Raw genomic sequence first — 72089 nt, forward strand, 5'->3', positions numbered from 1 at the left:
TTTGGGTATGTCATTGATAGTGATTATATGCGAGTTTGTATCGAAACAATATCTCCCACATATTTGTTTATGACTGCTTCCATGTTGTGATAGGTGACCGTCTTGTTACTGATCATTTTAGTTCCCATAAGCGAGATACTATATTTTAACAAACGTGAAAGCCAAAACCAAGAGGGAGAACAGCGGACGAGGAAAAGCAAGGAAACACCAAACAAAAAAAAGAACAACACAACTACAGATTAAAACTAGTATTATTGATATAGGAAAAGCACAAGAATTAAATTAATCACAGTTGCTGGAAAGTATATTAATAGTAAGTCAGATTTTGTATAGAACATAGAAAATTCTATATATAACTCGGCCACATCAAAGCTGTTTAATAAAAAGAAATAATTCAGTATACACAGTAATGTAACGTAATTGTATTAAACTACAAATATATATCCGATAAAGCCCTACGTTCTGCTTGCAATGTAGGAATTCACATGACGTATTATTGACCTTAAAGTAGCGTGTTATATTATACATGTACACGCCTACATATATACTGGTGCATTATGCGATGGGAGATGGGAGACTTCGCAGCTGATAGCTGAACCATTCAAACAATCCTCTCCGCGCGAAGTGTGTTTTAAATCCCTTATAAAATCAGCCAGTATCAGTACATATTTACAGTCTTATAAGCTGTACAGGCCAATGAATAAGATTATAACTGCCACTGTAGTACGCTCAACAAACGACAAGTTCTACTCATACTAACTGTCAAGCAGATGAAATGTAAATAGTCCCACGAGTATGTTTCAAATGCACGGATATTGACAGACCATTGTTTGAGAATAGCGCAATGCATGCAATGCACAATCGCCCAGAAAGTTTCTATTGAAGTCAACAAAAAACAAAAGAAAAAAAAGAAACAGAGTGTATGATGAGCAAGCAATGTTACCGTGACAGTAATTTTCAAATTGAGGTCAGAATGAACAGCAACCAGTACCAGTAATTTCCTATTGAAGCCAAAACAGACCAGAGTGAGCGAACATCAGCAATGTACACGTGACAGTATTTTTGCAATTGAGTTCAAAATAAACAGTAACCAGTAGCAGTAATTTTCCATTCAGCTTATAATGGTGTTAATGCGTACATTAATATTGATCAGTACATATCCTTTTGCCATTTGTTTAGGCTTGGATTACAAAATGACACCTTGATGGGTGGTCCTCTCAAGATCGACGCCACCTTTTTCGGGGTCGGTCGCTTCATTTCTGCTACTATTTACAATTCGCCAACTTCATAGAATATTCCTTGTTAATGTGACTACTACGAGTACTTAATAGAACTGTCTTTCGTACAATTTTTTGAATGTGACTACTATAAGAGTACTTCATAGAAAACTCTTTAATGGCAGTGTTTTATTAATTTGATTACTAGATGAGTATTTCAAAGAATAGTCGTTACTGGCAGTTCTTTTATAGTGACTAAAATATGTGTACTTCGTGTAATAGTCTTTGCTGGCAGTGTTTCTTTTTATTAATGTGATTGGAGTACATCATAGCATGAGCACGTTCGAATCTTCATTGAGTCAGTCTTTTTCAAAGGCAAATACAAAACAGAGACAAGACAAATAAATAAAACAGACAAACGGTTATGTTTGCAAAACAATACATGACTGTCCCAACAGGAATTAAACCTTTAAATTTGTTATGCTTCAACTAGTTTGTTTTTAGTGTTGCCTTGCAACCAATAAATAAATCACAGGAAAATATAAGCTGCGGCCAATCCATATTCATAATGAAAAGTAATTGGATCCCGCAAAAAAGTCCAATTGCAAATCTAGGAGCCTTTCTCAGCTCAGTGGTTATCTGCCATGTTAATGGCTTGTCATGTTGTAGCCGTCTCAAGACCCAAAACCTTCTCAACTTCAGAATGAGCAAACAACACTGAACATCTATTTGACGGACACGTGGTCTGCAAAACTCATTAAATGTTCTTTATGCTGTGCAAATAGGTCGCCATTTTCAAAGATAATATGGCACAATAATGGACGTACAAAGAAAACGAGGAAAGAATACAATTAATAACTCTATATATGGTGACAACGAGAGGTAGGAAATACAGACGCAGTTGTTTATACTGAACATATAAAACATAATGTTCGTGATCAAACGTTGTCATGTCTCCGAATAGCGCGGATGTAGAAAGGTTTAGGTCCATGAGTGCCACCGAAAGTCCCGTCCACATCTTTAATATCAAGTATCTGTCCTTCTGGTGGCATCAGCTCAAAACGCTGGACAACAGCGCTGATGAAAAGAAGTAGTTCCATTCTTGCCAAAGACTCCCCCAGACAGCTTCTTCTCCCTAGAAATTTAAAAGGCTTATTGGTAAAATGCATGCTGTTCAACGCAAAAACGTTAATGCAGACAGCGTAGAACCAGCAAAAACGACTAAAGCATTTTGCAGCGAAACTTTCAACACATGCAAATAAAGATACACAACAAAGTGAAGATTCCTGCAATATAAATATGCCCTTTAAAAACAGAGTTTTCTCAAACTAGATATCAAGTTCTTTATTTTACCTTGAGTATTATTTAAGAGATATAAAAGTTTATGCCCATGATTGGTAAAGGTCGTTATTTTGACCATTTGAAAAGATCGATTTGTTATCGTTCTGCAGATATGATTAGTTATGTTTGTAATAGTATTAGAATTAATTTTAATTGCAAAAAAAATAATATAGGCCTTTCGATATTTTATCAAACAGTTCAATGAAATGACTCAAAATAGGATGATTCAGACCTTTCATAATATCAATCATGCCTTACCAGTGAAGAACGGAATAAACTCATCTGGTTTTAACAGAGTTCCCTTGTCACGGACGAACCTCTCAGGTCTGAAGTTCTCGGGGTCACCCCAAACTTTAGGGTCCGACAAAACCGAGTGTATGTCTGGAAAAAGTTGCATTCCTTTGGGAATGTGGTAACCCCGAAAGGAAACATCCGTCACAGGAGCATGTGGAAAGCTTAAAAAAAACAACGCTGCTCATTTGCAACACTTCCATTATGAAAGCCTCGGTGTAAACCAGGTTCTGTTTATCCTGCATTGATGGGAGTCTTTCCGTTCCAATGCTTGTTTTGATTTCCTCAAAGATCCGACTTTGTATATCGGGTCTTGATGCAAGGTAGAATGAAGCCCATGTTAATGTGGTTGATGTAGTATCCGTTCCCGCAATAAATAGATCCATTACGATAGCCGCTAAATATTCCTCTGAAAGACAAAAAAAGAAAGAAATGATATAATAATAATAATAATAATAATAATAATAATAATAATAATAATGAGGACTTTGTGTAGTGCCTAATCTTTAGAAGCTCTAAGCGCTTTACAACTTTTGACAACACCTATAAGATAAGAAACATAATAATATTATTACAAAAACAAACAACATGAAATTAGAAAAACATTTAAAAAAAATAAAAATCATGCTGAGAATATTTCAGGTAGGAAACATTATTAGGTCTTTAAGTTTGCTCTTGCTGTCGAAATAAGTAAGTTTTGAGAGCCCTCTTGAATGTGATCACTGTGTCTTTGTGTCTAAGTTCAGTGGGCAATTCATTCCACGTTGCTGGGCCCTGGTATGCAAAAGAACGCTGTCCATATGACTTTGTGTTCATGCTTGGAATAATGAGTATACGATTGTCAGAAAAGGAGCGTAAGTATCTCGCTGGTGTGTACACATGAGTGAGGTCAGATAGGTATGTTGGGCTAGAGTCCGACAGTGAAATGTAGCACAGAGAACAAATTTTGTGTTTGATTCTGGATCGAATGGATAGCCAGTGTAGGGTACAGAGCAGCGGGGAGGTGTGCTCTGATCGTGGTACTCTAAGTATGATCCGAGCAGCTGTGTTTTGAACTTTTTGAAGTTTCTGGAGTAGATATTGAGATGAACCAGACAAAATTGAATTACAATAGTCCAGTCTTGAAAGTACTAATGAACACACAAGTGTTTTAGTGGCATCAACTGAAAGATATTTGCGAATTGAGCTGATGCGTCTCAGCTCAAGATATGCAGCCTTGCATATGTTCATGACATGTTGGTACAATGTGAGAGTACTGTCCAGAGTAACATATAGATTTCGTACTGATTGTGTGAATTTAATGTTGGCGTTGCTGATATTTATTGTTTGAAGTAAAGGATGTGAATGAGAAAGTCTTTGTGTTATGATCAGAATGGCCTCAGTTTTATCATCATTCATCTGCAGCTTGTTACAAGTCATCCATGATTTCACATCAGAAATGCACCTCTCTACACCTTGGATGGCAGCATCAACTTCAGTTGGGTGGCTAGTTTTGTATATTTGCGTGTCATCAGCGTACAATTCATGAGACACTGGATGATGATATATGACACTTCAGAGAGACTGAGTGTACAGAATGAAGAGAACAGATCAAAGAACAGACCCCTGTGGAACACCACAACATAGATCAACTGGGTTGGAGTGTATTCCATTTGCAGATACAATTTGTGTCCTGTTGACCAAGTAGGACTTGAACCACAGTAAGGCTGCATCATGATTGTCAAATACATGCTGGAGACGGTGAAGCAATATATCATGGTCTATTGTGTCAAATGCTGCAGACAAATCAAGGAGAGTGAGGACTGTAATCTTTCCACTATCCAATGCAGAGAGAATGTCATTAACTACTTTTAAAAGAGTAGTTTCAGTACTGTGGCAAGGACGATATGCAGATTGTACATTGCTAAAAAGACTGTTTGAATTTAGATGAGATACAAGCTGGGATAGAACAACCTTTTCTAAGATTTTTGAAATGAATGGGAGATTAGAAACTGGGCGGTAGTTCTTTAAATCGTTATGGTCTAGTGTTGGTTTCTTCAGCTGAGGCTTTACAATGGCAGTTGTGAAAAATGATGGGAATTCCCCAGATGAGACAGAGGTATTAATAACATCAGTTAGTGAAGGCAATACTGGATCTAAGCACTCAAGCAGCAATGATGCTGGAATTGGATCAAGTTCACATGACTTTGGTGCACACTTCAAGGCGATTGTACGTAAGAAATCCATAGAGACAGGTTCAAATGCTGCTAATGGTTGCCGCTCAAATTCTGTATCCCAACTGTATGGTGACGACGAGTCAATTGAAGTTGTGGTGTCAAGCTTATCTCTAATGGTTTGTATTTTGTCACGGAAAAAATTTGCAAACATGTCCGGAAGGTCGACTGGAGAGGAGGTAGTTGGAAGTGGTGTTGATTTGTTCCTTGACATTAGCTTGTTAGTAATCTCGAAGAGCTCTTTGCAGCTGGAACTTACCATGATCTTAGTAGTGTAGTGGGCTGATTTCGCTGCATGGACTATATTTGTGACGTTCTTCTTAGCGACTTTATATAGATTTGCTAATGACTAGTGAGTCTGGTGGAAAGCCAGAGCCTCTCAGCTTTACGGCGGTCTCTTTTAGCAGTGCGAAGCTGGTCCCTAACACTGCTATACCATGGAGAACACTTTTTAATTGATACTCTGCACTTGGTAGTTGGGGCATGTTTGTCAAGTAATGAACGCAGACAGTTATCGAGTTGTTCTGCGGTAGGAGGTAAGCAATTTGTTAGGTTGGCTTGGACGTCGTGCAATAATTTGGTTATATTTATCATACGGAGGTTTCTCTTAGTAGCAGATAAAAGTGGAGGGTTGGGGACTGATACGTTAAGATGGCATAAAATGCAGAGGTGATCTGATGCAAGGTCATCGGATACCAGGGAGGACCGTAGAATGTTATCATCAGATCTATGGAAAATCTAGTCTAAAATGTGACCATGTTTATAGGTGGGTTGGTTAACTGACTGTTTGAGGTTGAAAACATTAATGAAATCTAGGAGTTTTGATGTATTTGAGTTTCCGGGACAGTCAAAGTGAAAGTTGAAATCTCCAAGAACAATTAGGTTGCCACCTATCGAAGTTCCATAGTCCGGGAGAGTCGGAAACTGCTCCAAAAAGAGAGAGTCAGCTAGCTTGTTTTTATCTACTTGGAGGAGGGCGGTATAGGCAGAAAAAATGTACTGATCTTTGCTCCAGTGTGAGTGTGGTTTGGACTAGTTCAAACGATGAATGTTATGGTGTAATTCAGACGTTTTATCATGGAGTTCTTTGTGCTGACAGCAATTCCACCTCCGCGAGAATTACGTGGAAACGACTTGATGGAGTAACCAGTGGGTGTTAGATCCGCACACTTGGGCTCATAGCCTGATGTTTTTAGCCATGTTTCTGTCAAGAACAATATGTTAACATTTTCGTCGTTGATACAATTAACTATTTCTGTGCGTTTTTCCGGTGGTCCTACTGACTGGGCATTGAATAATGCAATGAGCAGAGGTATTTCTTCGATAGTTGACATAAAGGTTGACGAATTAATTGGGATTTAAATTAGGTTATCTAAATTAACGGTTGAATTTCTTTTAAATGGTTGTGTCGAAATAAGGGAGATAACTGGAATTCGTCTTCCTGTTCTACGCCGGCCAGCTTTGAAACAACGTTTCTTTTTTCGCTTCTGTTTACATTTAGTTAATGATGAATGTAGTCCCAGTTCGTTTAGTCTAGAGCACAATGTAGTGTGGAGAGCCAAAAAGTGAACATTTAAAGCAATTAATGAGGGTCCATCGTAGCATAGACGGGTTGAGAGTCGAGTATCACGTGATGGCGGTTTGTTCAAAAACAGTGGAGCAAGACAGCTGAGAAAAAGTCTATTCATTCTCGTTTCCAAAACAAGGAGATGAAGAAACACATACGAATTTAACAGCCAATACATAATGAACACAATAACATAGATTAAAACAGGCATAAGCACAAATATCGTGAAAATGGCACTAAAAAAAGGAACAGCTGTTCAAGCCGGTTAAGCGAAAGCGGCCATCTTGTTTATATCCCCTTTTACAAGTATTTTGTATTTGTCAGAAATTACTCATCTTTTGCCAAAGACGCGAGGTCCTGGAAGTATTGGAAAGGTCTTCTCTTTTGTTATATGTATCGAGTACAAGTTGTTCATTTTTTATTTTCGTCAATTTACAAATTATAAAAATCTGATAGTGTATATACGAATTTTCACACATAAATCCTTCTCTAAATCAATACGTTCAGAGGTCGGCTTATTTATAAAGGAATTATTTCGCTGTTTCAGACTTAAACTGCACTGACAGGTGAGACAGCCTGTCAGGTATGTTTATTGGCATGGACCCCTCTGCGCCCTCCACCTATGGTTAAGGTGGCAAGCATTGTTGGAAATTTTTAGTCCGAAAGATTTTAAGAATTTTATGTCTGCATATTGAACCAACAGAGTCTGTACTTGTGTGTTTTACCGAAAAATCAAAACTAATTTAAAAAATGTTAACATTATTTTTGTGATTAATGATCTAGCTGCTGTTCAGAACTATATGTTGATTCAGAAGGCTCGTACTTCCATAGGTGCTTTTCGATGCCTTGTTGCTTTACTTAGTGATCCTTACCAGGTTTTAATGTAATTACTCTGTATGCTATATGCATGTTGCTATCATGTATTGTAGTTATATCCCTTGTGAACATGTAAGGACTGACTTAAAAGAAAGGATCAAATTAATATAATAGTGGTCTTTATTTGTTTATTCAGAGACATATCTACAAAATGTAAAATTAATCTTGCGAGAGGAGCCCATGATCCAAATGTGTTAGTGACTGATAGTAAATCCGCAAGCTCCCTAATGGTTTCGGCCCTTTCTGTTTCCACTGAAGAGGTCGATCCCTTTATCCCTATGACTCTTATTCCTCTCTAAATATGATATGTTGCTATAATAGACACAAAAGAAAAGGAATAATACAAATGGAAGAAAAAATAACCCCCAAAAGGATGCTATGTTAGATTAAGAGTTTACCAGGGAAACATGGCATTAATTCAATACACTGGTTTATAATAGGCTTAGGTTCCATACTCTTCAACGACTGATCAGCGCCTGTTATAACAGGTGACTGGAGATCTCGACCCATAACGGCTCGTAACAAAATCGGCCCATTACAGAATCGGCTCTAACAAATTAAATAATGAAATCTGCACATAACATACTCGGCCCATTACCGAGTCAGCTCACAACAAACTCGGCCTTACCATTGATATTGTATGTCTTTGTAACACGTACTGTTACTGAAAAAAGAAGCAAACAATGTTCATTTCGTACCAAAGTTTCAAGTCGCCATCGTTGAATTTACTCCTTTATGCCTTCGAAACATGTGATTATGCAAACGTGACGGGTTTCATTTACCGTGAGATCAATCGTCTTCTTTTGAGTACAATCATAATAGAAACTGAAATGGAATTTCATCTTTGCAAAAATCGATATACACCCTGTCCTCATCCTACCCCTTCCCCTCAAATGAAATGACCAAAGATCAGTGTGGTAATAAATATTGTGGGTATTTTTGTTATAGGGTTTAATGCCATTTTTCAGCACAAGATAGGCTATTCATGGTGGCCAGTATTAATACTGGAGGAAGAACCCGGGAAAACCCCGTAAAGAACCACCGATCCACGAGAAGCTACCGGTAAACTTTCGAACATATCCAGATTGGCTGAGCCCGAGACTTGAACCCACACAGACAGTGGTGATCCGGCTTTAGACCACTCGGTCACTCGAGGATCCGGTAATAAATATAATTTGCATTTTAATGTTAAAACCAAAACGTTGCTAAACATTCTCACTGTTGTATCAGTGACTAATTCATTGCGACTGATCACTGAAAAGAACGTAAAATTATCGCATGTTTCGATTGTTTATTCAACTGTCTACTCTTGAAGTGAATTAATGTGTTAACTTTGTCACGTAAGTGCATGTACTTAGATTAAATTAAATATTAATTGTTGTTCTACAATGAAAAATATTTACATCTTTGCCAAATTAATTCCATCCAGATTGTGAAATGCTTGGCACCTTAAATATCGTCGAAAAAATGTCGAGACGAAAACTGTTCATCCTATGGACTTTTACTGCACCTTATTTCGGGTCAATGAAAAGAGTACGTCGACAACTTACGGCTGATATTTAATTTACAGAATACGGATGATAAGTGCGACAGAAATCAGATTCACGCATGTGAACACGTGTTTACAATCACAAGAAGTCGAGGAGACACGTGTTACATTCTACTCAGTTAACAACAAGCATAGCGACAGGGAAAATGCAGTTTCAAAATTTTCATTATACAGAATATAAATTAATTAAACTGGGTCGATTTGGGTAGGGCGAGTTCGTTATTGACCTAGAATGTGAATGGGCCGACTCTTCAATGCACCGAGCAGTTCCGAGTTGTTATTACAATTCCTCAGAATACGTATGACTATTCATTAAGCCAGAGCCAATCTCAAAATAACAATGACAAGTGATTGTAAGAGCTAAAATGTTGGTGAGCTAAAGCACATATATCTTATGCTGTGAGATCATAGTAAGAAGTGATCACAGTTCCATGCCACTGGTATTGACGACATATTAATTTACCGTATCACAGTTTGATGACTTTGTCGAATGTGACTTGCAATTAATGGAACTGAAGCTGTTTGAAACGGACCATAATGTTTCCTTTGAGAGAACAATATTAATATGGACAACAATGAATCCGATAACTTGTCTAACATTATGCACATCAGCAGGAAGGGCGGACAAGCCCTAATTGGTTCACTCTCTGTTTCGCAAAAAAGCTTTCTTGAAAAATCGCAAAAACATTCGCGATTGTCTCATATCGGGTATGAGACAACCCTGTCAACGGACTTACCCAGCCTATCGCAAAAAATCGCAGCGATCGCGTCGGGTATCAGTATTATCTCGTTTCCGCTATTAATTAAAATTGTTTATCAAGACCAATTCGATAACGTGGTCGAGGATCAATGAAGTTTATTGATGCAAGTCCATACGGAGTTGACTGAGCCTGGCTAAACTTAATTATGTGCATATCGCCGTTACACCAAGTTTAATGAATATTTCGTAACGTGTGTGTATCAACTCCATTAAATACACCAAGAATGTTACAATTATCTCTTATCACTTTTGTAATTTGAGTATATCGCTGGGTTACATAAATTAAATCTGTGTTTTTATGTCTCCCTCGAGAAAATATCCAAGCAGGATTTGCCTGTTTGTCCAACATCACATCGTGATACACAACTTTATTGTCAATGGATCCATCAATATCATCTACAGACGGCGCTTCACTAATATCAGTAATAGACTCGATAACACCATCGCTATTTAACGATTTTACACTTTCATTAAAGTCTTTCAGCACATCCTAACACCTCTGGTCATCTACCGACGGAACAATCAAATACAACGTATCCCATTTCAGCCACCTCTTTATCAAATTAAGTAGCAGTTTTGACTTACCAGATTCAGACGGGCTTATGATAATCATTGGGATATAATTTGATAACGCAGCATGATGTTTAACTGGTTCTCTTTTTCTTGTCGCTGAGAAATCAATTACATTCATGTTATAGAAATATATAAAATAATATGGATCTATATTGTGTGAAATGCAGGGCGCGTACCCCAACCAGTGATCTAACAACTATTACAACAAAAAGGAACAGATCAGCGGTTACTGGTAAATGTACGCGGTGTGGTACAAAGGAATTTAAATTTATTCCCCCGAGTCAGTTGACAAACCAAAGCCAAAGTCAAATAATATTTTTTTTAAAGGACGAGGAGGTGATATTGCAGCAAAATTAACAAAGTTATCGGGGACTCCATGGGCTAAATAACCAGGAGAAAAACATCTCCTTGGATATAATTACTTTGGCCCTGGAACACGACTTGATATTAAACTTGAAAACCAAGACCAACCAAATACAGGTGAATAACCGATAAACGCTATTGATAAAGCTTGTCTTGCTCATGATGTAACTGATAAAAGTAAAGATCTACAGCATAGGCATATCTCAGATGCAAAATTAATTCACGCGCTAAATTCCATTACAAATACATCTTTCAAGGAATCATTGGCTAATTGGTTAGTAAGATCCGCAATGAAAAGTAAATTAGCGCTAGGTGCTGATAATTAATTATAAATGGAATTGATTTATTCCCCAGTAGGATATTGGAAAGGTAGAGCAGGTATTAGTAAACTTGCAGAATCAGAAAAAGTTATATGTGTTACTGCTGAAAATGATTAGCACGACAAGTAATATGGCAAATTTACCTACCACCGCCTAAAGAGAATTCACTTTGCACATTTTGATTATGGCGTTCCAAATGAAGTTCATCAGGCTGATATTTTATTTTTACCATATGATACTATACGTCGTAGCACTTACCTATACGCGTTAACTGTCGCTGACATTGCAAGTAGATATAAAGAAGCAGAGCCGTTGTCAACAAAGACAGCAACTGAAGTAGCCTCTGCGTTTAAGCAAATTTATCAACGAGGTGGTCTACGATGGCCACAGCTGTTGGAAATTGATCCTGGCAAAGAATTTCAGGGTACAGTATCATCTTTAATGACGGAAACATAACATCACCATGAGACGAGGACATACTGCAATTCATCGTGATCAGGCAAATAATTAGCGGTTATTTGGATATCAGTACGCGACGGAATTCATTCATGACATGAGATCAATTGAATGGGTTGCAAGATTGCCAAGTGTGATACCTGCGCTAAATAATGAAATAACTCGAACATCTGCGTTGAAACCAATAATGCAATCAAAAGCGCGCGTATATCAATACAACTACGTGAATTTTCAAAACAACCGGTACTGGGCAATGTGATAGATTTAGCGTCAAGATAAAAATCGCGTTTATTATTTTTGGCATTTTGTTTATAACCGGCTAATTATTTTCTTATTATATAGTTGTCAATATCATCAGTAATGGTTTCTGATTCATCCAAGACAATTCTTCGTAGCTGAGATATTCTTCTGACTCTGGACACATTAAGATAAACTACGTTTGACCATTCGATACGATCATCAACGATCCTAACAACTGTATCAGTAATAGTTAAGCTTTGTGATGAGTGAATTGTCATCGCGGATCCTAGCGTCCACGGAGATGTATGTGCGTATAGCGCATCCTCAGCAATACTGACATGAACCAAACAACATCATTTAATATAAGATTATGTTTTTCGGTCTGTCCTGGTATATCAACGTCGATATTATGTCGTCGTGTATCATTTGGTCTATAACACCACGGTACACGTAACGCTGGGAATTTTTTTCTTTGAATTACATGTGCCACCGCTGGATCCAAAACCGCTGTGATAAGTACTAAATTAAACTCCTCGTTGTTTCATCTCCATGACGAGTCTGCGTGTTGGTGTTTGCACAATCATGTCATCACAATTCTGTACAAATAATCCGGTCACCCGAGTTGTCTGATCAGAACCTCCCGGTCCGTTTAGATAGACCGTCTTGTGTCTGGATACTGGATCATACACGGACGCGACAATTCTGATAGCTTATCACTGTGGCAACTATCGATAGTCGTAACATCAGCGGATTCTAAATAATCACGTGACGTTTCTTCTTTTATTCTCCACGAACCCCGTGATACATCATTGGTTGTTAAACGAGCCAGTAATTTTGAATATTTTGTATCGATATAAAATGAATCCGTGGCAACTCTGGCCGCGGTGTCATGAAATATATTTATCATCGATAATATATTTATACACACAAAAGCGAGCATAGAAGATCTTAGATGTGTGTAGTGCGCTGATAACCCATCAATGTAACTAACAATTGTGCCGAACTTTTTTTCCGTTGGACATGTAAGCGTCTTCCCGATTACAAAATATATTTCTCGCTGTTGCATCAGGGATTTTAAAATCATATTCGGTATCATCCATAATCAATCTTGCACATTGTCTTCGGTGATCATATGCTCCACCTTGGGTAAATTTACCGATTATTTCTGATTTTTAAACACTACAAGACCAACAGGAGGAAGGAGCATACACGCTACCATCTCGCTATAGACCTATAAAGAAGATTCAGACGGCGATGTGTCAATCACTAGCCACAGTATAAGAAAGAGTAAAGGAATTCATGAGTCTCTCTCGGGCCATTGAAAACATTAGATTATAATTATCTCGTGAATATGAAGCACAGAAGATAATTAATTCTCGTGTAAGGAAACTAAGAAAAATTATGTCTAATGAAAACGAAAGTTAGACTTAATCGTGGAAATGAAAATGAAAGTAGTATGTCAGGTTTTCAGTAAAACAATATAAATTTCTGACAGATTTCACTAAAATATTATTATTTTTGTTTTCCACTGAGAATTGTTGGATTTACATGATTTTTACTACCTAAATACCCTTCAGAATTAACAAATCAGTTGATTTACACGATTTTGACTACCTTAATACCCTTCATAATTAACAGCCTGATTTTCAGCAAAAAATAAATTTCTTATAATATTTTTGTAAACAGACAGATTCAGTACAATATTAAATTAATTGTTTTTGTTTATCATTGAGAATTGTTGGATTAACACGATTTTCACTACCTAAATACCCATCAGAATGAACAAATCGGTCGATTTACACGATTTGGACTACCTTATTATCCTTCAGAATTAACAAATCAGCCTGATTTTCATTAAGAATAATAAATTTCTTATAACATTTTTGTGAAATCTGAAGAATATTTGTCAGTCTATCTCGCTGACTTTATCAAGAACGGATAATTATTTTTTTGTACTGTTTCCTCGAGTCGAGTGGTCTAAAGCGCTCTCCGTTACGGACCACTGACATTTCACCTCTGTCCGAGTGGGTTCGAGTCTTGGATTCGGCCAATGTGGGTATGTGAGAAAGCTTGCCAGGAGCTTCTCGTGGGTCGGTGGTTCTTTCCGGGGTTTTTCCGGGTCTTTCTCAACCATTAATACTGGTCATCATGTATAGTCTATCGTGTGCTGAAAAATGGCGTTAAACTTAACAACAACAACAACATCCGTTTCCTTGAAATCATATATTATTCACGATTGGAAATCTTTGAAAATCGTAGGTTTTTACGATTTCACATACAAATTTATATTTACAGTGTTATTTCTTAAATCCAGCAAATGCCCGGATTGGTCAGTTAGTCTGAAATGTATTCTCGATAACAGTGGATTATGACATCGCAAATAGACCGGATTGATCGGTTATTGTACAATCATATATCCGGGTGGTTCTTTCGGTGTGAATGAATAAATAATAAATCCTTGCTGCGCTTGATTTGACATTTTTTAGTCTGTGCTGTAACTTCCGTCAACTACATCACACACAAAATTGACCGCGACCACCTGGGTTATATTTGCGATTTCCGGGGATACGTGTCGTCCTTCTGCTTGTGGATTATTGTTGTATCGGAGAATTGTTGGTAACGGTAGTGTTTCCTTATATCGCGTAAGTATTTCAGTGAAGAACTCATCAATGATATCGTTGACTGATTTTTTTATTTTGTCGATTACGTCATACCCCAGAAATTTAAATGTCGGTAGATCAGGTTTTGTTATCTTGTATTTGTTATGAAATATGCTGCTTTAGTTTATCTTCTGAGTTAATTACCGCTTGTAAGCAACTGTGATTAAAGTATTCGATATCGGCAATGATTTGATTAAACGTCTCAATCAGTTCAATATTATCCTTGTTATTTGATATTGTATCGGCGAGGTGTTCTGCAAAATACTGACGTAAATTCCTTAGTAAAGTTTTTGCAAACTTCAGTAGAATCTGAAATAACAAAGTTGATTTCTTCATCAGTTATTTTTACATTCGAGGTTGATAGATTCAAGTTAACTCAATGGTAGGAAGGACTAAAGGTAACATTGTGATTTTTACCCAATATGACAAGTGCTAGCCCATGAACAAATAATCGATATTGACTATAAACACGATCCATTATGTTTCGAGTATGATTGTTTGTCAGTTATATAATCAGACTTTTTGGTTCAGGTGGATGCGCTGGGACTTCAGATGGAATTTCAGGCCATCCTAACACTGTTCTGATCGATGGCTGATATATATCCACGACGTAGTCCGGGGAGTATATCTCGAATGCAGATGATAGCGTTGGTTCATCAGCTGTTACTGCTATCTTGGATTCCTTTACTGTGATATTTTTTATTCTCCGCGCTAATTCCTCATTGATTTCTTCGATTTGATATCATTCGGCTTGTATTCCAACAACATTCCAGGCGGGAGTACCATCTGGTGTATTTATATTTGCAAACACAAACGAATTATTTGCTGGTAATGTGCCAAACGACGTTGACCTGATATGTTTGCCAGCTATGGTATACTCGCAAATGTGCTAGCTCGATCTCGCTTACCGGAATCGCAGTTGGAAAATTAATACTGAATTCAGGCTTGGTTGAGCATACCGTTATCAGTGTTGCTTTTGCCGGAGTTGTATTTGTGGCTATCTGTTGAAGTATTTCTGTCATTTTTTATTTTTTCTTCTTTCAAATGGTGTTGCGTAAGTATTTTGTGAAAGAACTCATCATCGATATCGTTGACGGATTTTTTTAATTCGACTGTGTTATACCCGGGATGTTTAAACTTTGGTAGTTCAGCTTCTGTTATCAAATACGCGTTTAAAAATCGTTGTTTGTGATCTATATTTTCAGCATTAATTATTGCTTGAATTGCTCGCTGGTTAATATATTCCATATGAGATACGGGTTGATTTAATATTTCAATTTGCGTAATGATTTCGCTGAAATCAGAAATATATTCCTGAAAGCACTGCCGTAGTCGTTGTAGTTGTGTTTTATGTTCTTGATTAATTCCTGTAAAGAAACCAACAATTTCACTTGGAATAGTGATAACAAGATAAGGTTCATCGGATTGTTTATAAAAAGGCCAAAAAATACGGTCCATGCTGTAGAATTCAAAATCACTAACAGACGTTGCATTTCTTATATCAAGTAATCGTTGTTTGTAAAATGGGTTAACATCGTGGTATGATTTCTTGTCCGTGGTAAAATCAGACGTTTTAGGTTCCGACGGCATCGATAATGTCTGTGGAACTATTTCAGACCCCTCCAATACTGTTCTAATCGATGAATGATCGTGGTCGGCGGAGTTTATCCCGATGACCAAGTTTGGAAAGTATTCAGGTTTGGTGAAGCTTGTAGATATTGATGGTCCTGACAGAGATAGTTATGTCATTATTTGCATTTTCGTCTTTAAAATGGAGGTTTACTTCATCGTATATCTTAACCATTAACGCGAATTCGGAATCTGATATTTTTTCGTCATTGATGCTTGATGATATCAGCGACGACAATTTAGAATATGCTGTTGTTGCCGTGTTTAATTCTACAACCGCGTCGTTGAGTTTTGTGCTAGTTCACGTGGATATCTTTTTCGCGATAATATTAAAAACACCAGCGATGGCAGTCGATGATGAAACACACATTGTTACCGCGATTGCAGTTGTTACTGGCGTTAGTGCTGATAATACTACCCCAGTGGACTCAACTACCGCATATACTGAATAAACTATAACATCCAGCGCGATTACACGTCGCTTGTCTTTTTTTACTTTCAGCGTATACTGGTCGATGATGGTTTTTAACTCCGATTGCCATTCGCGTGCTTGATCGTATGTATAATGGTGTGCATCTAATGTTGTTGTTGACATTATTTTACTCAGTAACCAATTGAGTTGTTTCAGCAACAAATTATAGACACCACCAGTAGGATGCTCTGGTCAATTTCTTATCAGCTGCTTCCAGTATAATTGTTTCTTCGGTTCCGCTATTTAATATGATAATCACAACCCCGGAAAACATATCAGTTGAATGACGCAATGGATATGTCGTGAAAATCTCAAATTTTGCAGCAATGAACACTGACAGTCTATACACACAAGTAACTGTTGCGGTACGTTTGATATTATTATTTTGTTTTGACCATGTTGCGAATCCAGATGACACTGTGTATACTATGTTAGTAATATGCCCCGGAGTTACTCAGAGTGGGATTTTAATCAGACTAATTTTGTAAACGATATCATGAATTCCACTTACGATATCGTCTTGTGTTTTCTTAATCGTATACAATATTTGTTTTTTTATAACAGAGACCTTCATATCAGCGGTGAGCGGAGTACCAAAGAAATCCTCTGCAGTTTCATTAATTTTTCTAAAGTTTCTGCGGAGATTTGTAAACATATTGACGTGACCGTCATACTCGGCCCGCAACGTGGATAATTTACTACCAACGGTGCTGTAGTTAATGTCTACATATTTTTTCGTCGCGGCATCTTCTTTGGATGTTGGATCTGTTGCGGATTTTACTTTACTTCCGCTCATATTGAATTCATCTGTCATTGTGTCACCGGCATTGTTTAAGCGATTAGCAGCGCTTCGTGCAATTTCTTCTCTAATGGTTGTAAACGACATACTTGAATCTCTGATTCTACCGCCATCAGTAAACACAGGAATGTTATCCGTAACCTCACCGAGTACTCGTCGAACTATGTCATTCCACTTAACGTTACTCGTTTTCAAAACGCCATATTTATCCTGAAAAACAACAACCTCATCTAGGTCGACCCCGGACAAGTTCACGAGATCAGATATTTCATCTTTAGTCGCGCATTTTGATAAATCAATATCATCGCGTTTTTTTTTTTTACCTTTACTAGTGCTGAGAGATCTTCCGTAAATATCAACCATATTATCTTTAAGGGTTGTTTATAATGTTAAATCTTGCTGCGGTATACTCGTGCATATTTTTGTTGTTGTTGTTGTTGTGGGGTTTAACGCCATTTTTCAGCACGATAGGCTATACATGGCGGCCAGTATTAATGGTGGAGGAAGAACCCGGAAAACCCCGGAAAGAACCACCGACCCACGAGAAGCTACTGGCAAGCTTTCTCACATGCCCACATTGGCTGAATCTTAGACTCGAACCGCCGCAGACAGAGGTGAGATGGCAGTGATCCGTAACGAAGAGCGCTTTAGACCACTCGGCCACTCGGGGCCCCCCCATATTTTTGTGAGGTGGTTTGTTTGATTTTGATAACGCGTCAAGTACATTGATTACTTCACGGCCGCATATTGGTGGATCGGTTAATGTTTGTGTTGGTAGCGTTGAGTACCAAACTGGAATTTGAAACGGAGTATTTTGTACTCTACCGATATAGTTTAGACATTCAACTGGTGGTGCTAACCCATACGAATCGAAATAAACAATTCCACTTGGATCAATCGCGTAAGCAACCCAATGAGTTCCTGGACCATCGCTCTTATCAAGAATAATAATTCCTGCTTCTTTGGTATTCGGTTAGCTCGGTAACTGATTTCGTATAAAACACATCTGCATTTATTTATTTTAAGATGCTTAGCAGCATCGAGTAAATCAAAATTAGACATCGGTGAAAAACTTTGTGTTAAAAACGTTTTGGGTACCATGACGGCGGAGTTCCTGGAAGTCTTTTTATATCCCTTCTCGGTTGCTTTCTTTAATGCCATTCCAGCACCGGTTCCAATAGCACCTAACGCGGCTGCGTTTGCAACAGCTGGGGCCGCAGCAGCAAATAATGCTGGTATTACTTCGAGAAGTGGAAATATACCACGGGTTTTAATCATGTCTTTGATGGCACTTGGAGCGAAATCAAGTTGAACTCCGGTTTTTGCTTTTTGCGCTTTATTTAAATGGTTTAGTTGAGTTTTAGTCAACGATAGTTTATTTGGACCACCACTAGCAATTTGATCTCGCTTCAATGTTAGTTTTGTCCCGCATGCGCTCCCATTTTTTTATTGTAGTTTTTTCACCTGACCGGGAGTCAGAGTGACATTAACGTGATTATATGACAGTTTTTTAATTAATACGGTCGGTCTAATTGTCTACATATGTTCCACTGGGGAATCAATAACTTTAATTCGTCCACCAACACCTTCAAATAACATTGATTTATCGCTGAGGATAGCTGTGATTGCTCTGTAATCACCATATTCAACTGGTGGACCATCTGCAGTTTTAGGCAATGCATTTACACGAGCTCGAAAATGTATAGGAACGACATATTGCTTTGTTAAATCAAGATGTTCCAGCGAAAAGTAATAAATCGGGTACAGCGTTTTCAAATCTGTGATAGTTGCAAACGAGTATCAATATTTTGATCACGTCCAGTAAATTTCATCAAACGATGATATACACGTGCTACATTATTATCGAAATCCAATAATATATCTTCAGATGGTTCTTGATGGCCGTTTATTCTTAAAGATACTTCAGTGACATCAAGTTTCTCAAATACCATTATATATTTTTCTTGATTGTTTAATCGTGCAGCATCATGAAGAACAATGACGATATGCCTTGCTGCAGAACACCCAGCTGTGATGCTATATTCCATGTAATAAACCAAATATTTTACTTTGAGCACTATCTGTAGTTGTTGTTAACCATGATAATATCGATTTACCGCCTTGATTCATAAAAGAAAGTAATTTTTATTCTTCAGCAAGTGATGGAGTCAGAATCGGCATCCACATCGAAATTTTAAATAATGTTACTTTACCAGCAGTAGCGCCATCTTCTCGACAGATTCCAAAACCTAAATTGTAATTTGGATTAGCACCCTGAACTAACGACCCCACTTCGGCGTCATCGATGGGAGTATTATGCCTTTTTGATCTTTTTTTACTATACGGTTTCCCATCAGGATGGTCAGCATTATCCTTGGCGAACATCGTAGTCGGACCATCTGATCTAGTATAATCATCGAATATCTTGCTAGACCCATAATCGTTGTAGCAACGTCAAGATTATATTGGATTGTCTCAATTTCTTTTCCATCGATCATATATGTAGTACTTTTGAATAACGCCATGATGCCATTATTAACAAAGCAAACTCTCACATCAGCTCCGTATTCTTTATTATCGACAACGTCTGTTACAAGTTCACATGTGACTTCAATAAATGTTTCAGCGGGCAAGAAATATCTACTTGTATCCTGAATTCGTAATTCAATTCTTCCACGTTGATTTGGCGATACTGCTTCATAAGAATAATACTGATAATCACGCACAGACTCATTCTTGAATACTGGTGCATCAGTGTCAAACGCTGGGTCGGATATACGCTTAAACATTTTATTATAATTTGTTATTGTCTAACACGAATACCACTTCCTGATATCAGACTTGTATTTATTTGTCCACCCCTTGATTCTTAAAGGCCGCTCGTTTTTTATTTGCGGCTAGATTTATTTACAGACATGTGCAGGCATCACTCCAGTGCTTGGTAATTTCACTGGTTGTGGTTGGATCGCTTTCGGTCTGCGTATTAATCGTGCTAGTTTGTCCTTGATTGCCAGGAAGGCTTTACTGGCAACATTACCAATAGCACCAAGAGCGTTATCACGAACAACGTCAATAGCTTTCATTGATAATTGTTTTGCGATCGGTATTGCTTTGGGGACTATCCTTCTGAATACTCGCTGAAGAACATCACCGAGTCCATCTCCGTAAGTTGTTTTATAGGTTGGTAAGTGCGAATTTATCACCCTAACCGCTACAGGTCAACGATGAACATTATGTATAATCATCTTATTTGTTATTCATTTATATAATCGAGATAACAACTAGTCACTATGATAGTCATCAACGATTTCATCAATGAGTTCACGATAAACGTTAACGTCCATGATGCCGCCTTGAAATAATCGTCGACAAAAATCAGCTGCTTCATTGGTTATTTCCGGATAATTATTTCCAGCTCGTTTACCCGCAACCAGAATTTCTAACCGTTGCACAACCTCGAGAATATTATTAGGACAAGCAATGAGACGACTTCCCAAACCACTACCAGTAACACCAATGTCAGGCTCAGCGTAAAATTATTATTCTGTGTGTTCTCCATGTAATTCGCGAAATTCTTCCACCGGTTATTAATCTTGTTGCTGTAATTTATTTTCTGTTTCCTTCCTCGTTTTTTTTTCTGTTCGCGCTTTTGTTCCCTTTCTTTTCGTTTCTGTCCTCGCCCTTGTTCGTGTTTTCGTTTCTGTTCTTGCATCATTTTATCATATTTGTTTACTCCTGATAAATATGTGATATAAAATATTTCTCGTTTGTTTTTTTCACCAACATTTTGATTTGTTTTAAACACCTAATTAATCCATGTATCACGACTTACATATTTATCTTATTCGGGTCTTAAAAACTTGTTCTTGAATGATAACCTTTAGCAGCAAACGTGCAATGTTGCATTGGTCGAGTTCTTCTTATTATATGTATACCGTTTATAGTAAATTTTTCCATAAAACCAGTCCCCTTTTTTTCCCTTTCTTGGTTCTTCAACAGCAGCACCTTCAGGTGTTTTTTCTTCTTCTTTACGTTGTGGTTGTGCGGCAGCCGTCTCAGTTGGAAGTGCTCGTAAAATCTTCTTTGTTTGTTTAGTTCTTGCTGATATTTTTTTCAGTTTGCTCATCGGTTTGTTTGGAAAGTGGAAGAAACCTTCTGTAGCTTTTGCAACTCTTTCAATAACCGATGTAACAGGATTAAATAATTGTACTGCACCCGTTGCAAATTCAACTTGAAAATCTTGTCTTGCTTGTAATTTTTGTTTGACACTATCTCGTACAAGAATTAAAAAAATGTATTGTCTCTAGTCGCTCTCGAGCTAATTTAGTGGTATATGCTTCACCGAGGTTAGCCATTATTGATATAATAATGATTTAATTCATAGCGGCAACGATAGAAAGCTGGAACCGACGCGACCGCTGCGATAGTTTGCGATAGGCTGGCTAAGTCCGTTTACAGGGTTGTCTCATACTTGATATGAGACAACCGCGAAACATTTTTGCGATTTTTCCAGAAATCTTTTTTTTGCGAAACGGACAGTGAACCAACTAGAACTTGTCGGCCCTTCCTGCTGCTTACACTGAAATGATAACTGCTTTTTATGTATTCATTCGTTTGGAAAAAGTAGTGACAAAAGAACAGGGTTCGGGAAACAGTTAAGCAGTTAAGCATGTTAATTTGTTGTTTAAATCAATAAGTACGAAACCATTTTTCCGAGTATGAATTTAACATTGTCTTGTCATAGTTTGAAAGAAGAATGCAGCACAGGTGTAATATATAGTGCAATAGTTCCAAACAGGATACATATTCTGGCAGTCAAACAATGTGGGGTTAGATATAAAGTATTTTGTCCACAAAGGGCTTATGAATATGAAATTCTAAAGATGTATTATACAAAAAATATCTACGCTCATGGTCGAGTGTGAGACTTTGGGATCGAGTCAACGTCCAGAGTTTGTGAGTAATTCACTGACAGACGAATTGATGAATGGCGTGGAAAACATGGGTACCCAGATTACGAGAACATAAGTATTCTCAACATCGGCAGAACATAGGGTGACTACAGATTTACTGTAGAAATATTGTACTATTTTGGAAATGAGAGAAATTGGAGTTGATGATATAAAATAAAATGGACAGTTATTCGTTGAAGCACGTTGAGACAATTGAGAAATATATCCAACGGAAACATTTTTGCACATTTTGTATTACTATCTTATCCTTTTTATCAGAGAGCTAAGGACTTATTGTATGACATTTACAAACATTTAACATGTATATGGGCTACCGCAGCGTACGTCAAAGAGTCACATGACCCCCATAGTGCGTATATATATATATATATATATATATATATATATATATATATATATATATATATATATATATATATATATATATATATATATAATTAGAAAAAATTCAGACAATTTAATCATGATAATAAAGCTGAAAATATGTCACAAGAATATGCACAAAAGCTTAGTAAATATTAGCTTTAGTCTCAGACTGCTTACTACACTAATTATACAAAAAATTATCCCGGCTGTGACTGAGTGACCCACTCTCCCCGCAAAAAATCCTTCGGGCGCCCATGCACATGCAGGAAAGATATAACATGTATCATTAATGGATTATACATCAGACTGTTCTTTTTCATGCACACACAAAATTAACTAATCTTTCAAATATAACTCCATCTCCGAAAGGGAAATGTTTCTCCTAATATGGACAACTACTAGTAAAGGATACCACCTCCTTATAAAGAAGACCTACTTAATGAAGGACGATGTTCTGGCAATAAAACTATTCTGATATATAAAGGGTATTGTTCCTACTAAGAAGTGCACATGCTCGTATAGGACAAAGGTATTAGTTTATTCTGTGATTTTTCATTTTTTAATATTGACACTAACATTTTTTCGATTCACTATTAAATATTTCCTTACTTGTAAAAATATTCTTCTCTCCGTCGGTCTGTTTCTTCATTTCTGATATAAAAGCATCGATAAAATCATCGATATTTCCTTCATCGAATTTGTTCATGTGTTCCTCAATTTGTTCATTTACAAAATTCTTGACAACTTGCATTTTTCGACTTATGTTTTTGATCCCAAAAAAATCTCCTGGGACGAATCTTAATACGGGCATGAACATAACCGGAGATCCAACTGATACGTAACGTAGAAAGGAATTGAATCCATCCATAAGTGTTTTGAACCTAGGATCATCGTGGCTGAAATGGCCACCGAAAACGAGATGCGAAATCACATTTCCGACACTTGTCTGAATAGGGGCCATCATTTGGAACGGCATTTGGTTGAATCCTTCTATTTCAGATAAAAAGAGCTTCACTTCTGCGTGAATATTCTCTTCAAGCTTGGACTTTCCAAATCCAAAATGTTTAAGTGTCACCAGAACGAATTTCCTTTGGTTTTTCCATACGTCTCCAGAAACTGATGTGACACCTGTAAAACAAAAATTAGAAATAACTACTGTTTGAGCTTTTGTTTGATAAACACATTATATATGTTAACTTTGTAAAGACGACAGCCATATCTGAGAAAGCGAAATATTCCGTCTCCTCGGGTTCCTTACGAAGGTTTAAAATATACAAACATGCTCTTTTACTCCTTACATTAATTGAAAATTATCTGAATATTTTTTTAAGGTTATACAAGCTGGGTAATAATCTCAATAAAATGAAGAATTACCACAATTACCCCAAATAACTCATATTACCAAGACCTAAAAGCTATGCATGGGATATTCATAAGAAGTCATCAGATACGAATAAACTGTTTAAACAAACAAAGAAGCAAATGAAAAAGCCATAAAATTCTTGTCAACTTAAGTACTTTGGATGTGAAATATTTTTTTTCCACACGAAGTACACGAGCGTCATATTTTGTTGGTATTTCATTCTTTTCCTAAGGACGTAAGAGAGTGTTCTCACGTTTATTTACTTAAAATTGTATTTCTACTTTTATATTTACTGCATATAATCGCTAATAGATTGGGCCTAACCGCACGCTGCTCAGACCCAAACCTGCGGTGAAATATTGCGCAAACGGAGATGGATCTGTGCACTTTGCTAGAAGTGCAAGATCAAGAAGCAATATATATCCTTATATACGGGTGCGTTTTGGGATGGCAGTTCTGGATCTATGCTATTTGCAGTTTGAAGTATATATAAATAGAGATAAAGAGAGAGAGAGAGAGAGAGAGAGAGAGAGAGAGAGTAAAATAAATATACACCAAATAGGACGAAAAGTGCTAACCCTGAATTCTACAGGTAGGTGATAGATAATACTATAGTACAAGTCGCAAGGTTCATGTAGGCATTCAACACCAATTATTTCAGTAACGGGGTTTACATTTTAGAATTTGATTCCACGTACCTTTAAGTTGCAGGTATTCATTTCATTTGGAATGGTTTTCATCCATATTCCTTTGGAAGGTCACTATTTAGATGCCTCGATAGGTGCATAAGGGAAATATAATGTTAAATTACGTAGGCATATTTGGAAGAAATTAACCAGAAGGTGTTTTCTAGTACAATCCGGATTGAAAGTCGCGCGATGTGATGTCAGTAGTTAATGGGGGCGATATAGGGACAAAATGGGACATGCTTAAAATACACCACTGGGCGATATAGGGACAATAGTTATATAGACAATGGGACTTACCATTAAAATATGCCCTGGGGCGATATAGGGACAAGATGTATAGGGACAATGGGTATTGAACATTGGAAATTTTAACACGGATGGGACAATAGAGGAACCACATTTTCGTTAATAAATGGTCCTGACAAGTGCCTTTAGTTTTTATGTTTGCATCATTCCATTAACAATGAGGGCATCGCATAGATCTTTATCTCTTCATCAAACTTCTTCTGGACCGTACACGAGGACACACTTCAGACAACCTTGTCTCTATGCATAAATTATTCTTTTCCAAATGCTTGTATCGGTGATCCGGACGATTATCCATGATGAGTTCACATACATGGGTGAGTCGGTGCGAAACAGCATCGACAATACGAGGGTAGATGATTCAGCATTGGTCCACATGTTTTGACGAGAACAGGTGAAGGAAATGAAGTGATCTGCGATTATTTCTAGTGCAAGAGCGGATCGAAACAGATTGAGTTCTTTAACCAATCCTACCACGCATTGCAAAATAGAGTTACAGTGCGGAGTCTGTATTCCAATCCTAAGAGAGCTGACTTTGATATTACATTCCCTATATAGGTGCGCTAGCATATGTGCACTGTAAATCAATGCAGAAATAAGCAGAACAAGCTTGCCTCCGTCAACAGCAATATCGACAAGAAGAAGCGGAGAAAAGGTAACGACAGGAAGAAGAATCATCAACGAATAAACACAAGCCTAACAGAAAAAGAGAACAGTGAACGTCTAACGGTGACGCTACTCTTAGACATTTTTCCTGAGTTAAGGAGTCTGAAACAAATGTATCACGCTCTTTTAATACGACCAAATATAAAAAGTCCCTCCCGAGCCAAATAGCCCAAACATGTAACTACGCATCAGAGACCCACCCTAGTGATTTATACCAAATGATCGACAGGTGCAAGTCGAGAAAAAGGGCTTGGCCTTGGCAAACGTATAATGCAGATAAAGTTGATTACATCCCGTTCCTAAATTTTTGTTTTAAACACTTAACGGTCCTTTTCAAGGCCTCTCACGTCTCTCACCACGATGAACGTGTGTGAACGCGTGGGGTAGTTTCTAATTCTAAAAATCAAAACAAACAGACAATAACATTTTCTGTCTGGTATATTCTGGTACAAAGTTTACAAGCCAATTCAGAACACAAAACTTTAAAAAGTGCATAGACTTCTTCTGTGTGTTTGTTCCTTTTCTCCTTTTTGAATTTCTTCTCTTTCATAGGTAGTTCCTTCAATTCCTTCTCACTTTCATCTCGTCTTCTATTCTTCTCATTTGTTTTTTTTATTGTCTTTCTGGACTTGTCATGGTTCTTCTTTGTTGGAGGATACCTTCCTTTTCCTGTTCAAAACCCAACTTCTCTTCTCGTTTATGTTGTTTTGAAGACAAATGTACTTTACCTTGACAATGATAACATGTATCTTGACGTGTATCTCTTTTGACACCTGCATCGCTTTTTTGACGGTCTGTACAGTATGTCGGCCAATGCCCTCTCTTTTTACAAATATAGCAAGTATCTTCACTTTTATCACGAAAGGAGGAGGAGGAAACCGTCGGCTTGTCTGAAGAAAACTTTCGTATGACACCTAGTAAAGTTCTGATTAGAAGTTCGATCTGAATTGTCTGGTAGGTTTGAGAGTGAAATGAATACTGGGAGGGAAGACAGGGACCGTTTACATACAGAAGACACTAGTCTGAGATTGATATTGGGACTCATAACATTTAAAATGTAGTCATTTCACCTTTTGTAGTCGAGATGAAACGATCGCATTATTACGTGGACAACGGAGAAGAAAGTAAAAGGCAAAAACGTAATTTATCACCTCGCGCAGTAGCGGAAGTCTTGGCTCAAGTTCAAGCCAGGGATTTCAAAGATGACATCAGTGAGCCCGAATCCAAACCCAGAGAATCAACACCCAACCAAAGTCCACCACCCCCCACTAATAAAGCATTTAAACACATTCGAGAGACGGACAAATGCTCGTTTAGAAAATTTAGAACCTCGGCCTACACGTACGCGGTGCAGTTTAAATATTTCAAGTCATACGTGCCACTACAGAAAGCAGAAGAGGTTATCACCGAGGTGTGGGATTCTTTGTTATCCACATTGAAACAGCAGCGTGAAACCATAGAGGACGACAGTTTGAAATCCCCCGTTTGGATCGAGTTTAGCAACCAAGCAGAATTAACACCTTCCAAAGTCATGGACAAGATTCAACACGTGCAACAATCACCGATGAAAAAGTGACACTGTTATTGACCCACGTGTCTCTTCCCAAAGAAACCTGACAACACAAAAAAGTGTTATTGGTGGACTACCTTCTCAGCATCAAGCGTAGTCTTGCTCAAAATTAACAACATTCAAGACCGGATGTGTTTACCCTGTGCCGTCGTGGTTGGACGAACGTATGCCGAGCAGAACGACACGGCATAATGGAAAAGATATGGAAGAACTTTCGAGATCAAACCGAGTCAACCAACCAAGAGAAGCAGAAGTCGTGTCTCAGCTACCGGGACAATCCAAAGACACACCCAGTGACATTCCTGAAAGGCAAAAATGGTAAGACGTCTTGGCTCCACGCTAAACCTTGAAAGTGCATCATCAAGACGTTCTGGGAACTCTGTTGTTTCGAAGCAACAATTTCATGATGAATGTTTCGATGCCATAACCCGTACCACTGCATTCTTGGGATACAGATATTATTGTGAAAAATGTTACCATGGCTATAACAATCGAGACCAAGACAAGCATTGCGGATCGAAATGTTCAAGATGTTTGACCTCTCATTCCTGTCTAGACGAAGGAAATTAAAGAGTGCTTTTCACTGCTTGTCAGCTGACTTTTATCAGCCCTACCTGTTACAAACAACATCTAAAGACACAAGGTTCACAGAAGAAGAGTGCTTGTCAACGTTTGAGATTGTGCTACATTAAAAATACCATTGCAAACAAGATGAAGATAATGAGAACAACAAGAAAGGGAATTTCATCTTTTTCGATTTCGAGTGCATGCAAGAGACCAGCATTCACATTCCTAATTTTTGTGTGGCCCATCGAACGTGCGAAAAGTGCATACAAGAGTCTTTCTCTAGTCATTTCCCTCACTGCAGCAAGATTCATGGAGGACGTGACAAAATCTTTCGTGAACCTAACACGCTAGACGATTTCGCCAGGTTTGATCTTAGACCCCATCGACAAGATGTGAAGCCAAGAGGACATCGAACATTATGGAGATAGTCATAGCCATGTCACGGTAATGGCTCACAATTTCTCGGGATAGGATGAACAATTTATTTTTAGATACTATAAGGAACAAAGTACCGAAGGTCCTAAAGTGACCTTCAACGGAGCCAAAAAACGTTTGGAATAACAGAAATGGCCAAAGGCTATTTCCACACTTTTTCAAAACCGAAGCCAATCAACACATTATTCTACCCTATTTACCTCAGGATCACAACTATGACCCCGATAACATGCGCACCGAACAACGAGAAATTTTCTACGCTTGGTACTAAATTCACGCCTTGGACCCCATCTGTTTTGAGGAAGAAACGTGAAAGTAATGTTGTTCCGACGTATACATTAATCGCCATTGCTGTGGAAAATTCGAGAACTGTTCTCTGAACACGGATGAATTGATCCTTTGAAAGAAGCCAGCACCTTTGCCAAAGCGTGTTCCTTCGTGTACCCCCAATGATTCTTGCCCGAAAACACCCTGTCTGTCATATTCCCTCAAACGACGAACTTTGTCAAAAGTCAATACTCGGTCAGAGCCCTATGATGGCTACATTACTTGTGTGACAAGGAAGGAAGACAAATGGATATAACATGCCCGCACCTTAGCAGGCAAAAGAGCATCGGAAGGTATTCGCTGGATGGCTGGGACAATTAAAACCCCATGAGTATGAGGTTAACGGATGTTTATTTCACATATGTCCTTGTTGCTACTTTCAACGTGACACTAAACAACAGTTTTTACAACGTACCATGAAAGACTTATACAAGGCCAATTGTCCTCGGCGCATGAAGCTAGAACAGCAAGGATATCAAGTGGTGGAAATGTGGGAAAACGAGTACGATCACCGTTTGAAAAATTATCCTGAGTTTAAACGCATCGGAAAATTACTGGTTGGTGGACCCACTGAACCCGACGGATAGTTTGTACGGCATGTTAGCTTTACCAAGCCGAAATGAAGAAAGGATAAAAAATCGTATACTTGGACGTGTGTTCACTGCATCCTTACGTGAGCGAATATTGCCACTTTTCCGTAGGGCACCCACAATTGCGGACGAAACACGTTAACCTTGACAACATTCGACAATACGAAGAATTGATCAAGTGCAAAGTCTTTTGCCCACTGGCTCCTACCATACCATTTTACCTTACTATTTCAAACGAAAACTGATGTTTCCCTTGTGCCATACATGTGACGAAGCGTGCAACAAATACCAACCTTAACAGCACACCCAGGAAGAACGTGGGTCCGCGTGGAATTGTTCAAAGCTCTGGAGTTGGGATACCAAATGTGTACAAGATTTACTGCTTTCCCAAGACAGAACAGTACCACAAGGGCAACGAGACTCAGAAAGGCATTTTCGCAGACGACGTGGATGCCTTTTTTAATACTGTCGCCATTCTCCCGAACCAAAAAGCAAATTAGAGAGAAATACTGGGGGCAGGAAGTCATCACATTAGACCACATTACTGACTTGTTTTCTGGGATTTCATTTACCACACGATTCTTTGTGGGCTTGGTACGTTCTCTTTTGTACCAAACAAATAAAATGATGGTGTTTCCTTCAAATGTCTACGAGAAACTCGTTCTGTTAATTTGTTTCGCTTTCATTTACAAATTTCACTATCTCTATTTGAAGAAATGTTTCTTTGAGAAATTTTTGTCACCCCGGACGCTTACCAAGATGTGTGTATAGTTTATGACTTACAGTGAAACTCTTATTGAAAAGTACGTGACTGGAAACATTCGGGTTTAGAGGCTTGGACAACAGAAGAGGCTTAACTGGACTAGATTTGTGTTATACATTCAAAGGAAAAGGTTAACTTAAAGTGTCCAGTGGAAAATTAATTTTTATACCTGTGTTAGTGATATTGTCAGAAGAAAAGAGAACCCGACACCGAGGACAACAACTCCCTTCAAGACAGGATGGTCATTGACATTCCCAAAAGACCTTTTTGGGAGGACCCGTATGACTGTCCACACTGTAGAGCCAGTAATAACAGTACACGCTGTCCCTAGGACACCACACGTTGATTAACAAAATACATGTTGTACAGTGATTTGTTTATATCTATTTGATCGCTTTGATGTGTATTTTGTCGTTTTACTTCAACCTTTGGCTTTTATGTATTCTTGTCTTTCGATTTGTACCCTTTTAAACATGTGTTGAAAAAACGTGTCCTGAAAAAAGTATAAAAACTCTTGTCTTGTTTGTCTTCGTGTCGCAAGTGACATTCCCAGCAGTATGGCTGATTCTACTGTTTCTAAACCCTTTTCCACCACTTTGAAAGTCATCGACGAACACATCGATTGTGCCAGTTATAAGGCCTTGTATCTTTGCTTTCCCTATAACATGTTAATTGCCGGACCTAGCTCTTCAGGCAAAACCGAATTTATCAAACGTTTGATTGAACATAAGCATCATTTGAACGATCGTACACCTCGACGGATCGTGTGGTGTAACAAAAAGTGCCTATTGACGTGCAGTCAAGGCGATTCCGTCGTGCTTGTAGAAGGCATTCCTGACGAACACGACGGGATCATGTCTGACTCCAGTCAGATACATCTGGTCATCTTCGACGACATGATAGGAGAAGACGGAGAATAAATCAAAATGGTTTACGCACAAAGGGCATCATCGTAATGTCAGCGTCACATACATCACCCACAATGTTTTTCAACAATGTAAAGCCCATCGAACCATCAGTCAAAATGCTAATTATGTGGTCTTGATTAAAAGCCCTAGAGATAAATCGCGAGTGCACATCTTAGCCAAACAGTTAGGAACGCCTTTGCTGACAAATGCGTCCACCGATGCCTCTCAAACTCAAAACCCATTTCACCCGTGGATTTAAAACCCACCACCCTTGATTATTTGCGATTTCATATCCATATGTGTAACCTCTGGTGTAAGACGTAGGGCCTGTCATGTACACGTCCCCGTCGTCGGCTTAACAAACAAATCTATTCAAACCTCAGACACTTTGTGCTCTGTCTCATACAGCGTCAACATGACATCACTACAGTCTCATCTTTGTCAAATTGACTCGTGGCTTTTGCGGCATGTGTATCAAAAAAATCCACAATACGTCCTCGATTCTTGGAAGCTAGTCTCAAGGAAGTCTTACCTTGGTTTACGGCGACATCACGTCAATTACTGCAAGTCATCATTAACATTCCAGCCAGCATCAAGCCAAACTCTTTTTGTGACAGAAACAAAGTAGCCTTGACGCAACTTGCTTCTCTCAGTATCGTCACTCGAACCAAAAAGCAAATCGTTTTGAAACCTGGTGTAGTCGTTCTCTAGGAGGTGTCAGTATTCGCTCCCTCATACTATGGGATCCTTATGCCCCCCAAAGTCTTCCCCAAAGAAACACAAAACACTCACAAAAAAGTCAAACGGACAAAAAACGAAGAAAAAGAGCAACAGTGTCAAAACCAGGTGACAGACCCCGAAAATGAAAAGTCCCCAGAAAAAAGAAAGCCCTCAGAAAACAGCTTCTTTGTACAAGTGGCCACGACCTACAGCAGTCTCCGGTTCTTCCACATCTCCGTTGCTAGTGATGCCGGCCTAGACCAATTCGATACCCGTTATTCCACCTTTGATGAAACAATGGAAACCCGCGTCTTCAAGAATTTCCTCTCCAGCAGTGACTCCCTCCTCATCATTAGCAGCAAAGCAGCTGTTCAAAAAGTACCTGCACCAAAAGACAAAGCACATGAGAGGCTGGGAATATTACAGGGCTTTTTGGATTTGTCCAAGCAAGAACTGTCCCAATTTAGTCCGTTGCGAACACCTCCACGACGTGTGATGCCTGTTATAAAGTTAATACGACAAAAAGACAGTCAGTGGCGACCTATTTCAGTATAAAACTCCTGATGTAAACGACGGGGATCAGTGTTTTTTGTGATACTGAATGCTCGAATATGTCATACTTATAAAACCAACCCTCTTCTAACCCAAAAGCAAAGAAGAGGAATGGACTTCAAACTCGTTTAGCCTAACATTGGGACATTTCATCCGTCCTGTCAAAGCCACATGCGAGAACAACATATTTAAACATCCTCCAAAGACGTCGTCGATACCGTGTGTGAAGGTTGCCTGAATGTCTTGAAAGGCATTATACCTTTGTCTACACATCAGAAAGAATGCTTAAGCATGCATCGACACTATCTTTGCCAAATGGTCAAGACAAATACCCATTCGTCCAAAGAAGATCTTGGTACAACGCTGATGAATTTTGCCCAACTTGTAAGGACCTTTGCTCAAATGAGTATTGGGAATAATGCTGGGAGGACTCATGGGAACAAAATAAAAAAGGCCCAATAACATAAACGGGACCTCTGGAGTCAAAAGATCTCAGATGTGACCTTTGAAAACGAATGGGAGGAAGCATACTAGCTTTAGTGCCTTAAAAACGATGGATCGAATACCATCGTTGGCAAGAATAACGGACCATGCATTTGTGTCCGAGTCCTCATTTCACCAAGATGTCAGAGATACAACACGAATTGAAATCGTTGATGGATCGCAACGATTTGTCCGAAACAGAAACTCGCAAAATTACGGTCAACTATTGCAACGACTGCAACTCGTTCAATATATATTTTTAGACGAAACAGCTCTGACAAATCTGAAAGATTAAAAGACCCTGGTAAAAAATCCATCACCAACACCACCTCCACCGCCACCACCAGCTGTCAAGTCTGTCGCAGTGCTTCGAATGCCGGAGAAGGAAGATGTACGAGAGGTCTTTCAAACACAGTCTGCAGATCCCATTAATAGTACCATTGCAGCGTGCTTGTTGACCCTTTCCCCACTCAACAACGAGAAGTATTTAAAGCTTGGGTTAAAAGATTATGTCCAGTCGTCCGTCAACAGACGTCAAAAGGAAAGGAGGGAAAATATAATTGAAAAAAGAAAAAATGACCAAAGCCATCCCATCACAACCACCACAACTTCCACCACTATCCTCGACTTCTACTCCCGTGGCACATGGGACACGTAAAGCCGTTTCCAAACTACCATTTTGCATCAGCCACAAGTGAGTGACATATTAAAAAATGGACAAGGTGTTAGCCAACATTTATTATGATCCTGCCCATCCTGCTGGTTACGGAGGAGTTCACTTACACTTTACACAAGCCCATTCGACGAAATGGAGGGCATCGATCATCAATGTCAAGCCGATTAAGCCGATGTCTCTCATTTGGCCACTTACAGTCGTGGCTACGAGTATTTGTTTTGTGTCATTGACGTCTTTTCCAAATTTGCCTTGGTCGGTATATTGACTTCCAAATCCAGCAGTCAGTTATTGCGAGCCCTCAAACTGGAGCTGAAACAAAGTGGTCGTCACCCTCCTCGATGACAAACTGACGATTGCACCGAATTTCTGAACCAAGTTTCCAGAGAGAATTAAAGATACGTTACATTCATTTATTCACCACCGAAACCAACGCCGTAATCATGGAACGTTTTCAACGCACCATGAAAAAACGCATGTGGAAATATTTTACCCATCAACACGCTCTCAAGTACATCGATGTCGTACCGCACCTAGTCCAAGCGTAGAAACAATCTTGCCATCGTAGCAACGGACGTTGACCCCAAGAAGTGACTTCCGACAATGAAGTGACTGTTTTTGACAGTCTGTTTGGTACGGTCCGGACAGTTTTCTTACTTAATTGGACCACTGAATTGTTTCGTGTCACTTTACAAGTGCGTGTCCGTCATCATGCCATCTATAAATTGAAAGACATAAACAGGGAAGTGTTAAAAGGAACGTAACAATGAAATTCAAAACACTTTGAAGGTCGAAATCCTGAACACCGCATTGCAAGAAGAGATTAATAAAATCAGGTTTTCAGGTGACACAATGTCAGCAAGCAATCCATCATCACCATCTATACTGTCAAAATTCCTATTACTTTAGCGGTGAACATTTGTTGAACACAACTGCTGACATGTTCGAGGCAGCATTTGGGAAAGCCCTGAACAGAGCCAAAAAAATTTAAGATTGAGTACCATGAAGTAGCTATTAGCCTACTGATGATATTTCAGGATACCAAAATGTTATCAATCAGCATTAATGGTATTTTGTTTAATGTGCTGTGATGTGATTTTGATTTTGTACGTAGCTTTAACAATTTTTCAGTCATATCGTTACGATGTCTGCAATGTGGCAATTTATAGTGATGTCTAGCACTGGGGCATCATGCTGCATACATGTAGCATGATGTCCCACCAAGTTACATTATCCTGACACCAGGCCGACGAATCCTAACACTAACCTCTTAATGCTGAACGCAAAACGAGGCAGCTGTTAGTACCATTTTTATAAGTCTCTGTTATGACTCGATCGGGGATCGAACCAACGACCTCCCGAATCCGAGGCGGACTCTCTAATTTTCTTTGAAAGTTTCGGTGACATTCACAGATGGTTACACAGAAACTGAGCGCAATGACCGACAGTAATACGTATTTTTACAAGTATTTTGTATCCCCCGTAGAAGTAAACCAGGACTCAATTTGACCTTTTGTACTCTGATGTGGTGGATTACAACATTATGGAACACACTTAAGTACACACTTAAGTACCGTTACTGAGTGTCATTCCTTTCAAAGTGGATTCAACCACGACCACTGACCTGGAAGGTGGAAACACATGTCACGTTCAACGCGAATTTGTACATCCTCACTATGTTCCCGTCAGTAAGTCGTATTTCGACACTGTCAAAATTGGTATAAAAGTAGATCTGGAACAAAATATTCCATTCTCCAAAGGGACAGTCACGGTGGAACTCCACTTTCGAAAAAGATTTTCTAAGGAGTTTCAAGTCATGTGTCCAGTGTACCGATGCGTCGCTCAATAGCGGGGACATGGTTTAGTAGCTATGTTAAAATCAGCTCCGAGGCCCTCGTTTTGAAACCAATCGTGACACTATGATTGCTCGCCTTTAAAGTAGCCAAATTGTCACACGGCAAAGAATTTTTCAAAATTTTCATCATCGACAGGCACAAAAGTTTTGTTTGAAACGGGCAAAGACATTCTGGGTCAACAAGAAACTCCTATAAATGGCCTGTACGGTGCCGAGTAAGGCAGTCATGCTACCCTGACATCACAGCAAATACAAGGCAGAATGAGACGAAGAAGAAGCCCTTTCAGAGGCCTTTACACCCCCAGAGCTAAGAAATGATGAACTTTCCGAAACTTTGATTACGAAATAAAAATCACAGAAAGAGAATACTAAAGGAAGAAATGATGCACCGAGAGTATTGTGCCTGTTCCAAGCTGGAACTGGATATGTTTGCCATGCCATGCCGCCCCCTATGATGACAATACAAGAATTCCGATGGGTCGAATTTCATCCCGTCTCATCTGTTAAGGACTCAGGATCAGCTCCCATCGAATTTGAAATCAAAGGACAGCCCGAAGACTATATCGATCTGAATAGCAGTTACTTGTACTTGAAAGTGAAAGTGATCGACACATCGACGGACGGTCCGGATATAATGAACATATATAAAGTAGCCAAAGTCAACAATTTCATGTATTGCTTGTTCAGGGATGTGGATGTGTACTTTAATAAAAAGAAACTGGTAAGTAGGACAGATAAGCAAATGTTTGATCATTGGCATCGTCAAAAGTACAGCCTTGAATGGAACCTTCGATGAAAATCCTTTTGAGTTTCTGCTCTACAATGCTTCCAAGATCGAAGTCAGTCGAGATGTCATAAAACCTTGTGCACCAGGCATTTCTAATCTGACTTTAATGACTAGAAGAAGAATTACTTGAGATCGTACTTATCCTTTGGACGAAGCCCCGAGTCAGTCAGGGACCAAAATCAGTTACGGTATTAAGTAGGAGGATTATATAGAAGGTTACACTTTGTGGACCTTTTATTTTACTCCATACCAAGGCAGTGACAAGGGACATTTTTACCCTATAATATCCGGTCAGATTCATGTGGAACTCACGTTTGCAAAGCCAATACCCGTAAACATCACAATGAACGTCATTTTGCATGCCGACTTCGATAATAACACAGAAATAAACAGTTTAAGAGAAATCGTTCTAGGTTATTAGATGCAATAGGAGACTATAATCCCTCTTTGAATCCGAATGAATCTATGGCTATGGAATGTTACATCAGTGGTATAAAGACTTGCGTGATCGTTTCTTTCCATTGATGTTTCTAGAGATCCACCACATCGAACCTCTCTTGTCTCAGTGTGCGAAGACGGAGCGAAGAAACGGTTACTTGTCATAGATTTTCAAGCGAACGGTTCGGATTCAGTTGATGACTTATCATTACCTGTATTTAAAAATAAAACAACACAGAAATGGATATCTGGGAACATTATTATATTTTCAATCAAAGTTGGAATCATGTCATGTGTGATAAGGATGAATTGCCTCATCGCAAACCTCAGGATCATCAAGCTTATGTCATCAACACGGACGACAGTCAACTCCCAGGAACCCACTGGATGACCGTATACATTCCCCGTGATGGTTGTGTGGAGTATTTGGATTTGTATGGATTGCCACCTTTCGAAGACGACATCATGAACTATATGATAAGACTACCCAGACGACACGATTCAATAATGTGAAATTACAAGGCACATATTAAATAGTGTGTGTACAATATTGTGTGTATTTTCTTAATCAATGCAGTCTTGGATAGTCATTGGAAAAATATAGTGACTTATTTTGGTAGTCACCCTTCTAGAAACGATGACAAAGTAGATCGTTGAATTTGTGACCATTATGGCTATCTTTTGTCTTTATTTAGGAAATGTAGTGTACATCGATGACCCAATGACTTCCATTCGTGGAAATCTCACTTCACTTCACAACATTGTCAACCTTGTACAAAATAATGTGCTTGTTTTATTGTTAATTGTTGGTTATTTGAACAAACATGTTTTTTTAAAAAATATGTCGGTAGCTTGATTTCAATTTTTAAAAGAAATGTACATGGTATTTGACTTCTCTCTATCCCTCACTCTAAAATCAACTATCATAGCATTCCGACTGAACACAAACAGTCTTAGGGATCTTTTCTATCGCGTACTCGATTGAACGATATAATGCGAAGCAGTCTCCAGTCTGAGCATCCGCTGCTGACTTATCCTCCTGTGAAGATGTTTCCAACAGAGGATTTGTCGACTGCCGTGTAGACGCCAATGAGTTAGCCTTCTCTTTCCGAAGAAGCAGGTCCTATCGTGTGGGAAAGCCTGTCGCCAGACGTGGAAGCAATCTTAGACGACACAAAATTGCCATAACTTCCCGTTGACAACAAACTTCCTTTTACAGGGCTTCCCCAAAATTCTAGAAAAGAGATACTATTTCAATTGCAAATTGTATGTTAGTAAGTCAAAAATAGAAGTTTATCTATATTTTGTTTATATTTTATTTAAAGTGTGTCTATAAGCACTTCATTTCTTTCTTTAATGTAAAACTATAATTGTGTCGATAATCAGATCGCTTACGTAGCTTGTCAAATTATAGTCTGTCAGGTTTTGTTTGTAGTTAGTGTTTGTAATTACAAAAGTGAGTCACTGATTCTTTATGGTCCGCGCATTCCATACTATTGTGATAATATGGGTCTTGTAAGTTTTTCTAACAGGGGTTGTTTCATTCACGTCCGCGCTTCATAAATATAAAGAGAAAGCATTCGTCAGTCTGGCTACCCGTCGTTGATTCGTGAACTACAAAGAATGAGTAACATAATTGCAAAATTGTTTGAACACCAAATGCACCTGGACTATGCCAGGCGCCTCCTGGATGTGCTGGCCATGGAGGCAATCCAGAAAAGTGCAAGATTCGAAGAGGGAGGAGGAGGAGATGAAAGAGAAAGAGAAGGAAAAATTAATCCTTCCTCATATCATGCTAAGGCTTCGGTGTGATGTCAAGCCTGAAATGAGGACGTATTAAGGACAGCTACAGCCACATCAACAACTTCCACAGCAGCCACAGTAACCACTACAATCAGTACCAGCACCGCGGTCACTATCTGCACCACAACCTCATCGCCCACGGGTGTAGCATAGGAGAAGGAGGAAAGTCTTCACTATTCCACAGATTAACAAGTGCGACGATAAGGACACATATTCCCCTTCTGCGCTTCCAACTACTCAAATCAACTGGAACAACGATTGGAGCCGTCGATGTGTCTGTGATGTCCTACCTGGGAGGTGCAACAATTAATCACGTGCATCTGTAGTTCATAACAACGGCCTTTATCATGGCTACACAAATACTCTAGAAAAGAGACTATTCAATTTGTGTGAATGTGGAATATGTGACTAAACACTCACTCATTTCCGGATGTGATTATTTGGGTGTGGGTGTCTCCGTGTGTTTGTGTGTGTGTGTGTGTTTGTTTGTTTGTATGTGTTCATGTACGTTTGTGTGGAAAGTAGCAGCAGAGAGGGTGAACAGACCATAGAATTCCGACAAAATAAATAAAACAAACAAATAAATCATCTCGTAGAAAGGTCCAGATTTTACAAATGAACTTTCCTTGAGATGTTTATTTTTGCAATGACCGATTGTACTAATAAAACCTCAGTTTGAAATAGTAGCTGAAAAAATAAAGTACTCTACGTGTTTATTTATTTCTTGTTTACCTTTTTGACGACCAACGTTGGTAGGTACCCTCTCTGCTGCTATTAATTTACCACCATACCAAGTTTGATGAATATTTTTCAACGCGTTTTCGTTGTCGTTTTTCCTCATCTGTTTCATCTTCATCTGAATCTTCGGAATTTGTTCTATGTTTCAAGTAATATTCAAGTTCTGATGGTGGTTTTTCTACTTTGGGATTTATGTTTTTTCTGTGTTTATAATATATCATCAAACTTCTGTATTCCTCTTCTGCTGATATTAATTAAATTATCATGTTATAATAAAAATGGTACATCCAGAATCTCATACTGCAAGAACAGCACGAGAACGATTAGAAACAATTAAAAAATTTCTTCCTGTCAGAGACTCATTTAGAAAAAACTTGCAAGCGCAGCAAGAAGCACAAGTTGAGTACGAAGAAGACACTAAAAAACTATTTAAACCCGTCACTGCAGCTACTGAGAAAGCTGCGGCGGCTGCTGAAAAAACTATATGGGGAGATATTGCGGAGGAAGATGAGAGGAGGAAAAAGGGTATTTTTCCGGTATTAGAAAAAACAGCAAGAAGAACCAAACAGACAAAGAAGATTTTACGAGACCTTCCAACTGACATAGCTGCAGCTCAACCTCCACCTGTTGATGAGGAAATACTTGAAGGTATTGAAGAACTTCGTACTGAAGTCGCCGGTGTGAGAAAAAAACTTGCATCTAAATCCAAACCAGCAGGAGAAAACGTAGAATTAATTGCAAAATTTAAAGAAGGAGTTGTTGAGGAAATTAGAAAAACTGAAAGAGAGAGATTACCTGAAGCAATATTAAATAATATATCTGATAAATCTAGTATTTTAAAACCCCGTTATGAAAAAACAAATGACGATAATTTCATCAAGTGGATATATCGCGTATATTACGACAAAAAACAAGCTAGAGGTTCAGAATACGAAAGACTTAAAGAAGAAGTAAAAAGACTTTATAGAGAGAGATGGGAACAACCAAAACAAGGAGAGTCCTTCCAGTATCAGCTTCCTCCACCTCTGCAACAAATAGAACAACAGCAATCTTCTTCGCCACAGCAAAGGTTGAAGTCGGAAATTAAAAAGACTGAAGAGCTAATTAAATCACTATTCCATGGGAAAATTTCTGCACCGGATGTAACATTTACACCGACAGGTTCACCATCTGGATCACCCCCGCCCACCACTGAAGTACTTACTCCGGTAATGCAACCACCAGTATTTAAAACACCTCAAGATGAACCTAAAACAGGATCTGGTTTATGTCCTGATAATATCATCAATGACGTATCACGGTTAGAAGTTCTCATAGGAGGAAAACGTGCTGGAAATAATTCACCAGAAATAATTAATGAAGCAGCTGATATTTGTCGGCGACTATTTCAAGGTGGTATCATGGATATTGGCGTTTACCGAGAACTTATTGATGAGCTCGTTGATGACTAGTTGTTAGATAAATGGTAAATAAAATAAGATGATTGTGCATGATAATCATCGTAAACCCACACAGGTTAGAGCGGTAAACTCACGATTACCAATCTATGAAGCAATTTACGGAAATGGACTTGGTGATGTCATTCGGGGATTATTTACAAGGATAGCTCCAAAAGTAGCACCTGTTGCAAAACAATTATCGATGAAGGCTATTGATATTGTTCGTGATAAAGCTCCTGGTGCAATTGTCAATGTTGCTGGTAAGGCGTTCTCGGCGATCAAAGAAAGATTATCACGATTATTGCGACGAAAACAACAACCACCGGTGAAACTGGCAAGTACTGAGGTGATGCCTGCAGACGTAAGTAAAATAATAAATCAGGCTGCAAATCAAAAACTAGCGGCGATATCTGAAGAAGCAGAAAAAAATATAACAGCAAATTTAATAGCAGGAAGTGGTCTTCGTCGACGATGATCATCATTTGAAAAAATGATAATTATAATAAAAATGTTCAGGCGCGAATCAGACCCAGCATTTGATATGGAGGCACCTGTCCTTAAGTACGAGTCAGTACGTGATTATCAGTTTTATTCTTATGACGCAAGACTACCAAATCAGCGGGGGAGAATCGAATTACAGGTTCATGATACTAGTAGATATTTCTTGCCAGCTGAGGCGTTTATTGAAGTAGAAGGTAGACTTGTAACGAATGTTGTAGTTAATACGCCATATGCTGCTAATTTGCGTGTTGGTTTTGTCAACAACGGGATCATGGCATTATTTAGTGGCGCCACATATATGATTGATGGAAAAAATATTGAATCAGTTCAGAATGATGTCGACGTTGCTACAACAATAATTGGTCTAGCCAGATATTCTGACGACTTTACAAGATCAGCTGGTCCAACAATGATGTTTGCTAAGGATATTACCAACAACGCTGATCATGTTCAGTATACCAAAGTACTGGCAACACGAGCTACTTCAGTTGATCCACAACCAGCTGATTTTGAGCACGCAGACAGACCAGGTGCTGATTATGATATTATAAAAAGCGTTAATGCGACTTACAACCTGGGATTTGCAACACGCCGATCAGCGCTGTCGGGAGATAATAGAAATTTTTCGTGTGCAATTCCATTATCACACATCTTTGGATTCTGCAGAAATGTTAGAAAAGTCATCTTTGGAGCTAAACACACAATTGTGCTCGTAAGAAAAGGTGATGATAATGATGCAATCTGGCGAGGTGCTGGTGTTGCCGAGGGTAAAGTAAATATATCAAAACTTTCATTGTGGATGCCAGTAATGACTCCATCTATTACTGAGGAACAAAAATTACTATCTTTTATGGATCAAGGCGGTAAATCATTGCTATCATGGTTAACAGTAACCACAGATGCTGCTCAAAGCAATATTAATGGTTTATTTACATGGCATATAGCATCACAACAGGGTGTTTCTGCACCACGACATATTTTTATTGCACTACAAGATAATGCTCGGACGAATAATCAAGAACGTTCACATATGATATTTGACAACCTTGGAGTTAATGAAGTTTCCTTACGGATAAATGGACATCAAGAACCAGCCGAGGATATACAACTAAATTTTGTTCAAAATCATGTAGCGCGCGCATATCATCGTTTAATGTCATTCATGGGACGTGATCAAAATATAGATACCGGGTTGCAAATATCACAACTAGATTTTACAGGTCTATATCTGATTTATTATTTTTCACTAGAACATCTTGATTTATCCAAACAATCTGTTGTTGATATACACTTTCGAGCTCATGTTACTAACCCTCCTCCTGATATACCCGGTCCACCAATTGTTCCCGGCTTCTACAGAGCGATAGCGGTCATACTTAGCGACAAGGCCATGTTACTTGAAGGTGGCAGTGGTCGAATGAGGGTCGTTGATGCACCGGTGGAAAATCTTTAATCGTGTTATTTAGAAAAATATATTTTATATAAAAATGTCGTATAGTCATGTTAATGTTACTCTGACCCCCGGTCAGGTAAAAAAGCTTCAAACAAAAACCGCCAACAAATGCGGAACTAAAATATCACTAAAACGAGATCATATTAGTGGTGGTCCAAACAAATTATCGTTGACAAATAATCAGATTAAACATTTCAATAAAGCCCTAGAATCAAAAACTGGAGTTCAATTCCATCTCTCCCCGAGCGCCATCAAAGACATGGTTAAAACGGGTGGTATATTTCCACTTCTTGCGGCCATTCCGGCATTAATAGCTGCGGCTGCTCCAGCTGTAGCAAAAGCGGCCGCGTTAGGTGCTGTTGGAACAGCAGCTGGAATGGCACTAAAGAAAGCAACAGGGCGGGGATACAAAAAAAAGGGACGCGGTCTAAGATTACCGGGATCTCGTTGGGGGAGAGGCCTAAGGCTTCCAGGGTCATTTCGTTAGACGTTCCATCATCAAATTTTGATTTACTTGATGCTGCTAAAAAATTAAAAATATCCGCCTTTAGAGGTGTTTTTATGCGAGATCAATTACCGAAACAACCAAACAAACTTGAAACAGGTATTATTAATCTTGACAAACGTTCCGGACCCGGTACTCATTGGGTATCATACGCGGTTGATCCGCGTGGAATTGTTTATTTTGATTCGTACGGGTTAGCTCCACCTGTTGAATTTATCAAGTATGTCGCACCACTCCACGCAACAACTAGAGGTTCCAAAGTTTGGTATTCAACGCTACCCACACAAACAACGACAGATCCGCCAATATGCGGCCGTGAAGTAATTAATGTACTCGACGCTATATCAAAATCATCCAAGCCGCCACATAAAGTCGTGCACGATTATACAAGCAACCGATATGTTGCGCGTAAAGCATTTTAAACAACGGATCTTATTATAATGGTTGACATTTACGGAAGATCTTCACGCGTTAAGAAAATAAAATCCGACGTTGATCTGTCAAAGTATGCGACTAAAGATGACCTCGCTGATATTATGAACCTTGCTGGAGTTGATCCAGATGAAGTTGTTATCTTTCAAGATCGATATGGTAAACTAAAAACCAGCAATATCAAATGGAATGATATAGTCCGGCGAGTACTTGGTGCAGTTACGGATAATATTCCCGTGTTTACTGAGAGCGGCAAAATCAGAGATTCAAGTACGTCACTTAAAACCATCAGAGATGAAATTGCAAAAAGTGTTGCTAATCGCGTGAGAAACACCGGTGACACAATGATGGGTGAACTCAGCATGAACGGGAACAAAATAGTAGTTTTAGCGGATCCAACATCTGACGAAGACGCAGCAACAAAAAAATACGTCGATGTCAACTATGGCACCGTAGACGGTAAATTATCCACGTTACGGGCTGAGTATGACGTTCACGCAGGAGCTTTTGGAAGATTTCGAAGAAATTTTCAAAAAATCGATGATACCATAGATAAATTCTTCGGTACTCCACGCGCCATTGACATGAAACTCGTTGATATCAAAAATAACCTAGACACGATCAAACAAAGACAGCAAAACATCGTAGCGGGAATTCCTGAGATTGTCAGTAAAACCAATCTGATTAAAATTTCAGCTGCAATAACTCCCGGGCATATCACAAACATCGTATGCACGGTATCATCGGGACTTGCAACATGGTCGCAGCAAAATAATACTATCAAATATACCGCAACAGTCACTGGCGTGTACAGGCTATCTGTGTTTTCCGCCGCTAAGTTTGAAATATTTACAACGTTTCCATGGCGTCATTCCACAGACAGGTTTTCCGGGGTTGTATCTGTTGTATTAAATAGCGGAACCGAAGAAATATTTATTCTGGAAGCAGCTGATAAGAAATTAACCGCAACATCCTTCTGGTGGTGTTTGGAATTTGTAGCTGAAACACCTCAATTGGTTACTGTATAAAAATATATATGGACGGTGCACAATACAGATACAATCAAGCGCGTGAATGGCAGGCTGCGCTAAAAGATCAAGTTGATCAATATACAGTAAAAGTAAAAAAATATCGACGACGATTGGTTATCGTTGATGTGATTGTTTATTCAGTATCCGCTGTTGTTGCTGGAACCGGTGTAATATTATCAGCGTTAACAACGATGGCACCAGTAGCTGTAACTATCTGTATTTCAGCAGCAACAACTATTGCAGGTGTGCTTGGCATCATCACAAAAAAAATATGTACTTGTACGAACGAAAAGTTATCCGATTACAAAATAAAATTACATACAGCGACGGTAGCATACTCGAAATTATCCTCGTTGTTATCAGCGAGTCTCAGTGATGGAATTATATCTGATTTCGAATTTTCAATGATGACCAAAATATACGATGAAGGTATTAAAGATACAAGTATCAATAATGACAGAATTACTCCAGCAGATCGTGACCAACACAACTCCGCCAAAGATAACGATGATCTCGGTAAGTTCAACCAATCCTGAATTTAGTGTTAATTTTCCTACTGCAATTCCGATAAAAGAAATAGCACTAGCACAATTACGAGTATATTACAGCTGGCCAAATATCAGATCAAAATCATTTAATGGTACACCAGCAAATAATTCGCTCGTATTTACTAACAACAACAAACCCGATGGAACACCTGACTGGGTTGTTGTTGGAATACCAACCGGCAGTTACCAGATTGAAGAGATCGGTGAGGAATTTGCGCGTAGAATAAAATCAATAACGGGAAAGGAATCAAAAATATCAATAAACGTTCACGAGCCGACGTTGTCCTCGACGGTTGAAATAAACTCGCCTGATTATGCCGTTGATATTTATCAATCTTCAATCAGATCCGTGCTAGGATGGCCTGAAATATCACCACCGATAACACCGATACCACCAGAACCGGAAAGGTCTGATTATGTCACGGATAGACAATCATATCATGAAATTAATCCATCATACGGGGAACACCTACGTGTTATAAAAAACTCATCATTGCTTCACAATTTTGTTTTCTTCGGTAGTGTTGAGGCATGGTTTTTTTATAATCCGGGAGAAACAGGACCTCATTGGGGTTTTCATCGAGAAACGATTATTAGATATTTTCAGGAAATCAATCAAGAGTGTAAAAAACAACTAGATCAACTGAATCAATATTTTAACGAACATATTTTTGACATATCAGCGTCATCACGTGAAAAAATCATCACGCGTGTAGAAATATTAAATCAGCTTATATCAGATATGGAATATATTAATAACCGAATAGTTCAGGAGATGGTTAGTCTTTTAGAACCACCTGAAAATCCTGATGCAAAAGCATGGTTAGAAAAATATAAATTAACAGAAGCCGATGTACCAAATTATAAATTTCCCGGGTATAGTGTAACCGAGTTGAGAAAATCTATCAATGATGTCATCGACGAGTTTTTTTCTAAACTACTCGATGCATGGAGAAAATTAATTCCACCTCCAACTGTTCTTAGACATGATAATGATCCACATGGCGGAGGAAGACACGTATCCCCGCGGATCGTTAATATAACACCGACGGTCGCGGTCAATCTGGTTTGTGACGTAATCGATGGCAGCTATCAAATAGATCTCGGAAGATCAAATCAAGCTCAACAAGGATACATCCTGTACACGTTCACACCACAAGTCCCCCCTGGAAATGTAATCGTGCAAGAACCAACTAATCCCGTGTATTTGCGGTGTCACAATAATATGTTAACACGAATCAATTTTAAACTCACAGACCACCTTAATCGCTTGATTGACATACGTGAAGAAGAGCTTATAATAAATCTGTATGTGAAATCTTAAGGATTTTTGTCGTAAAGACTTTATCGTAGATCTTTATGTGGAGGGTTTTTACACACGAGGATTTCTTAACAGTTAGAAGAACATTTGTAACGGAGATCAGAATCAAATTCAATCAACTTAAAAAAATATTTTATTATTACTGGCACAAATTTGTGTTTGGTACAAATTAATCGGCCTAGGCAACTAAGGCCTAGGCAACTAAAAAAGCTAGTCGATGAAAGTAAAATTAAAATTTCTATCACAAAAAAAAATAATATTTATTAAATTTCCTGATTTTACAAATTACTTGATTTTGACTACCAACTACCCCCTCAGAAACATAAAAATGCACGAACTACTTGATTTTGACTACCAACTACCCCGTCAGAAACATAAAAATGCACGAACTACTTGATTTTGACTACCAACTACCCCGTCAAAATCAAGAAAGTTCTAACCTTGTCAAATTGTTCCTAACAAATTTTATTTATTATAAATTAATTTTATTTATTAATAATATTATTTTTACTGAGATTTTTATTTTTTTTTTTACTAAAATACAACGAAATTGCTCAATTTTCCTGATTTTGACTACCAACTACCCCGTCAGAAATCAAGTAATTTGTGCATTTTTCTTTGATTTTGACTACCAACTACCCCGTCAGAATCAAGTAATTTGTGCATTTTTCTTGATTTTAGTAAAAAAAAAATAAATCCTCAGTAAAAATAAAATTTATAATAAATAAAATTTATAATAAATAAAATTTATTAGGAACAAATTTGACAAGGTTAGAACTTTCTTGATTTTGACTACCAATACATGTGGTCAGCGTTGACTTGGACCCCAGTTACCAAAACTTTCATTTTCATTATCATCAGTAACGAAGTTACCTTGGATCGTTTCATCAGTAACGAAGTTACCTTGGATCGTTTCATCAGTAACGAAGTTACCTTGGATCGTTTCACGATCTGACATTATTTTTCTTAATTGTCTTATGCGAGCACTAATCGTTTTCTTTGCCTCATACTCGTGGGATAATAACGACTTAATTCTTTCTACGGCGGTAGAAAGAGGAACGAACTCCTTCACATGATCATCTTCTACGGTAGCTAGCGACTGAAACATTGCCGATTGAATCCGTTTCATGAGCCTGTATTCAGATGATAGTGTGTGTGTCCCCATGGTTTTACGTTCTTGTAAAATCTCAAAGTCAGGAACTATTTTTTCAGGATTAAGTTCATCAGATATATTAATTCCATCTTTTTTTAATTTTTTAATAGCGACAATTACATCTTGATATTTTCATGGTTCATTATATAATATATATAAATCTTTAAAATAAAAAAAAAATATCCCAGACCCCCTTCGAGTTCGTCGGGATGTTTCTGGGACAGCACAAACATATAACTTAATTAAGGTACGCTCAGCAAAATCACACCCATAATAATTAATCCAGTGGATGATACGAAAAATAGGTATCAACAACCAGTCAATATTGTGGTTGTGAATTTGCTGAGCGGAGGGGTTCTTGCGGTTCCCCCCACTATTATAAAAATCGCAATTATGCGCACCACCGACAAATTGTCAGCCATGGGGGTTTGATCCTGGACCGCGAGCGCCACAGTCCAATACCATACTGATCGAGCTATCAAACGTTGTTACGAACATATGTTTCGGAAGTTAATATATAGCTAAGGAACCAATATTTACACTAAACAGCGGTTTCTGAATCATAACAGTTTCTGTATTTGTAGCGGTTTCTGTATTTATAACAGTTTATGCATTTATAACAGTTTATGAATAATAGTTTCTGAATAATAGTTTCTGTATTTATAACAGTTTATGTATTTGTAGCTGGTTTCTGTATTTAACAGTTTCTGTATTTGTAGCGGTTTCTGGATAATAACAGTTTATGCATTTGTAGCAGACCGAAAATCAATAATATAGTGGCATTAATGCACCAGTCAAGGAACTTTCCAGAATTGTAAGTTAGTGAACACACAACTGCAGGTCAATTACAATGAGTAACGATTTCTGTTTACACACAGCTTCCTACGGATCAATAATATTATCATGTGTTGTATGATGGGAAAATATTTAAAAACCATAAATAATACTTATGAGTCTGTTCGTTCGGCACTATAAGATGTAATTAGTAAACTGACTAATTACAATCATAAAAAACCAACCATCTACGAAGAAAACTATATATTACAAAGTAATCTCCCCTTAAATCAAAAATTCAGTAGTGTATGGAGGACCTCTGTGACATAAATTAAAAAAAATTAATTCAATGTGGTGATGATAGTTAATAATGTGGTGATGATAGTTAATAATGTGGTGATGATAGTTATTGATACTGAAATGTAATTTTCTGCTTATATTTTTTCGATAAAGCTGTTTTATATATATTTTCTGCGACTTTTTGTACTGATTGCGGGTGAATATCAAAATATTTCGCAGCAGAAGATATTGAACGAAATATTATTTCTTCACCAGTTTCTATGTTTGTGGAAATTACCGCCCTCTTTCCGATTGTCTTACATCTTCCTGTATTACCGCGTGTATTATTCTCGCTGTGAGAGATAGCTTGTAAATTGGATAAATTATTGTTTTGAGTGTCCCCGTCAATATGATCAATAACAAGACCATCATTGATCAAACCCTTGTGACACTCGTATGTAAATCTATGACACAGATAATGTTTCTTTTCCCCCCCGCATGTGAACATTAGATAACCAGCATTAGTAATATAACCAACTTGTTTATTCAACTTGCGGTGTCTGATGATACCATTAATATTTGATTCATAGTTTGTTATGACAGGATGTGGGACAAATATATTTTGCTCCATTATAATAATATTATATGTTTAAATCATTGTTTGTCTGAAATCTTGATATATAATCCTCCACGGATTTTATAGCGTTTTCACCGCTATTATTTTTTTTGTCATAATATCTTCTGAGCTCTCTGAACCGTTTCCCGCCACACTTCCCACATAATTCTGTCTTTCCTCGCACTCCAATACCACATCGCAGACACGGTATTGGTCCTAGACTTCCTCGTCGTATGTTTTGTGAGTGCATCCAACAAAATTCCTTTCTACAGGATTTGTTGCATCGATTTACTGAGCCGATCATCAACCATCTGCATTGGGACATTGTATATATATATATATAATTTTCTTTATTTAAATATTTGTTTTAATTATATGAACGAGTTTGAGAGATTATCCCAAACTAGGCCTGTTAAGTATAAATTCAACCTTGACAGATTATCTTCTGACTTGCCAGTACGAGATCTGGTTGATCCGAAAAATAAAAGTTTGATCTCGAAAATTCATGACGCTAAGAAAGAATTTTACACGGATGGTGCATCTCATACATGGTCAACGTTCAAGATTATACGCCTTGACGGAGTCAAGAAAGCTGACAAAGTCAGTGTCAACTCTGTCACGGACGCTACAATGAATGACAAGCGAGCGGCAACTATCATTAACTACATCGCTGAATACGAGGGCAATCAAAAATATTTATTCAGAGTAAAATTTATTGTATTAACAGAAACAGATAGTTGGATTATCCGTGACAAATATGATCCTGTCCTTGGTAATAATAAAACTATCATATTAAGTAAAAATTCCAGACCGGGTCTATTGACTGGTATTGATAAACCGTATTATGAACGAGCATATCCTGTAACAGCGGTTATTTATGGAATTTATGAGATAAATAAAAAACCTAACGTTGATAAACTAGCGCCGATGAAATTATCATCCTTGACCTTGTCAAGGTTAAATTGTGTAGCTGAACGAGTAATAGAACACTTTACAAACGCGATGCGTGGAAATGGATTAACTGATTTAAGGCGTGAAAAAATAAACTCGTGGGCTGATTCAGTTAGGGATACCGGTGCTACAATAAAAGATGTTGCTGAGTTAGGAAAAATATTAAAATTTCCAATAACCGTAGCAACAATAACGGGAGAAGTACTGTACCAGTCGAAATATAAATCGAAAGGAGCTCCAATAAATATTATCGATCATAACGCACACGCATGGACTAACGCAGTAACAATATTTCCACGTGATCGAACTGTTAGATTTTATCCCACAGAATTATCTGTGGCAGAATTATCTCTGGCAGATATGGCTGTGGCAGATATGAGTATGTTTGATTTTATTAACGAAATAAGTAAAACCGATCCTGTATCGGTATGGTTATTCAAAAGTAATGAGGAGGGTGAATTTGATCAGTTTGTCAAACCAAACGGTGAAATATATCGCACAGAATTCCTCCATGACGAGATGAAAAATCTTGCGACGTTTTTACAGTGCAAGCACGCGGAAAATACTGACAAATTACTAACTAATTGTTTTACCGTTCCATCTGTTGCGGCTCATTTCGCCAGAGAACGAAATTCATGGAAACCAACACGTTTTGATTTACTCGAGGACGTACGCGCAAGTTGCGTCGAATACGGACATGGCGGATTATGGAATACCAAATATAATTACAATGATGTTATTTCGGTTGATATGGTTGCATGTTATCCAGGAAGTTTTCTGGGATACGGAGATTGTTCTACGTACTTTGAAAGATTTGGTCACCCTACAAACGAGATGACGCGAGTGGCAATTAATGGACCATTACCTGATTTTGATCTGACTGGATTCGCCTGTATTGAGTCGTTCGAGTTTAACGAAAATCTTCACAAGATTTGTTATATTTGGTTTGGCAGACATTTTTGTGAAAAACGTTGGGCACCTATAGTTTTGTTGCGATATATGCTAGATTGTGCGATACTGACATCGTTGGTGGTCAGTGAGGCAATTATATCATATCATGCACAGACCAAAGTTTGGTTGCCCATGTCAGATTCTGAAGTTATTAGCGAGTTTAAGGATGATATTCCTAATAAACTCAAAACCGCAAAAGATCTCGGTAGAAAAATTATAGGTAAATTTACTCAAGGTGGTGCATATGATTATAAAAGACATCACGCACGATTAATTTTAGATGATGCCGAGTACGATTTTATAATCGCTGATACAACGGCGAAAAATACATTTGTAAATCGAGAGAGTGTTTATTTATCCGACGGAACAAAATTAGGTACGATCGTTAGTTACATAAATGACGTATCTCCGCAATATACTCATCTAAGATCTTCCATGTTGGCTTATGTTTCTATAAATTTATTATCGATGATTAATAGATTTCCTGAGGCCGCAGTCAGAGTCGCAACGGACTCGTTTTATATTTCAAGTAAATATTTAGAATCTGTTATGAAATTTACAAGTAATGATGAACGATGGGGTTCGTGGAGAATAAAAAAGGAACTATTACACAATTATGTAGAATCAGCAGATGTTCCGATGAGAGATGTTTATCGTGAGGGTAATAAAATATCAGAAATGTCGAAGGCACCATCGTTGAGTGATCCAATAACCAGATATAAGACAGTATATCTCAATGGACCTGGTGGATGCGGCAAAACAACTCGAACGATTAATGTTTTTAGAAATTCAGATATAATCGTGCTGACACCCACACATAGACTCGCACGTGAGATGAAACAGCGGCAAGTACAATCGTGTACGTATCATAGTTTCTTCCGATGGCGCGGGGATACATGGACTCCTGAACGGATGGGAGAAAAATATATACCTAAAATAATTATTTGGGACGAGATATGCACGGTGTCATTAGATACATTAAAAATGTTTCTTGATTGGTTGCTGACGAAAAATACCGCTATAATAATGTGTGGCGATCATGGTCAACCTCCGCCCTTTGTTGGACCATCTCCACATGATTGGTTAAAAAATTTCGTTGATTATTACGAAGAAATAGATGATGATCATAGGGCTCTTGATGCAAATTTGAGGGAGTTTAAAAAATTAATCAGATTACAATCAAACAAAATTCAGTGTGAAATAATACGTGGAGTGATCTCAGAGACATCAATGAGTGATTTTTTGAACTCATGGAGACCCAACGATTTGATCGTAGCAAGTAGAAAAATAATCAGAGACGCTTTACAACAACAGTTATTTCAACTACATAAAGAACAATATTCAGAATTACCCGTTCCGTTATGTTATAGACCATCAGATACACGAAAACAGAATATTAATGTTGATATTCCAGGACCCTTGACAGAGTCAAGGAAACAGATTCTCGTATTAAATGATATTGTCGCCGTTGATATCAGTGTGGTCGAAGATGCAATACACGCTGACAAATCTCCATGGGTGTTGGGATACGCCATGACAATCCACTCGTCTCAGGGATTAACTATTTCTGACACACGAGTCTGGATTGTAGACGATCGCATCGAGTGGTCAAATTTAGTTTATTTGGCGGTATCGAGGGTCAGAAATATATCTCAATTACGTAGAATCATAATTCCTGAAATCGTTGATAAATTTAACATCATCGATGATGATATAATAAGAAAAAAATTAATCGGATACAAACAATCTGACAAAAAAAATAAACGCGACTTTGATCTTGATGTTGAATTTATTATTGAGTTAAAACAGCAGCAGAACAATCATTGCGCATGTTGTAATTGTATAATGTTATGGCGGTATTCGAGTAATGATTCAAGACAATTTACCGTAGATAGAAAAGATAATAGTCGCGGTCATATACGAGAAAATACCATGTTAACCTGTCTTGAGTGTAATCGACGTCGGGGTGCAGGCACCCTTGGCGCTAGCGCCTTGGGTGCTAGTTAAGTGATCGAAATCACCGGAGTGATCGCGGTGGTAGTTGTGTATCCGCGGGAATTATTTGTAGTTGTTCACGTGTAAATCCACGTTGAGGAGCAGCAGAATCTAATCTGTAGATTGCAGGTCTGGAAACGCCTGCATTTCTTCCAGTGGATCTTGTCACGGTAGATATTTTGTGTGTGGTAACACTCCAAATAGGATCAGTTGCTCTCGCCTTACCACCTTCAAGTTCACCAGGCTCATATAAATATCTGACTGTGACATCACCTAATATTTTTTGTTTTCCAGCATCTTTCCGTTGTGTTGGTATATTTTTTTTTGTGACCGCGCTAATGGGTTTCATGTTGGTTGTTCGTGTGATCTCATTATTTAATGCAGCTATCACGTTTGGTAATCTTGCCACCCATTCGCGAGATCTTTTATCCTGAATAAATTCCCTCGCGTATTGATATCCAAATAACCGCTCAGCAAGTGTTCGATTAAATCGCTCAACAATTGCTTGATCACGGTGAATTGCAGTATGACCTCGTCGTATTTTGGTATTATGTTGTTTCATCAACGATGATACTGGACCAAGAAATTCCTTACCAGGATCAACCTGTAGTAGCTGTGGCCATCGTAGACCACCTTGTGGTCCGAGTCCTCGTTGATAAATTCGTTCAAACGCATCGGCTACTTCAGATGATGTTTTCGCTGATAGCGGCTCTGCTTCTTTATATCTACTTGCAACATCAACTACGGTTAACGCGTATTTGTACGTTTTTCTACGCACAGTATCATGCGGTAAAAACAGAATATCAGCTTGATGAACTTCATTAGGAACACTGACATCGAAATACGAGTACTGAATTTGTTTAGGACGTGGTAGATAAATTTGCCATATTGCTTGTTTAGATAACCACGTTTTAGCAGTAGAATGTTTAACCGATGCTGCATCAGCGAGTTTACCAATTGCTGCTTTGCCTCTCCAGTATCCTCTCGGCGAATAATAAATTGATTCCATTATTAATTACCAGCCCCAATCGCTAATTTACCTTTCATCGAGGATCTTACTAACCAATTAGCTAATGATTCTCTAATATTTTTATTTTTTATAGAATTTAATGAATGAATTAATTTTACATCTGCAATATGCCTATCTTGTAGATTTTTACTTTTATAAGCTACATCATGAGCATGACAAGCTCGATCGATAGCGTTTACTGGTTCCTCGCCTGGTTTTGGTTGATCTTGATCATCGAGCCTGATATCGAGTCGAGTACCAGGACCGCAATAATTATATCCTGGTAGATGTTTTTCTCCGCTGTATTTAGCCCATGGAGCACCTGGAAACTTTGACATCAAATTAGCAATATCACCACCGCGCTTATTAGGTAAAAACGAAAATTTCTTTCTACCGCACACAGAACATTTTCCACCGTACGCTATTTTTTTATTTTTTGTTATAACTGTAGCTAAATCAGTGGTTGGAGTTTTAACTTTACAGCGTAAACAATATAAATTCATGTTATAATATATATGGATATAATTGATTTCTCAGCAACTCGGCAACGAGAGCCAGTTAAGCATCATCCTGCGCTACCGAACTCCATCAGAATGATTATCATAGGACCATCTGGATCGGGTAAGACGCAATTATTACTTAATCTGATAATGAGATGGTTGAAATGGGATAAGTTGTATTTAGTAGCACCATCCGTTGATGATCAACGATGTTATGATGTACTTAAAGATTTCAATGAAAACGCGCGATTACTGGATGAAGATAATGATGTTATAGAGTTTATAACCGATATTGATGAAGCACCATCCGTAGATTCCATAGACGGATTTATTAATAATTTAGTTGTATACGACGATGTGATGCTAGATAAACAATCAAATCCAGCCAGAATATTTTCCCGAGGGAGACATAAAAATACAGACGTGATCTATGTTACTCAACGATATACACAAATTCCGAAGGTGATCAGAGACAACTGCAACATTTTAGTTGTGTTTAATGGCGTAGACACACACACGTTGCGAAATATTCATCAAACCTGGTGTGGTGGTGACATGGATATAATTAAATTCAAAAATTTCTTCTCACGAGCGCAAGCTACCCCGCATGGATTTATAACAATAAATTTACATGATCCAAGAACAAGATATCGTGTGGGTATTGATAAAATATTTGGGTAACAGGGGTGATGATAAAATTAAATTGAATTAAACAGATATCATTAATATAATGAACAACTGTGCGTGGCTGCGTCAAGGAACAACAGATAAATGCAACAAAAGGTGCCGTGGAGAATATTGCAAGAAACATAATTATCTTATAAAGAAAAATCCTCATGCTGGTCCACGAAGATGTGTTGGTTGTAACAACGGTGTTAGAGGATTATATCAGATTTGCAAAAATTGCGGTGGAGATCGATATCGAAGTTTGATGAACTATTACAGAAAAAGAAAAAACATAAATCCCAAAGTAGAAAAACCACCATCAGAACTTGAATATTACTTGAAACATAGAACAAATTCCGAAGATTCAGATGAAGATGAAACAGATGAGGAAAAACGACAACGAAAACGCGTTGAAAAATATTCATCAAACTTGGTATGGTGGTAAATTAATAGCAGCAGAGAGGGTACCTACCAACGTTGGTCGTCAAAAAGGTAAACAAGAAATAAATAAACACGTAGAGTACTTTATTTTTTCAGCTACTATTTCAAACTGAGATTTTATTAGTACAATCGGTCATTGCAAAAATAAACATCTCAAGGAAAGTTCATTTGTAAAATCTGGACCTTTCTACGAGATGATTTATTTGTTTGTTTTATTTATTTTGTCGGAATTCTATGGTCTGTTCACCCTCTCTGCTGCTAAAGTAGATATTGTTGTTGTTTTCCCTCTTCCATTGTGTGGATAGCAGATTTTGGAGTTTGAGGATAGTATATAATTTTCCTCATGTGTGCAGATAGTATTTGTGTGATTATTGTTTCTTCTTCTTGCCGTGTGTGGATAGTAGATTTTAGGGTTCGTGGATAGTTAACACTAGTTTTGCTTCTTAATGTGTGTGGAAATTATATTTGAAATTGTTCTTTCTTCTTCTCTCCGTGCGTGATTAGTAGAGTTTGGGTTTGTATGAATTCCCGTACGTTTGCGTGGATAGTAGATAATATGAGAAATGAGTTTAAGGAATGATTTCGTTCACGTCCGTGCTTGAAAAAAACAAAGTCAAGCGCACATAATTCGCTCCATTCAACATTGAATAATCAAAGAAACGGTTTGTTATATTGGGATGGTGGAGGAAATGTTGGCGAGATTGGAGGATGGTTATGGCTATACTTACCACCGTCTCAAGTTGGAGATAAACAATATAGGGAAGGCAAAGGAAAGGTTAAGATAAATGATAAAGGAGGAAAAAAGAAGAAAAGGAGGATGAATAGGACATGAAACTAATGAGGGAGAGGAATGAAACAATAGAAAAGGTAGAGGAAAATGAAAAGAGGAAGAAAGAGGAGGATGAAAATGAAAGCAGAAAAGGGAAAAAAATAAAAAGAAGAAGACAAAGAATGTAGGACAGAAACTAATAAACTGGCGGAGTAATACAAGGAATTAAAAGAACAAAAACATAGGCTCTTTTCTGGGCCGCTGATAGGCCTCATAAAGATTTGCTATCTTGCCTAATTTTTTTCTTCTAATCTTTTTAGTGTTATACATGTATTTACCTAAGACGCCACATATTCAGGTCAGCCCCTTGCCACATTGTTGCCAGAAGCCAGTAGCGTGACGTGACCCACCTGTTCGTTTTTCCCTTTGTCCCTACAAATGCCCAATACTTTTTTCCCTCTAAAGCTCCAACCATGTTAAAATTCCCCATGTACAATTCCCATTGTCCCTATACATCCTGTCCCTATATCGCCTTAGGGTATGTTTTAATCGTAAGTCACATTCTCCCTATGAATCTTGTTCCTATATCGCCCGTGGGTCGGTGTGTGTATTTTAATGGTAGGTCGACTCGTCCCAATATCGCCCCATTAACTGTTGATATCACAATGAGGGCTACGCATATTCATAAACATATTCCTAATACCATCGATTGTGACGATTCCACTCGACGCACTCTTTTGTTAACCCAAGTTTAATTTATGGCTACCGTTGTAAAGGTACATAGCGATAGATAATTTTCGTCTGGAAGATTCTTGGTGAAAGTTCATCTGCATAACATTAAAAAATCTGGATCGAATACATTTTGTTTACATAAATTTATTGTTAAATTTTAAAAGAACAATTTATATTTAACTTAAAATGAGTAAATGTGCATACATGACCCATGTGACTTGTATTATAGGCACAATCACTGTTTAATACCAATAATATTATCGTATCGATTAGATACATTTTAGTTCGTACTATACTGATATTTGAATCCAGGTCCGCGGGTAAACGACACACACCTACTTGACTCCGCGCACCAGTCCATATTCCATTACGTCTACGCATACGTCAAAACAAAATGAAACAACAGAAGTTGGTGATACACGAACTCGTGCGTGTCAGACACACTGTCATGGCAACCTAGTAATAATTCTCATCTATCTACACAATCATTCCGGAAAAATACGAAATAAATCGAGATATATAAGAATAATTACATTGAATTACAAATATATTTTGAACTCATCCGTGAATTACCGGACATTCCAAACAAAATATTTATAATATTTCACTGGAGAGAAATAATTTCATTACCGCGCTGATCACAAGATAACCGTGAAAATCGAAGTTATTCTAAGATGCAGACATGGCCAAGTGGTACATTTCCCATTTCTCGATACAGACAACTCCAATCCAACTCCAATTAAGGCACGAATTATTATTTTTTCTTAAAGTACTATTTTACTTTGAAATGGGAATGAGAGTTATTTGTTAATATTTCCTGTGCCACCAGTTCAAATCCAACAAAGCTCGAATTGTTTGTTCTTGATGTGCAATTTAACTTAGATTTTCTGTGTGAATAATCACAAGACGCAGCAAAACATAAACGGCAAACTGCGGACATAACGCGTGATCCCAAAGAAAATGCCATTTCGTCCTGTTATAAAGAATAAACATTCCTTGCCACTCATGAAAATACCGAGTGTTCACCCACTCCATGAAATATATCAGTTATTCAGTCGTTGCAAGAAAATATTCTCTCTCCCTCTCTCTTTGTCTGTCTGTCTCTCCATCTCTTTCTCTTGCAGACACACACACAACACACACACACTCATATATATATATGTGTGTGTGTGTGTGTGTGTGTGTCTGTGTGTGTAGAGAGATATATAGATAGAGAAACGTGTTAGCGTATGTATCTATCTAGCAATCAATAAATCTATATATATATATATATATATATATATATATATATATATATATATATATATATATATATCGAGAGAGAGAGGGAGAGAGAAAGAGAGAGACCTTTTCCGCCATTAAGAATTAGTATCGGAAGTGTGGTAGCTGGTCTGTCCGAAAATTCTATCCCACGTTCGATGAAGAGCTCTCTTATGGCGTCATAACCACAGACGAAAATCGTTGGAATGGGTCCCAGGTACACTTTGTAGATGTCACCATATCTCTTTTGTAACCTTCTTAGACATATTCTTAAATCGGGGTCGGCAGTCAGCTCCAGCATATTACCCACCAGAGGTATCCAGGCGGGCCCCGGGGGCATTTTGCCATGATAGCGATTTCTAAAGAATAGGATTGCGAAAAAACTAACAACGAGGAATCCAAGTGATGTGGAAAATATGTCAAGTCCAAAGAGCCGTGAAAACATTGTACTGATACTCCAGTGTTAATTTAGAACCATGACAATCATTCGAACAGATCCGAGTTACACAATGAATTAAATAGGTGAGGTTTGTATTATTTAAGCTGTAAATATCTTCACAATCTTAAATTCACAATATATATCTCAAATGACTTTCACCATTACATCCAACTGAACAAGTGCATTGACTGGAAATTACAAATCGTCTGCTGCGTACCGTAGCAACACTGACTTATATAGGTAATGTATAGTCGACATTTAGATCAGTCCATGACATTGATTGCACCTATGTGCGCATGCCTGTCGAACAAAAAGTGTGACGCAATGCTGTTGGAATGTTCATATGTTAGGTTAGTTGTTAACGCCAGTCTTTCGTAAGACAAATTTAGAAACAGCATTCATACACCGTTCATTCCTGAAAACATTATTCAACTTTAACCAACGATTTATTTTAGGAAGGTTGTGTGGTTAATATTGCCGTTCTTTGCTTTTATCAAAATATCGAAGTTGCTATGTTTTGCAACATTCATATAATAATAATAATAATAATAATTATAGTAATAAGAATGACTTTATTTAAAGAGGATAACAAAATTAACTGAAGTACTAATCTACCTTGAGGCCCTCAAGCAAAGGAATTTATTTTTTCTAACCGCATCTCTCTAGCCACTGGATATATTGGGTTTGAAAAAAAGAAATAGTGTGGGCATTTCTAATATCAGCTGGAATAGTATTCCAGAGAAAAGTTCCTGAATATTGGAAACTGTTTTTGAATAATCTCTTATTTGGCTTGGGAAATTTATACTGTTTGGTAGACATGGATCGCAGATGTGGAATATTACCAGTTAGCCTATAATGGGATAGAGATTGTAAATATTCAGGATCATAATAACTGGATATCTTGTACATTAATTTGGCTTTTCTCAACCGGATTCGGTCTCTTATATAATATTAAATTTTCTAATTTTTATTGTAATATTTTAATTTATATCATATTAAATATTCTACTTCATCTACTTTGCTACATTAATTAATAATTGCTTGTCCTATTCTAAGCGATGATTGAATACGAACATGCATATTGTACAATATTATATATATATATATATATATATATATATATATATATATATATATATATATATATATATATATATATATATATATATATATATGAATGAATAAACGCCTCACATTCCAGATTGTGTCGGCTACAAAATGTATTTGTATGCTTTGTATGGCTATTCACAATCACCACTGCATATTGATAAGTTGATTGGTTTCAGTTTTTAATTTCTATCTGTCTTCACAATGATTAGATCCATATAATAAACACTTATGATTTAAAGATGAACGATGGTTTTAATGATAAACGTAGAGCACTACAAACACATGGTTAGCTACCCCATTCATATGAAAGATTGGCACTTCACGTACCGGCGCATGGAATTTAATGTAGAATAGAAATAAAAAGAGGTAATTACAATATTTTAATATATTTACAGTTGATCTAAGTCATTATTCTGTTTTAGTAACAATAACACCGACCATAAATTATGTCTCTGTCTCTGTCTAACTCTGTGTAGTCGGTTTGCTTTACAATTCTTTCTCTCTCCCTCTCTCTTTCACACACACACACACACACACACACACACACACACACACACACACACACACACACACGCATCCTTTGGTCGGTTTAACTTAACATCGTTCATAAGTCCAGAGACATTGTGGATTGGGAAAAGAACCAAACGAAAATCTTCTAATATCGTCATTTTATAGATTTTATCCAGTATCTTGCTACGATGGTCCATACACACACACACACACACAATTATATATATATATATATATATATATATATATATATATATATATATATATATATATATTTATAAAGAGAGAGAGAGAAAGGCAGTCCTTTGATCACTTTAAAATTTAGTTAATAATAATTGATTTTTAGAAAATTATGGTATGTTTATTGTTGTAGAATTTAACGCCATTTTTCAGCACACGATCTATATATATATGGTGGCCAGTATTAATGGTGGAGGAAGAACCAGGGAAAACCTCCGGAAAGAACAACCGACCTACGAGAAGCTACTGGCAAGCTTTTTCATATACCCACATTGGCCGAATCTGATACTCGAACCCGCGCAGATAGGGCTGAGACAGCATTGATCCGTAACGGAGATCGCGTTAGACCTCTTGGGGCCCTATGTAGTATGTTTAAGATACAACAACAACAAAACTTTAAATACATTACAACATGTGTACGTAACCGATAAATTTACCGTATAACATCGACATGGTTTGCAATTTTGTATCATTGATAAAGCAGCAGAGAGGGCAAACAACCTCTAATCGGTTCTCCCGTATTTTCTCAAAATAAGCCTTTCTGGGTTATCGCAACCCCTCCCGAAAGAAAGAAAAAAACGCGATATCCAGCGTAAGACAACTCCATCGATGACAAATTGGCTTCCCCGGATATCGCCGATGGGTATTTTTTTTCTTTCCGATACACCGAAGGAAAATATGCGATTGTGTCGGTGCCAATTTGGAGGTGCACCCTCTCTGCTGCTATAAATTAAATCATATGTAATCGATAATGGCAAATATTGGAGAAGCTTATATCACTAGATTAGCTCGAGAGCGACTGGAAGCAATCAAAAAAATTATTCCTGTTCGTGATTCTGTAAGACAAAAACTTCAAGAACGTCAAGAAGCACAAGTTGAATTTGCTACGGGTACAGAACAGTTATTTAAACCCGTAACAACAGCTACTGAGAGAATTATATGGGGAGATATTAAGGATGAGACGAAGGAGGGTATTCTTCCAGTATTAAAACAAACCGTTGAGCAGACTGAAAAAATATCAGCGAGAACTACAAAAAAAAAATAAGATTTTACGAAAACTGCGAGACGAGTATAACGTTCACGTAAACGCGTTTACGAATCTACGTATAAACTTTAGAAAAAATAATGAAACCGCAGAGGAATTCTTTGGTACTCCGATCACCGTTGACGCAAAACTTTCTGATATCAAAACTAACATTTACACAATGAAGAAAACACAAGAAGATATCATAAGTGGTATTCCTGAGATTCTTAACAAAATTAGTCTGATTAAAATCCCACCTGGAGTTACTCCCAGGCATATTACCAATATCGTATACACGGTGTCATCTGGATTAGCAACATGGTCAAAACAAAATAATACTATCATATATTCCGCAACAGTCACTGGTATGTATAGACTGTCTGTGTTCAGTGCTGCAAAATTGGAGATATTTACAATGCATCCCTGACGACATTCCATCGACAAGTTTTCCGGGGTTGTGACTATCATAAATAGCTGAACCGAAGAAACGTTCATACTGGAAGCAGCCCCCAAGAAATTAACCACAATATCTTACTGGTGGTGTTTGGAATTTGTAGCTGAAACACCTCAATTGTTTACTGCGTAAAATATAATAATGTCAACGACAACATCGATGACAAAGTCATGTGTCCAGCTATATAGATACGATCAAGTACGCGAATGGCAGTCAGAGTTAAAAACCATCATCGACAAATACACAACAAAAGTAGAAAAATATAAGCGACGAGCAGTTATTCTTGAAGTTGCAGTATACTCGGTATCCGAGTTATTTGCATCCACCGGAGTAGTATTATCAGCGATAACGCCAGCAACAACTGAAATCGCGTTAACAATATGCGTTTCATCATCAGCGGAAATTGCAGGTGTTTTAATATAATCGCGAAAACGATATCAACGTGCACGAGCACAAAACGACACGATTATGGCACGCGGCTAAACACGGCCAAAGCAGCATACTCAAAATTATCGTCGCTGACATCATCAATCCTCAACAACGAAACAATATCATATTCCGAATTCATGATGATGACAAACACATACACAGACTGCAAGCAGTCCGAGTCCCACGTTTTGAAGGAAGACATATAAATAACAATGACAGAGCTACTTCAGGAGATATCCGCAAACACAACTCCAGTAAGGACCACAATGATAACAGTAAGCTCAACCAAACCTGAATTCAGAATTAATGTTCCAACTGCGATTCCGGTAAGCAAGATCGCAATGGCACAGTTGAGAGTATGTCACAGTTGGCCCAATATCAGATCAAAGTCATTTGGCGGATTACCAGCAAGTAATTCGTTTGGTTCGCAAATAAAAAAAAACAAAACAAGATGGTAAACCCGACTGGAACGTTGTTGGAACTGCAAAAATCCACAAACAAAATCATTGATGAGTTCTTCACTGATATACTTAAACAATGGAGAAAAACATTACCACCGGCAACTATTCTCCGGCACAGCAATGACCCAGAGGGCAAGGACGACATGTATCCCCGGAAATTGTAAATATAACCCCAGTGGTCGCTGTCTTGTGTGTGATGTGATTGATAATAGGTACAGCACGGACACAACAATGTCAAATCAAGCCCAGCAAGGATTCAGTTTTTATTCATTCACGCCAAAAGGTCCACCTGGATTTTTGATTGTGCAAGAGCCGATGAAAAAGTCAATCTACGATGGCATAATCCTCTGTTATCAAGAATAAATTTCAAACTAACAGACCAATTAGGCCACTTATTGGATTTGAGGTTTGAAACGGTAAATATTAATTTACTTAGGATTTCCATCGTAAAGATCTCATCGTGATGATTACCATCGTAAATATCTACGATTTTCAAAGATCTTCAATCGTGAATCTGTTAACCGATTCAAGAAAACACCACAACAAATAATTGTCCTGAGAGTCAAGGTGGATATTTTATTATAAGAAATTTATTTTTTACTGAAAATATATCGTATTTCTCAATTCGGAAAGTATTCAGGTAGTCATAATCTTTTGAATCGACTGATTTCTCAATTCGGAATGTATTTATGTAGTCAAAATCGTGTGCAACGACTGATTTCTCAATTCCGAAAGTATTTATGTAGTCAAAATCGCGTGCATCGACTGATTTCTCATGCAAGTATAATACTTTTATTTTTTTGTGCACAGAGTGCAAAGCACTCCACCGATTTGTTAATTCGGAAAGTATTTAGCTAGTAAATATAATGGAAATCGTCTTATTTGCTAATTTGAAAGTATTTAGCTAATAAATATCATGGAAATTGTTAATTAGGAAAGTATTTAGCTAGTAAAAATCGTGTAAATCCATCAATTTTCAATGAAAAACAACAACAAATATAATATTGTCAGTGAAAAAATAATCATATTGAAGTCAGAAATTCATTTTTTACTTTCGATTTCATATCCACGAACTTACTTGATTTCCACCTACTTGATAAAATCATCTTTCGTTTTCGACCGATTCACGATCTGACATAAGTTTTCTTAATTGTGTCACACGAGAATAATTATCTTTTTTGCTTCATATTCAAGAGATAATTGTGATCTAATTTTTTCAATTGCACGAGACAACGAAAGAAATTCCTTTATTCGCGTTTCTTCTACTGTGGCTAGTGATTGACACATAGCCGTCTGAATTTCCTTTATAAATCTATATTGTGATGGCAGAGCATATCTTCCTTGGAGTTTATCCTCCTGCAGTGTTTCAAAATCAGAAATGATTTTTTTTAGGATTTAGTTCATCGGATATATTTATGTCGTCATGTTCTAATTTTTTACTAGCAACAATTACATCATTGATATTTTCATAATTCATTAATTTATATACCGAATATTATATATTTAAAAGACAAATATTATAGACCAAAAAGAAAACATGATGAGCGGTTATCATTCATGGGTCCCTGCACTGGTCTGTGTGTTTTTCGTGGGGATATTTGTCTTTGTTTGAGACATTTGTTGTTGTTATTATTGTTGTTGTAGGGTTTAATGCCATTTTCAGCACACGATAGACTATACATGGCGGCCAGTATTAATGGTGGAGGAAGAACCCGGGAAAACCCCCGGGAAAAAAACACCGACCCACGAGAAGCTACTGGCAAGTTTTCTCACATACCCACGCTGGCTGAATTTGAGACTCGAACCCACGCAGACAGAGGTGAGATGGCAGTGATCCGTAACGGAGAGCGCTTTAGACAACTCGGCCACTCGCGGCCCCTTGAGACTTTTGTTTCTTGAGACATTCATTGTCTTTTTTTAAAACCTTTCTTGCACCCCCATGACCTTTTCTTTCTTGACTCTGTCAAGGGCCAAACATTATTTCTGAATGTTATTTTTGTGGGTACCCATGTGACTTAGATCTTATACATCCACGCTATTGTTTATTTTGGGGAGTCACAAACATACCTCCAGCGAATTATATAAGCGAAACGAAATGTTAGAATATTCAGAAGGCTGTCTGTGCACTTCAATTTTATGGACAACTCCCCCAGTATCAATCCCCGAGGTGAGTAAAACGTACTCATCACGCTGTTTGACGTGCCGAGAGAGGTGTACATGGGCTACTGGCGCCCCAGTTATATAGAAAAAATCTTTAAATCGGTACCGCGGACAATATGCTCGCTACGAGTGAATCTAAAGGGAATTGAATGATCTGCACTACGAATGCGCCATGGCTCTAATCTACTGATATGGGATTTAAAAATTATTATGTAGTTACCCACATATCGGTTTCTGAACACACGGTAAAATATATTTGTCTGCACTCAAGATAGATATAACAGCGGTTTCTGAACAAAATGTATAATAGCGTCTTCTACCTTGATAAAATTGGGTCTGAAATACATGCATCGTAGCAGATCTAAAAATAACTCACTGTTGTGCAATGTGTAACCGTAGTTATTTTTCTATTTGTGAGTCAGAAACCATAAATATCTTTCTATGTTACATTACTGATATTAATAGCGACGTAGACAGTTAATTAATTAATTACGACGTATATAGTTAATTATTTAATTACGACGTAGATAGTTACTTACGACTACGGAGAAAGCTATATTACAGAATTATCTCCCTTGTTTCGGGTCGAACAAGAAGTAGTATGTTAATATAATTTTCTGACCAAAAATAAATAAATAGTTAGTGAATAATACATCTTAGCTCTCTCTCAATGATATTTGAAAAGAATTTTTTGGTCATATTTCTTTGAGAGTGCGGATTTGTATATATTTTCTGCGACTTTTAGTACTGCATATATCGATTGAAATATTCTCTCTTCGCCAGTATCTAAATTTATGGATACAACTGCTTCGGCGCTACTATCATTGCAGCCAGTATTACCAGACTTACAATTATGGCTTTGCGTGACAGTTCTCAGATTGGATAAAGAATTATCGGTTTTTTGATTGTTGATGTGAGCGATCACAAGACTGTCTTTGATCACTCCAAGGAAACATTCGAATACAAAACGATGACAGCAATATCTTTTCTTCCCAACACCAAACGTTATATAGCCATGATTATTAACAACAACAACTGGTTTTATCAAACAACAATGTATAACTACTCCATCACGAGACGCTTCATAATTTTTAATGGTGGGATGTTGAACAGATTCTTGATTCAATTATATAATAATATAATGCGTTTAAATTATAATTTGTCTGAGAACCTATTTAAATAATCCTCTTCATACGCTATAACTCTGCCCTGACAGAGTCAGGGTCATTTATTTATTATCATAATATCATTTGTGTTCCCTGTATCGCTTACCACAACAACAAGCACATAACTGTGTCTTTCCCCGCAGACATGGTATTGGTCCTTAGCTTCCATTACGAACACATTGAGAATGTTGCCCGCAGAATTCCTTTACACATGATTTGCCACATGGAGTCACAGATCCTACCTTAAACCATTTACACTGATTCATTATATATAAAAATTTTATTTAAATGTTTGTCTTAATTATATATGGATGAGTTTAAGAGATTATCCAGAATCAAGCCCTGGAAAGCTTTTAGATTTGATCTTGACAGACTATCCCCTGACTCGCGAAGTCGAGCCTTGACTGATCTGATTGATATTATCAGAGGTGCCGAAAAAGAATTTCGTGATGATGGAGCATCTCACGTGTGGTATACATTCAAAATTGTACGCGATGACTCTGTCAAGGACTCTGTCATTGATGCTACAATGAACGATGCACGAGAGAAAGTGATTATCGATTACCTCAATCAGAAATATCTTTTCAGAATAAAGTTTATTGTGCAGGCAGATTCCGATACGTGGATTGTTCATGACAAATGTGATCCTGTCCTTGCTAATGGAAAAACCGCTGTGTTAGGTAAAGATTCCAATCCAGGAATGTTAACTGGGATTGACAGACCATATTACGCTCGATCGTATCCTGTGACTGCGGTTGTTTATGGAATTTATCAACTTAATGATAGACCTAACAATAATGATCTTGCCCCGATCAGATTTTTAGAGCCGAGCGAGTAAGGAAATATTTTACAAATGCGAAGCGTGGAAACGGTTTAACCGATCTGCGACGTGACAAAATAGCAAATTGGGCTGATTCAGTCAAAGATACCGGAGCATCAATAAACGATGTCGCTGAGTTATCAGGTAAATTAAAATTTCCAACGGTAGTAAAAACGTTAACGGGGGAGGTTTTATATGAATCAGCGAATAAAGGAAAGGAAACGCCAATTGAAATTATTGATCATAACGCTCACGCTTGGACCTCCGCAGTAACAATATTTCCACGAGATCATGTCGTGAGATATTACTCGTCAGAGAACTCTGGGAAAGTATGTTTGATTTTATTAAACAGATAGGTAAAAACGATCCGGTGTCAGTATGGTTGTTTAAGAGCTCCGAAGATGAAGAATATGATCAATTTGTAAGACCCAACGGCGATCTATATCGTGAAGAATCTCTGCATGAAGAAATGAGAAAACTATCGGAAAAATATTCAGAAAATATTGAGCAATTGTAAACTTATTGTTTCATAGTTCCGTCACTTGCTGCCCACGCCGCGAGAGAGAGAAATTCATGGAGACCAACACGCGCTGAGTTCCTCGGACATGTTCAGGCGAGTTGTATCGAATATGGACATGGCGGTTTGTGGAATACCGAATATGACCACAAGGATGCCATTTCCGTGGACATGGTCGCGTGTTATCCGGGAAGTTTACTCGGGATGGGCGAGTGTGCTGGATATTTTGCGCGGTTTGGACATCCTACAAACGAGATGACACGAGTGGCGATTAATGGTCCATTACCCGATTTTGACCTGACAGGATTCACTCGTGTAGTTTCGTTTGAAATCGCTAAGAATCTTCTTCCGTGTTGTTATGTTTGGTTTGGTAGACATTTCTCGGAGCGACGCTGGGCACCAATAGTTATTACGATATATTCTTGACAACCGCCTATTAATGTCGTTGACGGTCAGTGAAGCAATAATATCATATAGGAAGCAGACCTCAGTTTGGTTACCAACACCGGAGCCTATCAGTGTAGATGAGGACATCGAAGAATATGCGCGGGTATGTCCAAACGTTCCTAATGATGTCATCGTCGATGACACTCCTAATATTCTGAGGATTAGACTCAGCAACAGTGAAAAAACCGCAGAATATCTCAGTAGAAGAATAATCGGTAAACTTACTCAGTGTGGAGCAAATGATCATAAACGGCATCACGCACGATTGATTATGGATGATGCTGAATTAAATTTTATAATTGCTGATGCCGCTGTGAGAAATATATTTTGTAATCTTGAAGACGTTTACTTTTCTGACGGAACACGGTTGGGCACAGTTGTTAGTTACACTGATGGAGAATCTCCTCAGTATACACATTAAAGATCTTCAATGTTCCCTTATGTGTCTATAAATTTGCTATCGACGATAAATAGATTTCCTCACACCGCAGTTAGACTTGCAACGGATTCATTTTACTTGAATAAAAAATATTCAGAATTACTGGTTCGTTTCACAAGCACTGATGAACCATGGAGTTCGTGGAGAATAAAAAGGAAATGTTACATTGTTATTGTGAATCCTAGGATGTTGCGGTTAGAGATAGTTATCGCAAATGAAAATTATCAGAATTATCGTCGGAGCCATCCTTGTTTGATCCAGTATCCAGACACAAAACTGTTCATTTGAACTGGCCGGGGGGTTCTCGTAAGACAACTCGGGTAATCGAATTATTTCGACAGAAACACGATGATATGAATGTGCTAACACCAACACACAGACTCGCCAGGGAGATGAAACAACGAGGAGTTAATTCTTGTACTTATCATAGTTTTTTCAAATACAGCGGCGGCATATGGGCTCCATATCGAATGGGAGAGAAATATATTCCAACGATTATCATTTGGGATGAAGTGTGTACAGTGTCGTTGGAAATATTAAAAACATTTCTCGATTGGTTGTTATTGAAAAATACATCTGTGATAATGTGCCACGATCACTGTCAACCACCGCCGTTTGTTGGGCCATCTCCACACGATTGGTTGAAGAATTGTGTTGATTATAACTCGCAGATAACTGATGATCACATATCTCTCGATGCAGAATTAAAGGAATTAAAACAATTAATCAGACTACAACCGAACAAAAGTCAATGTGAAATAGCGCGTAAAATAATTTCATAAGCTTCTATGAACGAATTTCTACAAACATGGAGACCAAACGATTTAATAGTGGCAAGTAGAAAGTTAGTCAGAGACACACTCCAACAGCGGTTGTTTCAGTTACATAAAGAAAAATTTCCAACATTGCCAGTGCCGCTGTGTTATCGACCAGCTGATACGCGACGGCAGAATATTGACGTTGATATACCAGGACAGACTGAATCAAGGAAACAGAATCTTGTGTTGAATACTATTGTCGCAGTTGATGTTGTTGAAGATGCTCTGCGTGCTGATAATTCCCCGTAGACGTTAGGATATGCGATGACAATTCACTCATCACAAGGACCATCAATGACACTGTTGTTTGGATCGTTGATGATCGTATCGAATGGTCGAACTTGGTTTATCTTGCAGTGTCTCGAGTTAGAAAAATATCTCAATTGCGGAGAATCGTCATGGACTCGTCAGAAACCATTAATGCTGATATTGACAAGGATAAAATAAGAACAAAATTGGCTGGTTAAAAACAAAGTGACAAAAAATACTCAACTTTGATCTCGACGTTGAATTTATCAACGCGCTAAAGCAGCAGCAGGATAATCACTGTGCAATTTGTAATTGTGTAATGTTATGGCAGTACATGAGTAATAATCCAAGACAATTTACCGTAAATAGAAAAGATAACAGTCGCGGTCATACACGAGAAAATGTGATGTTGACCTGTTTTGAATGCAATCTACGTCGAGGCGCTAGTTAAGTGATCGCGGTGGCAACTGTGTGTCTTCGGGAATTACTTGTAATTGTTCACGTGTAAATCCACGTTGAGGAGCAGTTGAATCAAGTCTGTAGATTGCTGGTCTACCCGTTGATATTGTTATGTTAGATATATTGTGTGTCGTGATGCTCCAAATAGTATCAGTCGCTCTTTTTTTACCGCCTTCAAAATCCCCAGGCTCATATAAATATCTTACAGTGTCATTGCCCAGCACTGGCTGTGTTGAAAAATCACGTCGTTGTACGGTTATATATTTTTGTGACTGTGCTAATGGGTTTCATGTTGGTTATTATTTATCTCATTACTTAACTCGGTTATCACATTTGGTAATCATGCAAACCATACACGAGATCTCTTTTCTTGAATGAATTCATTCGGGAATTGATATCCAAATAACAGCTCAGCAAGTGTTCGATAACATCGTTCAACAAATGCCTGATGACGATGAACTGCAGTACAACCTCGTCTGATGGTGACTTATGTTGTTTCATAAGCGATGATACTGCACCCTGAAATTCTTTGCCAGGATCAACTTGTAACATATGTGGCCATTGCAAGGGTCCACGTCGATAAATTCGTTAAAACGCAGAAGCTACTTTAGTTGCTCTCTTTGTTGACAACGGTTATGCTTCTTTATATCTACTTGCAACGTCAACTACAGGAGCGCGTACTTATATGTTAGTTGACGTCTTTGGAATTTAAAGGTATCATGTAACAGAAATAATATATCAGCTTGATGAACTTCATTAGGAACATTAACATCAAAATGTGCAAAATGAATTTGCTTAGGTGGTGGTAGTAAATTTGCCATATTGCCTGTTTGGATAACCACTTTTTAGCATCAACACATGTAACCTTTGCTGCTTCAGCGAGTTTACTAATCGCTGCGTTACCCTTCCAATATCCTCTTGGAGAATAATAAATCGATTCCATTATAATTAATTACCAGCACCTAGCGCTAATTTACCTTTCATCGCGGATCTTACTAACCAATTAGCCAGTGATTCCTTCAAGGATTTATTCGTGATGGAATTTAGCGCGTGAATTAATTTTACATGTACGATATGCATATGCTGCAGATCCGTTATTCGATAAGCTTAATCATGAGCATAACACGCTTTATCATTAGCGTTCATCGGATACTCACCTGGTTTTGGTTGGTCTTGGTTGTCAAGTCTGATATCAAGTCGGGTTCCAGGACCACAGAAATTATATCCTGGAAGATGTTTTTCTCCTGGGTATTTAGCCCAGGGAGTCCTTGGTAATTTTGGTAATTTTGAGGCAATATCACCTCCTTATTTTTTATAACATTATTTGACTCTGACTGTGAGGGAATAAATTTAAATTTCTTTGTACCGCATCGTTCACACTTAGCCGTAACCGCTGATCTGTTATTTTGTGTTGTAATGGTTGTTAGATCACCTGCTGAGGTACGCGTCCTACGTTTCACGCAATATAGATCCATAATTATTATTATTATTATTATATATATATATATATATATATATATATATATATATATATATATATATATATATATATATATAATGAATGTAATAGATTTTTCTGCAACAGGAAGACAAGAATCAGTCAAGCGTCATGCAGCGCTACCAAATTCTGTCCGCATGATCATAATTGGACCAAATGGAAGCGGCAAAACACAACTGCTACTTAATTTGATAATGAGATGGCTTAGGTGAGATCATTTGTATTTGGTAGCTCCGTCTGTAGATGACCAGCGGTGCTATGATGTACTAAAGGACTTGAATGAAAATGCAAAATCGTTAAATGAAAACGGCGATGATGGTGGTTTATTTGTAAGATATCAAGGGACACGGAAGTGTCGTTGGTTGCTGTTGAAATCTTAAACAAACGCAGGTTTTCCTCTTGACCTCATGATGAGAATTATTCGCTCCACGGGTCAAACAAACTCACAGATGACGTGAACAAGTGTTGGTGGCGCTCTAGTTTTTTAATTTGCATAGGGAAATTTAAAAAAAAATTCCCCGGCTTTTCTCACTGGTTATACTGGCTATTTAAAACAAACCTTTGTATATATTAGGTATATTACAAAGAACCCTTAATTCCCTTCATTGTGATGTATGATTGACGG

General features: G+C 37.8%; 1 pseudogene across 1 annotated transcript; it reads right to left on the reverse strand.

Moving 5' to 3' along the window:
• Positions 1–233: 233 nt before the first annotated feature.
• On the reverse strand, positions 234–58900 carry LOC149782331 (cytochrome P450 2C44-like; annotated as a pseudogene). The gene is made up of 4 exons (XR_016414330.1): positions 58312–58900; positions 23275–23793; positions 2817–3258; positions 234–2352 (listed from the first exon to the last, which is right to left on the reverse strand). The product of XR_016414330.1 is annotated as a cytochrome P450 2C44-like (transcript).
• Positions 58901–72089: the final 13189 nt, after the last annotated feature.

Source organism: Sinohyriopsis cumingii, chromosome 15, assembly GCF_028554795.1.
Source record: "Sinohyriopsis cumingii isolate HCF-2022 chromosome 15, ASM2855479v2, whole genome shotgun sequence".
Lineage (NCBI taxonomy): Eukaryota > Metazoa > Mollusca > Bivalvia > Unionida > Unionidae > Sinohyriopsis > Sinohyriopsis cumingii.